A 72,089-nucleotide genomic window follows, 5' to 3' on the forward strand; every position below is an offset into this window, starting at 1 on the left:
TGGAAATCACATATGAGGAGAGAGAAGCAGGAAGACTGAAGGGCCCTGGGTCCCATATGTCATTGGCCTCACACCACCAGCCCAAGACCTTCCATCCTTGACCTTCTACAACATGAGAAAAGCAAACCGTTACTTGATTAAGGCATGAGAATAGAGTTTTCCATTACTGAGAATTGAATGCAATTCTAAATACAAGCTTCTGATTTGGCCTCCTGAACAGAAGATATGGCAACGAGCAGTCGGTCATCTTTATCCTGTAAACCAGCACCAGCCACCAACTCTTCCAGGAATCTTCCATGCTCGGGGCAGTTGGAGCATCACGCACATGACAGAGGCCAGGACAGATTTGGCTTTGAGGAGAAAATGTTCCATTTTACCTGAGCCTTGAGCTTTGGGAAAACAACAGCAGTAAAAGAAACTCCCAGCTTCTGTGTTCCAGGAAACAGCTCACGACTTAGTCAAGGCTCCTGGGTGCCCCCCGTATGCCTATGATGGATCAGACACGGACCTTCCAAAGTCCCATTCTTGGTCCTATAAAAGATTAGCCAGACTGGTCTAAGCAGGCCTCCTCCCCACATTACAGTGATCTTTTCAAATAAAAGCTCCTGAGTCCGAGATTTGTTTTTCTTTAGCAGAAGAAACAAACACACAGCGAGGAAGCCTGGCTCTTGACACCTCTGAGCTGGAAGCGTGATCAGAAGTTATCAGAAGTTAGAGGTCCAACCTCTTTCATCGGTTGCAAGTAAATGCAGTCCAGAGGAGACGAAGTGATTTTTCCCAAAGCTACATAGTCATAGAGGTGGGTTCCAGGCCAGATCTGACCCCCACTTCTCTGACCTTTGCAGAGCATCCCCACCTCTGAGGGCGGTCTCAGGTGAGTCCTGTGCTCACCTGCTGATGCAGACACACCCCACATACACACAGCACCGCACGTGTGCATACACATGAATGAGAAAGTGCACATACCCGTATCCCCCTCTCCCGGTCAATCTGAGAAAGAGTAAGTTTTGCTTTCTTGACACCCTCTTATAGCTAGGTTGACAGATCAAAATGAAAATTAATCAGGAGCCTGCAGCCACGAACGTGCCCAGCCATGCACAAAATCACCAGGCCCTGCAGAGCGTTCCTGGTCTTGTGCCCCTCGTTCCTGGAGAGTCCTGCTCCTTCCGCATGGCCACGGCCGCCCCTGGCCGCCCTGGTCCTGCTCTGTTCCGCCAGCAAGGACGGTAATGGCAGTGGCCACCGAGAGGGCGGTGGAAGCACCAGCTGTCCCTGTAGGAAGGGACAAAGGGACTTGTTCCAAGGACATTTTAGTGTTCCTAATGCAACTCTTCTCCTCCTGCAACTCAAGTTAACAAACAGTGACTGAAGACTCACTTTGGGCCAGACCCTGTGCCAGACATCGGAGACGTAGCTCCACCTCCCAGAACCTCGCAGAAATCACAACAGCAATGGCATAAATGAAAATGCGTAATTTGCATACGTGCACACACAATAGACACACGGGTATGCACACATAAACACACAGATATAGGTAACAGTTGTGCAAGTGGTTGTATATGTCCATACACGTCACACACGTATATTTTCACATGTGTGATTGACATAGAGAGAAATGCGTGTGATATTTACAGGCCTGATGGCGCAGAAGCCGCGGGCAGCCCCGCCAGCCCCCTTTTACAAGCGAGGAGACTGAGGCATAAAGACGCCAAGCGGAGTGACTCGAGCGGCAAATGGAGCCCACAACCGAACGCCTCAGAATCGAGCTGTAGCTGTCTTATTCCAGACCCAGAAGTACCAATCAGCTCCCTGCACGGAAGACAGGTGCCTAAATTACCAATTCCGGGAGAAGGAAAATGGCTTTGAAGATGCATACAGACCCTAAGTCCATCCCGAAAGGTTTGCTTTGAAACCCAGTGGCTCCCGAATGTGGGCTCGTCTGAGGCATCGCAGTAGGAACAGTGCGAGTTTTGCAATCTCAGCTGTGAACTGGACGGGAGATGTCATGCGTGCTCAGTCCATTTTGCACTTGGGAAATCTGATGGTATCACTTGTAAACAATGAAGCCGGAGGTGACTTTGCACAAAGGATCACGTGCTGCAAAGCCTCCACTGCTGTTCCTGGATTTTATTTTTATTTTTTATTTTTTTTATTTTTTTTATAATAAATTTATTTTTTATTGGTGTTCAATAGCAGCAATGTCCACAATAGCCAAACTGTGGAAGGAGCCTCGGTGTCCATCGAAAGATGAATGGATAAAGAAGATGTTCCTGGATTTTAAAGAGCTCTTCCTAGAAGGAGGCAAGCCGGAGCCACGTCAGCCTGACTCGAAGGCCAGGGCGAGGGGATTAGAGCTTTATGAGGCAGGAAACCCGAGTTCTCCCTTTACGTCTGCATTCAGTGTGTTGTGAGATGTTACTTCCTGGGAAATGTATGAAAAAAATGTAGCTTCACGTAGACATTCGTTTGGAAAAGGGAGCTGTATTTTAATGGTCTTTTCAGAAAATCGCGGGCCTTCTTTTGATACTGAAAACAACAGGTAGTTTCATGCAGCGTAGACGCAGTTCTCAACCGAAGGTCCATCCACGGGCCCCCCATACTCCGGGAAAAGCCACCCGTCTACCTCGACCTTTAGGTGAATCTCTCACCTGTGCGTGATTTGGTTACATCCCACTGGTGTGAATTGGGAAACAATGATTCCAAATGTCATGCATAATTTTCACAATAAAACATTTCGAAAAATCGCATTTGTGAATATCATCGGCTTTCATCAGAAGTTAAGCTTCTGGGAGGCTTCCAGGCTCAGGAGTGTCAAGACGAGTTTTCCAAAATTCTAATTTGAACCTGGAAGCTCAAATCTTGTCACTGGCAACAAATACCATCAGTTATTCTCCTTGAAGTGACAGGCTCACTGGTTCATACACTTAAATAAACTTTTCTATTTTATGAAAGTTTTAGATTTACAGAAAAAATTGTCAAGAGAGTGCCGAGGCCCCCTGTACTCCGCGCCCAGTCTCCCCAGTAACATTTGACGTTCTCCATGGTCCTTTTGGTACAACTGATGGGCGAGTATTGATACATTATTATTAACAGAAGTCCCCATACTTTTTTGAATGTTCTTAATTTTTACCAAATGCCCTTTTTCTGTACCAGGACAGCACACTGCATTTAGTTGTCCTGTCTCCTTAGGGTTATCAGAAACTTGCAAAAAGCTCCCAACTTGTCGTCCAGCGTGGCCGGGCCACCCTCTGTCTCATTGGGAATGAGCGAGAGTCCCCGGGTGCCGCCTTCTTGCCCACATTGCATACTATCTGCGCGTTTCTCAGACTTTCCTCGTTTTGCGTGACCTTGACAGTTTGGATGACCTTGACAGTTTGGATGACCTTGACAGTTTCGACGAGCACGGGTCAGGTGTTCTGTAGAATGTCCTTCAACTGGGACTTGTCTGACACTTTTTTTTTCTCACGATTAGACTGGGATTATGGGTTTTTGGAACGAAGACCAGAGAGGTTAATTAGCGACTCCATCACATCGCACCCACATACTAGACCTGTGGATGCTGACTTGGATCCCCTGATTGAAGGAGCTTCCTCACCGGATAGCTGCCGCCTTCTGTCCCCGGCCACACTGTGCCCTTGGGAAGGAGCGGCCTCCCCACAGCCCGCGCGTCGTGCGGGGTTCGCTCTGCCTCCCCGAGGCTGAGGCATCTGCCTTCAATGTTTCGAGTTCTTCTGCACAGGAGATCCGACTCAGTTCACTCGGGGGAAGATCTCTGCAAAACACCCAGGTCTGAGTAACCCTCGTTTACCCGGCCGACACCCCTCCTTTCACGTAAGCCTGCTGCTTGGAAACCGAGGATAAGTCATCCCAGCCATCCAAACCCCACTGAGCTTCTCCCTGAGACGACCCTCCTACTTTGGTAGGTAGGAGTGCTCCACGCCTCTTTCCCGTGTCATCACACAAGATATTTGCTAAAGAGCACTCAAAGGTCAGGATTTAATAAAAATTAACTCATTTGACCACCGCAGCAAGGAAACTCTTAAGTGCACTCTGCGCACTTCCACTTCGGCGAAGTACGTGGATGTGAAGACTACGGTAGCCGCCAGTGCCACGCAGCCCTTGAAGGAGCCAGGGGGTCCCCGAGAGAGCTGCGGGTGCAAGATGACCGGGTAGCTGCCCCCCGACAGCGGCCTGCTGTTCCCCACATCCCTACTGAGCCTCCCCGCCCGGCTCCGGCCCAGCTGCTCCCCCGGGGGAGCCTTCCCGTCCCGGGCCGCGGGTCCACAGGGGCCGGGCCCAGTCCACTTCCGCGTTCCCAACTCAGGAAGTCCCACTGTCCTCCTCTCGATCCTTTTGTATAAATTGCTCCCATATTTCGAAAATGTGTCTGCCTCATTATTTATTAATCCCTGAAACATGTATTAAGCACCCGGATGAGCCAGGCCCTGGGCTACTTAGCTGCAGTGGGTGCCCTCTTCTTTAGCACGGAGACGATGCATCCAGCCATCCGGGGCAAGCAAAAAAAAACCTTTTTTTTAAATTAACCCTTTGCCGTGAGTCTCAAAATTTTTATTTGAAGCCAGAGTTTATTTATTAGCCAACATAAGCCTAGTCATTAATCATGTTATTTCTAATTAAGGAAATAGTTTTCCAAGGTCAAGTTTCCAACTGAAGCTTCCAGGCAGTTGGCCCAAGTAAGTGCTTCATTAAGAACCAAGGCAAAAATCAAAAGAATGCAGGGAGCTCAATGGGGAGAAGGAGTTGCCTGGGGAGGGTGGAGTAGCCGAGCTCCCCTGAGCTCAGGCTCCCAGCCTTGACTCACTCTTTCGTGCTCCCAGACGCCGAACGCCATCGCTGTGGATGCAGAGGGGCCCGCTCCGAAGGAATCTCCATCGTGCTTCTCTCCAGCTGTGAGCACAGAAGTGATTCTGGGAGAGAGGCTGCCTGGCTAGAGAAGAAAGGTTGGCTTGTGTGATTTTACACGCGATCATCCCCTGCAACGAGGAGTCTGGAAGGCAAGCCCCAGGAGCCATGCAGAGGTCCACCAAGGACCCAGCCTCTTCCTCTGCTGTCTCTGCATCTTTGGCAGGTTGGCAGCTGGTCCTGCCTGGGTTTGCTGCTCTGTGTTTTCACAGCTTCGAGTGACCCATCCCCCCACAACCATGTTTACACAGGGTCGGCATCCTTGTTGAGGGCACTGGGGTCTCGCTCCTCGTTGTACACTGTGGGCTGCAAGTCAGTTTGTAGCCTCCGCCAGGCCCAGCTGTAGCAAAGGGGAATGATGATGCCAGGATGGGAACGCTTGGCTCACCGAGGGCCCATCTTCCTGGATGCATCGTTGCTGGAACAAGAGTGGGGGTGTCTGAACTGGGAAGGGGCGTTACAGTGACCACGGGAAGGCAGGCGACGGCGCACAGCTCCATTGCACCAGGTGGTGGCTTGTGTGGCAGCATCAGGCTCCCCGGGTGCTGCTGTCGGGAGCTGCGCCCTGGGGTCCACAGTCCTCGTGTCTCCTGCCCGTGACGGGCTGCTTGCCGCTCCCCCCAGCAGGTGAAGAGGTTCCAGAGCAGCAAAGAGACTTTCCTCCATCACAAGCCAAGGTTCAAAGCCTGGTCCTCCTGGAACCAACACCCATGCTCGTAGCCCTTCCTCTTCCTCTGACGATGTCATGGAGACGACAGAATGGGGGCCATAGGCTGCCCATCCCTTAAACGGGTTGGTCCCAGCCCTGAAATTTGGTGACTACCCAAGCTCCGTGACACAAAATTACAAAATACAAAAATTCACTGGTCTTGTTGGGTCGCTCAGCTGGGTCTGCGGACGCAGATGGCACCAGCCAGGCACGGGCTCACGGGCCTGAACGGCAAGAGTAGCGTTCAGGGGGAAGGCCCGGTGCCAGCTCCCCGGGAGGGGGTTCCTCAGGTCAGCTCATTAGGAAGGTTCTAGGTCACTTCCAACAGCTGCCAACGCGGTTTGAAAAGCCAAGAATACAGAGACGCATGTGAGTGAAGGTTGTGATGGGCAAAACCCCGCTGGAGGAGCCCCAGCTGCGGGAGCCCCACCAGCCTGGGGCCAGACACCCGCACGTTTGCAGGCGGAGCTGCCCCCAGAGGGGCCGCCGCCAGGACATGGCCCTCTCGTCCAGGCTCTGCTGGCGCGGGAGGAACCGACTCCAAGCTCTTTAGCAAATCGCTGCTCGAGAAGGGCAGGAAAAAAGACAGTGAAATCAGAAGTGTTAGCTCCTGTGGCTTCAGAAGCCACTCAGGAGACAGCAAACGTTCCCGGCTGGTGGCACGATTAATGATTTCTGGGGTGTTGCTTGCGTAGAAATGGAAGGGTAGCGAGAGAGGCGGAGGACCCCACAGGAATCTTATATTCCCACCTCATGTATTTTTATTCTCCAGCATTCACACTTCGCCCCAAGTGAGAAATTCTTGGAAATATTGGCCTTTTGTTTTGCTTCCCTTGAAGCACGGTCCTCGCCCCACTCGGAGCCCAGGCGCCCCGCCTCTGCCCCGACCCCCTGGCGGTGCCCCTGCTCTGCATCCGGGGACACCAGGCTCCTCGAAGGATGTTCGGTTAAACGTTATTCCCTTATTCCCGGGGGTGTCTGGGGGGAGCTTTAGAAAGAGATTAGCATTTGCGTTGGGGCCTCATCCAACCCACCAGAGGCCCCAGAAGAACCAAAGGCTGGAGGAAGGAGGTTTACCTCTGCTGCCTGACGTGAGCAGGGGTGCCGCTCACCTCGTGCCCTCGGGCTGGGACCACCCGCCCCTGCGGTGCTCAGGGCTCCAGGCTCAGACTGAGCTCCCCCTCCCCCCCTGGGTCTCCGGCTTGTAGAACGGAGGGTGTGCAACTTCTTGGCTTCCCTAATTGCGTGAGCCGGGTCCTTATGACAAATCTCTTTATATATAAACCTCATATGTATATATCTTGTCCATAAATCCCATAGGTAGAAATATATTTGCGAATAACAGACACCTGCATGTGGTAGGGTTCTGTGTCTGGGGAACCTCCCTGCTGGGCTCCACCGCCACACCTGCGAGAAGGTGGGGCCGCCCTGCAGGCTTTCTGGGATGGCCCCCCTTCCTGGACAGCAAAGCCTTAGAATGACCATATCACCAACCTCATCACTGCAAGTGGCACCTGTCACCCGCTGGTGTTGTCAGCGGACCCAGAACACAGCAAGGGCATCGGCTCCCTGCAGCAGGATTCAAAGGTGACCGCAGGGCATCAGGCCCTTCCCTCCAGTGTGGTGGATAACCGACACCGCCACCGGGTCCCCCGCAGCCACACGGGATCGGCGGGTGGATGCAGTGGTTCTCAGAGCGTGGTGCTCAGACCAGCAGCAGCCGCACCCGCCCCCGGGCCTGCTGAACCGGGGCCCCTGGGTGCGGGGCCTGCAATCTGTATTTAAGCAACCCCTCCAGGTGACCCTGAGGCAGGCTTACGTGTGAGAACCACTCTTCAAAGTCGCAGGCGGGGATCCCTGTGGGAGTCAGCGGTTTGGCACCTGCCTTTGGCCCAGGGCATGATCCTGGGGTCCTGGGATCGAGTCCTGCGTTGGGCTCCCTGCAGGGAGCCTGCTTCTCCCTCTGCCTGTGTCTCTGCCTCTGTCTCTCTCTGTGCCTCTCATGAATAAATAAATAAAACCTTAAAAAAAAAGAAAGAAAGAAAGAAAGAAAGAAAGAAAGAAAGAAAGAAAGAAAGAAAGAAAGAAAGAAAGAAAGAAAGCCGCAGGCGATGAGAACCTGGGCCAGACCCACTTAGGCACCCAATAGGGAGTTGACCAGTTTGACTAATAGAAAAATGCAGAGAGATGCTGGCTTCAGGCTCAAGGAGATCCAGGTGCTCAGTGCCGTTCACTCACTGACGGACTGGCCAGGGTAAGGACAGATGCTCACCAGGACCTGTGAGCAGGTCATTTGTCATTCCTGCCCCGCAGCAGGTGCATGTAAGCAGGGGCTCGAGCCAGCTCAGTCAGTTCCTCTGGAATTACAGGTGAGTGTGGGGAGGAGGGGCTTCCACAGGCTGTGCTTGCCACCTGCACTGAGGGCCCCAGGTCAAGGCCAGCGGCCAGGCTCCCAATCCTCACCTAATGAGGAGACTTCGGGACAAGCATCCGTCCTCTTCAGCCAACCCTGTGCAGCTTTGGGGGCCCCACGACCTATTTCCTCGCTGGACGTCTATGCCTGCATGTGGCTGTTGGCTTCCCAAGGGGAGCAGAGGAGCTCCTTGCACCAGCACCCGGGACCTGGGTGTAGCCTCCCCACGGTGCTCCCTCGGGGCCAGGACCAGGGCTGGGGGCCTTTTTCGGGAGCAGCCCCGAAATCAGCATTTCCAGGCGAATCCATCATATCCAGGCTTTCATCCATCTCAGGAGAGGAAGGGAGGATCCTTAATGAAGGTGGCGATTTTCATAATAAAGAGGTTCTCAGGAGCAGGTGTAGGGGGGCTCTCCAAAGGCAGGGCGGACATGAGATTTGGGCAAAGTAACTCACTTGGAATGTGAGGACCGAAGCCAATTAATGCCACGGCAGCTCAGGGGCTACCACACGGCCCCAAACCGAAGCATCAGCAAATTCCGTGTAACTTGTTAAGATAAAGGTTCTACATTTAAGGCTGGAGAAGACTTTTTCCTCTCCTGGTCTCAGATTCTCTACAGATACGATCATTTTCTAAAAGCCAGTAATAAGAAGAAAAAAAAGAAAGTTTTTCCTAGGCTCTCCTCCCCGCAATGCACCCAGTGACTCAGTATAAAAAAAAGACATATTCAAAGACAGATACAATAAGGAGCCTCAAATATTTTTAGACACTATGCCATGCCGGGAAGTGGGAGTGTTGAGAGAAGAAACTGTTTCACGATAAACCCCAAGAAACATCCCCCTTCAAACAAGAAGTCAAGCCGGAGTTCTGCTGAGGTCTGGAAATATCTGGAAAACACGCCGAATGAAACCAATCTGTGCGGGGCACGCCCAAAATGTCCATTAGGAAGTGATGAAGCATCTGATTCAAAGCCTCATGTTTCAACTTTTCGGGGGGAAAACTGGGATCTGTTTTATCGGTTTGCTCTTCCCGGTGAATTTGGGGAGCAGGTGAAATGCAGCCCGGGTGGCTCAGTGCTTTAGCGCTGCCTTCGGCCCAGGGCGTGATCCTGGGGTCCCGGGATCGAGTCCCGCGTCGGGCTCCCTGCATGGAGCCTGCTTCTCCCTCTGCCTGTGTCCCTGACTCTCTTTCTCTCTCTCAGTCTCTCATGAATAAATAAATAAAATCTTAAAAAAAAAAAAAAAAAGAAAATTCTCCACCTCGTTCTGCTGTTATGTTTGGATTCTGGCCCTCAGAAGAGAGAGACAATTACTCTTTATTGGGAAATCATCTCTTGCGAAGACGTTTATTACAGAAACAAGACAGACCCACTGTATTTCTATTGCTAAGCAGAGCACACAGATTCTTAAGTAGTGTTTACACGGCGGGAAGCAGGCCGGGTGCTCCCGGGCACGTTGCGGTCTGCCCGTGTCCGTAGGAGGTTTGCGGTTATGATTTTTCCAAATGCTAGAAAACTTCATAAGGAGCGGCCGCCCTTCTCCATCCAGGTGCGAGATGCACGCGTACACACACACTCGAGCCGTGCGGTTGTGTTCTCCTTTCACGATTTGATTTCATGTGCAAAGTGATGTGTAGACACTAACACCTCCGATTTCTTCTTTCTTTCTTTTTTCTTTTCTTTTTTTCTTTCTTTCCGATTTCTTGTGAGTCGTCTTGAACGCTGCACTTCACTTCAAAAACCAAAATTACAGAACACTCGCTCGGTTCCAGCTTTCTGCACTTTCTGCACTTCATTATCAGCAGGGGCCAACCTCCCCCTCTCCGCCCCTGGTTCTTGTGGAAGGATTAGAGAATGGAGTGAATGGAGCGTCCCCCCAAGCCCTGCAGCCTCCAGCAGCTCCCCGGCGCCACCCCCACCGCACCCTGTCTGCAAGGCCTTCTTCAGGGAGGCACGGGGGTGGCTTCTGCACACACATCACGCTGGCAGGTGAAGTCGATAATGCTGGTTTTCCTCCAACATGCACTTACTTTTCCCGATGCAGAGATGCACCTGGATGTTGGGGTGTAGAATGATCTTCCCAAGAAACAAACAGGTGCTGCAGACGGAGGCGGCGACACCAGCGCCCGGCAGACCCGCCTGGAGCGCCCACCGCCGCCTCTTCGGCCTGCGAACAGCTTCCACCCCAAGGCAGAGACCGCAGACCTCGTGCCTTCGCTCTGCACTTAAATATTAATGCACGTTCTCTGAAGGAATGGTCGATGAAGTATAGATGCTGGAATGAAATGGGAATTCCTCGCCGCTTCAAAAATGACGGGCCGATCCCAGATCGGACCGACCGCTTGATTTATTCGTTCAGCTTTTGAGAAAATAACCGTCAAGGCTGATTGATATCTGGGATGAAAATACGGCCCAAGGAGGGCATGACAATGAATCGCTAACTGAGATCAAAATGGGGGTGTTCAGTGTGGCCAGGTAGTTGTATTGGAAGTGTGTGTGTGTGTGTGTGTGTGTGTGTGTGTGAGAGAGAGAGAGAGAGAAGGAAGCTTTTGTGCAAAGGTGGAAATCTGTATATCTTAATATTCTTTATTTTTGGTAGAAGTCTCACGGTAACGATGCTCCTGGTTAACTCTGTGGTTGCAGGGACAGAAACAGAAGGAGTCATTGGCTCATAAACCTTGAAGATGGAGGGATGGACCCACCTTCAGGTATAGCTGGATCCAGGGGCTGCACCACTGGCATGCTCTCCCCTCTGCATATCTCAGCTCAAGTCTTGCTTCCTGCAGGCTCTCAGGCTTCTGACGTAGGGGACACAGTAAAAACAGCAGCCCAAGTCGGCAACCTCCCCGGATCGGCCCCGGCAGGAAATGCAGCCTCCACTCCCAGCTGAGGGAAGGTGCCCCGTCCGTGGTCTTCAGCAGGGTGGCAAGGCCCTCAGAGGCATCTTGCATCACAATAGTTGGAGGGGGCTTCCGGCATTGGCAGGGGCAGGGGGATGTGAGGATGCCCGATGTGTTCAGGGAGCACCCTTAACCACAGAGACCTGTGCCCGTCACCTCATTTAACCTCCCGCCAGACAATCATGTAGAAAGAAGTTTGCTAATAGCCATCTGAGCCTAGAGTCCTAGTGTGTTTTCAGATAACACACAACATGTGTGATACATGCATAACCTTCCAGGGACATCCCCTCCATTTGAACGTCGGGGAAGATGCAACGGGGGCCAAGGCTGCACCAGGAGCCATCGCTAGCTTGCAGGGTCCCATCCTTGATAGCAGCACACGGCCTGTGGCTTTGAGTTGCCAGAAACGAGTCTGCACCTGTTTCTGCCTTTTTTTTAAAGATTTTATTTATTTATTCATGAGATACACAGAGAGAGAGAGAGAGGCAGAGACACAGGCAGAGGGAGAAGCAGGCTCCATGCAGGGAGCCTGATGTGGGACTCGATCCCAGGTCTCCAGGATCAGGCCCGGGGCTAAAGGCAGTGCTAAGCCGCTGAGCCAACAGGGCTGCCCCGTATCTGCCTTTTTTTAGGGGCTGTCTTCCACCCTGGGAAGAACCTTAACTATTCGCTCCTCCCCAACATTTACATTTTAGCATACGTACTTTGTTATAAATAGCTTTCTCTTCCATTGACCTTTATAGTACAGCTAGGGCATCAAATTGATTGTTTATTAAATTATGTGTGTAGGTAGGTTCTATTATTTCATGTTGGGAGTAACATATCCTTGACTAATCGCCATGGCATGATGCTGATGGGACATGATGGAAGCCCCGCCCCCAAACCACAGTGAGTGGAAGGTGGTTCGGTCTCCCACAGAAGGAATTCTGCCTGGCAAAAACAACAATTAAAATAAAAAGGCCACCCTGTCTACTACACACGGTCAGATAAAATATGATAAAAGACGGAAGCATATCCTGATATCAGTGTGGGTCTAAAAAATTAATACATGTGTATTAGCCAGAGTTCTCCAGAGAAACAGAACCTACAGGACGTGACCATATAGCGAAAGAGATTTATTATAAGGAGTTGGCTCTCACGGTTTTGGAGGCTGGAAGTCTCATGATTGCAGTTGATGAGCTCGGGACCCAGGGGGACAAACAGTGTGGTTCCAGCCTGAGAGCCGGCTGGCCAGACCCCCCCAAGAAGAACTGATCCGTCTGCTTGAGACCAAAGGCCAGAAGAATGATGTCCTAGTTTGAAAGCAGTCAGACAAGGGGAGCTCCCTCTGTTTAGATGCAAGTTCAGCTGTTCTGCTCCTCCCAACCTTCAACTGATTGGATGAGGCCCACCCACACGGGGGAGGGCAACCTGCTTCACTCAGCTCTGCATCACTCTGCTTCCACCACTCCAAAGCTTGATCTTATCTGAAATCCCCTCACAGTCACACCGGGGATGTGTTCGACGACTATCTGTGTGCCCTGTGACCTGGGCAAATGGACACGTAAGATCAACCCTCCCAACGTGTAAAAGTCATGGAGTGTGTCGATGGGGGAGAAAAACTTCCCTTTATGAAAGTCTGTGCAATTGAACAGCAAGACCCACTGCGGCGTCATCGGGGAATGTGGTTCTCCAACTCGGCTTTGCACAAGATCTTCCCGGGGGTTAGTGTTGAGGAATAAAATGTGCCAGGAGAACCTCTGCTCAGTAAAGTGGCTGGAGATCGATTTTGTCTAACGGGATGGGGACGTTCCCACAATCACGTCTGTCACGCTGTAAATCCGTGAGCTCCCAGCGGTCAGCACTCCTAGTGACACTTTGCAGCAGATGATGCCTGGCCGTGGGAGCTGTCCTGTGGTCCGGAGGGGCTTTAGCAGCATCCCTGGTCGCCCCTCTATGTGCCGGTCACCCCCGTTGTAACAAACAAAGTCTGCAGACACCGACACGTGTCCTCTGGGAGACAAACAGCTACCTGACGGGCTGAGGCCAAGTGCCAATAAGGGAGCACAAGAACCCACACAGCGCTGCCTTCTGACTTTGCGTTTAATTGAACGGGGACGATGGGCGGTTGTGCTGCTAGAGACGGGAAGGCTTTCCAGCTCCTCCATGCAGAGACCCATGTGCATGCTGTCACCCCATTCATCATCCTGCGGGGAGAGGGGGGCACGCCTCGGCTGGGGGGTAAGAGCAGCACCTGGTCCCACACTGCTTGGCACCAGCTGAAGGGTGAGGGTCGGAGGTGGTTGACGAGGTCGCTTCTCAGGGCAAAGAGACACGCACCCCTTTAAGCCCACCTGACGATGGTGCAGAGCAGGAATGACAGAGTGAGAGATTTAAGACTCATGAGCAAATTGGATCCCATTAAAGATTAATATAAAATTAGATTCAAAAATAGCTTTAAAGGACCTTTACATTCAAAAGAGTTAAGCAGGGATTCAAAAGCGGACTTTGCTCCAAGGCACAGAGAGAGCACTCCTTTTGTTCCTTCTGGGCCAGGAAGTGCCCAGCTCAGCCGCAAGAGCCTCTGATCAAGAATGAGAACTTCCAACTGCTGCAGCCACCCTGGAAAACAGTGCGGAGGGTCCTCAAGAAGTTAAAAATCCGTCCCAGCAACTGCACTGCTGGGAATCTACCCCAAAGATACCGACGTAGTGAAACGACGGGACACCTGCACCCCAATGTTCACAGCGGCAATGTCCACAACAGCCACACTGTGGGAGGAGCCTCGGTGTCCATCGACGGATGATGGACAGAGAAGATGTGGCCCATATATACAGCGGAATATCCCTCAACCATCAGGAAGGACGAACACCCACCATTTACATCAACGTGGATGGAACTGGAGGGTAGGATGCTGAGTGAAGTAAGTCAATCAGAGAAGGACAATCATCACATGATCTCACTCATACGGGGAATATAAGAAATAGTGAAAGGGATTATAGGGGAAAGGAGGGGAACTGAATGGGGAAAATTAGAGAGGGAGACAAACCATGAGAGACTCCTGACTCTGAGAAACGAACAAAGGGTTGCAGAAGGAGAGGTGGGGGGGTTGGGGTGACTGGCTGACGGGCACTGAGGGAGACTCCTGATGGGATGAGCACTGGGTCTTATACTATATGTTGGCAAATGGAAGTTAAATTTAAAAATGTAATAAACAAAACAAAACAAAAATGGTGCTTCCTCTGAGCCGTGCGTGGAGAGTAAAGAGAAGATGCCAAAGGACAAAACAGGACAAAGCATCTTTCCCAAGGTGTGGCTGGGAGCTCCTCATGAAAGGCCTTTCTCTGTGAGGCCCGGGCACCGAGGGCTCGGGGGTCCAGCTCTTCCTCTGCTTCCCCCCACTCGTCATGCTCAAGCGCAGAGCCGTCTTACATGGGAAGCCCTTCGTGTTAGCGACGCTGCTCACGGGGACCCTGTTGGCCAGGGACTTGGCTCACCGCCTTCTTTAGGTGGTTGCATTTAAATCTCAGAAGACCCGCCCAAGGGTTGGGTCCTTTGCCCCTTCTGCAGGGGAGGACACAGCAAGGGGACATGCATTGTGCCCAGGTGACATGACCCAGGGAGGAGCAGAGATGCACGGAGACCAGAGCCACCGGACACCTGGCTCAGGAGAGCACACCTTCACCAGCTTACCTGGGGGGCCCTGTCCGTTGCTCACCCCCGACACTTGCTGTCCAGAGATGTCCCCAAGAAGAGGAGGTTCACTTTTCCTTCCCAAATCTATACTGGACAGGACTGCCCCCCAAAGCCTAGACTGAGGGTCTTACAGCAGGGAACTCTGACATCTTCACAAACACATTCTGAGCACCATGCCTTCTTTCCCTCCTCGTTTTCCAAAATATAAACCAGTTTGCACAGCGCCGCTGCTCAGAACCCACCAGGGACTAAAAGTAAAACACCGACCTGGGATGGAACCCACGATCTTAGCTTCCACCCTGAGAAGCTAGAAAACAGAAAAAAAAAAAAAAAAAAGGAACCCAAAGCAATCAGAGAAAGGAAATAACAGAGATGAGAGCAAAACCCAGGAAGACAAAACAAGTTTTTAAAACTGTTCATGAAATGAATATAGTTCTGGCTATGAGGAAGACAATAAAGAAAATTAAAATTACCTGTAAGATCATCAGTAGGACTCTGCGGTCGTGAAATGAGAAGGAGACATTATGAACGAATGAAGGCCAATTGTAAGCAGAGACAAAACGACAAATTCTTGAAGCAAGTGACTCATCAGGACTTAATCCAAGAACACATGGAAACTGACTTCAGCAGAAATATATAAATCCCAAAGTCTTGTGTCTTTTGAAGAAGCTGAATCTGTTATTCAGAAAGGTTCCCACGAAGGAAAGTCCAGGCTGGGGTGTCACGTCCCGGTCCCCCGCCACCCGCTATGGTCTCCCCTCTGCTCAGCGGTGATGTGTGCCCATTAGCGTAACGCATCCCAGGGCCACCGAGGCTCCACCTGTCATCTGCGACGTCCCTCTCCTGACCACCAGCCAGCCCGTGACCGGGCTTACAATCCTTTAGTCTGTTTGCTGGGAGGGGGGAGGTCATTCCTGGTATCAGTTGTCACAGGTAAGCGTCCCTCGATGGGAGACAGGCATCTCCCTAGATGGGAGGGAGAAATCGCTGCTGTGGGAGAGCCAGGAGGTGGGAGTGACGAGGGCAGAGGCGAGCTGGGGTGCAGCCACCCCCCGGGGCCACAGCCAGGCTCTGCAAAGCCCTCCCACACTCAGGCCGAGATCCCAGCGCTGGGCCCCCGAGTGCCCGAGGGCGGAGGGGAAGGCCAGCTGCCCGGCTGAGAGCCGCCGCCACCAGGGCTCCCAGCACCCCGGGAGCCAGTGCTGCCTTCCCTCAGGGGAAGATCGGGAGGTGCGTCTCGCTGTCCGCGGCTGCCCATACGCACAAATCCACAGCGCGTTCATGCCTGAGTGGCAAACCGTGCGTGACAAAATACTTTTAAAATACCGTTTATATCATAGCTTCAGAAAACATAAAAAGCGAAGGCACAGATTTGATTAAGGTGCAAGAACTCTACCCCCCAACTGGAAAACATCGCAGAGAGGCAACAGCAGACTTACATAAACGGGACGTTGAGCCAAGGGCACGGGGAGGACTCAGTACGTGCATCCCTCCGGGTTGACTGCAGCCCATGCGATCCTTGCGGAAACCCTCGCCTGCCGTTTTGGAGAAACTGAGGCTGATTGGGAAATGCATACGGAGGTGCAGGAACCCGGAAGAGCCAAGACGGCTAAGAAGGAACAACGCTGGAAGTCTCAGTGTGTCCCCTTCACGTTTAGTATCCTGGAGTAACCATGACGGTGTGGAATGTGCGAAAAGGGGAAAACCATATCTGGGGGCATCACAATGCCAGATTTCAGGTCGTGCTACGAATCTGTGATCATCAAGACAGTGTGGTCCTGGCACAAAAACAGACACATAGATCAATGGAACAGAATAGAGAATCCAGAAGTGGACCCTCAACTTTATGGTCAACTAATATTCGACAAGGGAGGAAAGACTATCCACTGGAAGAAAGACAGTCTCTTCAATAAACGGTGCTGGGAAAATTGGACATCCACATGCAGAAGAATGAAACTGGACCACTCTCTTGCACCAGACACAAAGATAAACTCAAAGTGGATAAAAGATCTAAATGTGAGACAAGATTCCATCAAAATCCTAGAGGAGAACACAGGCAACACCCTTTTTGAACTCGGCCACAGTAACTTCTTGCAAGATACATCCTCGAAGGCAAAAGAAACAAAAGCAAAAATGAACTATTGGGACTTCATCAAGATAAGAAGCTTTTGCACAGCAAAGGATACAGTCAACAAAACTCAAAGACAACCTACAGAATGGGAGAAGGTATTTGCAAATGACATATCAGATAAAGGGCTAGTTTCCAAGATCTATAAAGAACTTATTAAACTCAACACCAAAGAAACAAACAATCCAATCATGAAATGGGCAAAAGACATGAAGAGAAACCTCACAGAGGAAGACATAGACATGGCCAAGATGCATATGAGAAGATGCTCCGCATCACTTGCCATCAGGGAAACACAAATCAAAACCACCATGAGATACCACCTCACACCAGTGAGAATGGGGAAAATTAACAAGGCAGGAAACCACAAATGTTCGCGAGGATGCGGAGAAAGGGGAACCCTCTTACACTGTTGGTGGGACTGTGAACTGGTGCAGCCACTCTGGAAAACTGTGTGGAGGTTCCTCAAAGAGTTAAAAATAGACCTGCCCTATGACCCAGCAATTGCACTGCAGGGGATTTACCCCAAAGATGCAGATGCAATGAAACGCCGGGATACCTGCACCCCGATGTTTCTAGCAGCAATGGCCACAATAGCCAAACTGTGGAAGGAGCCTCGGTGTCCATCGAAAGAGGAATGGATAAAGAAGATGTGGTTTATGGATACAATGGGATGTTCCTCAGCCATTAGAAATAACAAATACCCACCATTTGCTTCGACGTGGACGGAACTGGAGGGTATTATGCTGAGTGAAGTGAGTCAATCGGAGAAGGACAAACATTATATGGTCTCATTCATTTGGGGAATATAAAAAATAGTGAAAGGGAATAAAGGGGAAAGGAGAGAAAAATGAGTGGGAAATATCAGAAAAGGAGACAGAACATGGAAGACTCCTAACTCTGGGAAACAAACTAGGGGTGGTGGAAGGGGAGGAGGGCGGGGAGTGGGGGTGACTGGGTGACAGGCACTGAGGAGGGCACTTGACGGGATGAGCACTGGGTGTTATGCTATATGTTGGCAAATTGAACTTCAATAAAAAAATAGAATAACAATTTTTTTACAAAGGGGGGTGGGGAGAATAGATTAATGGGAGAGAATAGAGACCGGAAATAGGCCCACCCGTGTGGACAGAATAGAATGGATTCTTTTTTTTTTTTTTTTTTTTTAACAAAAGTGTCAAGATAATTCCTTTGGGAAAAACTCCTTTCTGCTGCCGGTACCAGAATAACTGGATATAAAGGCTCATCCTCATCCTCATCATCACGCTACCCTCATCTCAACCCCCGCCTCACACCATACACAAAAATCCTCAGGAGACAGACCACACACTAATCACAGATGCTAAATCTATGAAATTTCTAGAGGAACACAGCAGAGATGAACTGTGTGAACCCGGGAAAAAGGGCCGATTTCCTCAACAACCAGGGAGCATCACGATAATGAATAAAGAAGCACTTCTGCTCTTTAAAAGAAATCACAGCAAAAGCGAAAAAGATGAGCTAAAGACCGGTTCAGAAATATTCATAGCACGCAGCTCTGAGAAAAAGCCTGTACAGATAAAAACAAAACAAAACGAAAAAAACCCTCTAAATCAATAATAAATAGACAAACAGCGAAGTCTTATAAACAGGTAAAGACTTGAATAAGCATTTCTTTTTTTTAATCTTTTTTTTTAAGATGTTATTTATTCATGAGAGACACAGAGAGAGGGGGGCAGAGACACAGGCAGAGGGAGACGCAGGCTCCATGCAGGGAGCCCGACGCAGGATTCGATCCCGGGACTCCAGGGTCACGCCCTGCACCGAAGGCAGATGCTCAACCCCTGAGCCACCCCGGCGTCCCTTGAATAAGTGTTTCACGAAAAGAGACACACAACTGTCCTGCTGCACAGGAAAGGGGGCTCCGAGTAGTGAGTGGTCAGGGAGAAACACATTAGGTCCACACCGAAGGCCGGTTCCCACACCCAGGACTCTTCGGTGTTGGGCACTTGTGGTGCGGCCCCAAGTGCCCCGCTGTGGGTGGAAACACACAACGGCAACAGCAGCCCTTGAAACACACTCTGGCAGCTTTTGCAAGTTCAGAAAGAGGATCCCGTCACCCAACTCTTCGATGTCACCGCAGAGAACTGCAGACATATGTCCACAGGACTTGCTCTCTCCATCGCTAGGCTCTGGAGGCGACCCAGGTGTCGGCAGGTGAAGGGACCACACAGGGAAGCCGCTGCGCCCACAGAACGGGCCGCCGTCTGGCACCCGCGGCGAACGGAAGCAACCAGGAACCAGCGTGTGCAAGCTGCCCGGCCCGGTGACACCTGCTGTCCCACGTGCGTGAGATCCCGAACCACGGAGCCCTCCGCCGTGACAATAGGAAGCAGGCCTGGGTCCTCACGCGGTGGGGGCCGCGGACGGTTGTGGAGGCGCGCGAGGCAAATTCTGCAGAGATGGAGACCTTCTGGGTCTCGCCGAGAGTGTCCGTGTTTTGCCGAAGCGCGTGCGACTGCTCCCTTGAAATCTGTGCCTTTTGCGGTGTGTAAACCATACCTCAACCACGGTGATGAAACTATGAGCATTCGAGGGGGAGCATTAGTGGCAACCAAGACGCGGGATTGCCTAGTGGGTAAAGATGCTCCCTTGGGGCCCGGCTTCTTGCCCTGGCTTCCCATTCCTCAGCCTGGCCCTCCGCGGCTGCACGGTCTCTCTGCCGGTGGCTCCTCTGGGACGTGGGTGAGACGGCGGTGCTACCTGGTGGCGGGAGGCTTGTAGGAGTCGGGCGCTACACGTAAAGCACGTCCAGCAGCAACCACGCGCGTCCTGTGTCCAGGGGCCACTCGATGTTGGCCTTGCCGAGGCTGTGGTCCTAACAGCACATCAGCAGGATTCGAGGTGATGACGGTGAAGTCGGGGCGAGGTGACTACGGCCCTTCGGGCAGCCTCAGGAACGTTGCGTCCGTGCCCTGGCCCTTCTCCGCACCTGTCGAGTGAGGTCGAGCTGCAACCTTCACGCACCACTTTCTCCGCCCTTTGCCTTTGCCCGTGGAACACATTATTTTATTATTCGCGGAATATTTTCCTTTAAGCCAACTTGCTCTCTTAAACTTGAGTATATCTAGCCTCGTCCTAAGTTATAATATGAATCAAATTAAGGGTCTGATTTATTAATTGACTTTTTTTTCTAAGATGTTTTAAGAAGTCATTTTTTTTAAGAAGCCATTATTTGACCCCTGGGGGATGGGAACACACAAATATCTGTGTGTGGGCTCCTTAAAATCCTTCTGGGTGCCTCCAGCTGTATGCACATTGATACAGACAGGCTGAGTGGTGCATGGACCCTCCCCTGCTTGAGCTCCCGGACCCACAGCCTGGCTGTGCTGGGAAGGAACAGCCACCCACGCAGCCCCACGAGGCAGCTGTGGGTCAGGACGCCCAACCTCTGGGTGGTGATGAGGATGGGGTCTCCACGGGAGATGCTAGGGAGACGTAGAGGGAGCAAGAAAGATAGTCTGCATGGATTTCCTGTTCAGGACACCGTGTACTCTCCATCAAGGTGTTGCCTGCGATTGCTCAGTATTTCCACTGGGGAAAAACTATGGGAATCGCAACTCGGGGCCCGACTTTTCCCATGAGTGGTCATCACAATGCACGGCTATTAAGCTAAATCCAAATTGGCAGACAGGCCACAAACGGAGGCTCCCTGAAATAGGTATGGCACAGCCGTGGCCTTGCCTCCTGAGCCAAAAGCGCGGCCCGATCACCTTTACCCCAGTAGGCAAAGTGCTCCTCCCAGGTGGAACACCCTCGCCCCAAAACTGCACACCTCGTTCCAAGACGTTGGCGTCTCTGTGCGGGTTACTGAGCTCTCAGCTAAGCTTGAGGGTAACGTGGTGTGAGGTCGGAGGGAGGGGTGAGCGCGGGCTCATCTAGAATGGAAGTCGGCAACCTTTTTTCTGTAAAGAGCCAGGAAGGGGTATTTCCATCTTTGGGTGCCACGGGGCCTCTGTCACGACCGCTCACTCCGAAAGCAGCCACAGACAACGTGGGAAGGGGGGCATATCTGGCTCCCAGTTAGCCTGGAGCGGGGCCGTGGGAGCCCATCCTGTGATCCCGCAGCACAGCATGCGAGGCCACTGCCTGCGGACAGACCCAGGCCTCGGGGGCTGGGGGACCTGGTCCTCGATGAATGGAATGGGCCCCAAAATGAGGGAGTAAAATGCTGCCTAAGCTGCCGTCGACTTTGCTTTTCTGGCCCTTGCACCCGGACCTGTTCCACACTCAAAACCTAGAGCTCTGGGGCACACGGGCCCCGTCCCGCTTCGTCCCTGTATCTCCCACCCGCCCCTGCCCCCCCATTTGTAGCCCGGTGCTCCGTGAAATTTTGCGACTTCTTGGTGAGACGTGACATCGTTTTCAATCCTTGCGGATACACAGTCAAGGAACAATGTCTTCTTGCTCCTCTGTGACCCCGGATGTAACGCTGGTCGCGGCCTCCGTGAACACTGCGGCTCGCACACGGCAGTGCCGCCCGGCAAGGGACACCCTCCCCTCCAGCTTTAAGTCGAATTTGCTCAGCTAGCAACAGGGCCGTGCCGCAGACGCAGCCCCAGACCCTGCTCGCTCTTAAAACACGACGGCGATGATGATGCGTAACGAGGGCGCAGATGCCAAGCGGGTGTAGGGCCCCAGGGCCCGTGGTGGCTCGTCTGAGCGAAAGCCCTTCAGCGCGTCATTGTGTGCATCTCCGATTTGCAGCTTTTCAAAAGGTAACTGAAGTCTAGACCAGCTGTTTGGGCTGCAAGTACAGGCGGAAACAGAAAGGCGTTGGGGTTTCCAAACGTTTCCGAAAGTCCGCGGCCCCCTCTGGAATCACATCGCGGCGTCACCAGACCTTTTAAAGTAAAAACCAAAACCAAAGTCGAAACACCCCCCTACACACACGTAAGGAGCTGGCTGTCGAAGACGCTTCTCCGCATCCGTTTCTTGTGCAAAGAGACGCCCCGAAATCCGTCCGTCCTCCAGGTCAGACTCGGGGCTCAGCCTCTGCCGTTCTTTGTGTCACCTCAGCCTGAGTTTCCATTTGCCTTCTGCGTTGTGATTGAAATGTGGGTCCGTCTGTTCGGGGCGGGGGGCGTCCTTCGTCTGGAGAGAGCATCAGCGGGACACCAGCCGAGAGCTGAGGCCGGGCACCGGGTCCCAGGACCGTGGGGCGTCCCCCCTCCGTGTGCCCGCGCCCAGGACTGGTTGGACTCCGGGTCACACTGAACACCTGCTGGGACTCAGAACAGCCTTGAATTGGGCATAAGTGTTGTGGCTCAGGTGGCGGGGCCCAGGGGGAAGGGTAGCGGCGGGGGTGGGGGGGGGGTCCGGCCCCTACGAGGGATGTAGAGCCAGGACTGGGCGCGACGGTGCGGGGCCAGGGCCAGGGATACAGCCGCGGCCTCTGTCGTGCAGTCGCATGCCTTCGGGGTCACGGGAGCCCACTGCTGGCTTGATGCCCGCGTCACGGGCAGGTCCACACGTGCCCGGCTCACCCCAGGTGCTTTGCTTTCAGAGGACAAACGCTTTCCCCCCCGGAAGCTCCTTTCCCCGACCAACAGGTCCTGGCCCTCAGGCCACAGCGAATGCCCAGGACGGCCGGGGACCCGCGCTGGGCCGAAGGGAGCCCTGCCAAGACCTGTGCGCGGTGCCGGGGAGCCAAGGCCACCTTTCTCCATAGGGCGCTCCGTGCACACGCCCCACGTGAAGCTCCTGCCCGTCCCGTCTGGGGACATTGGCCGCATGTGGCCTTAGTGGCATTTCACCGCCACCCGGTGTCCCTCCTACTTTCTCTCCAGAAGGTCCCAGCCGGAGCCGCGCTTCTCGCTCCCGTGGCCTCCGGTGATTCAGGCGGGGGCTGAGCAGTCCCCTCTGCTGGGCCTGGCCCTCGGGAGCACTGCAGCCCCCGGGTTCAGAGAGGGGACCACCCGACGTCACGGCTACGGAGGCCTGTGGCCCCGGGGAGAGTGTGACTGAGGATGGAGCCCACCCGTGGGACACAGCTGCGTGCGGTGGGGCATCCTGTGGCCCGAGCTGCTTTCCCCGTGTGGACGTGCCAATCGTAGGCGCCTACACATGCCTGCGGTTCCGACCCAAGCAGCACTGGAAGGGCCCTGTCTGGTCTCCGGCTCGGCTGTCCCGCAGCTTTGAGTCACATGGTGTCCCCGTAGGGACCTGCCAGCCTTCTGCCTCAGAGAAGAGGGGACGTGGCTGCCCACGGTCTGGACACTTGCGACGAGGGACAGGGCAAAGCCCACAGAGCATCAGCCTCCGCCCCCACCCCGCAGGCGAGGCCGAGGGGCCCCATCTCCCCCAGGCCAGGGGGCAGGGGCAGGGGGCAGGGGCAGCTGCTGACTCACGCCGGCCAAGCGTGACTGGACGGTGCCCCCGGCCTTTCCAGGTGGCCGCCTGCCCAGCCGGCGACAATTGGGTGGGCTTTAACCACCTCTGCTAGAAAACCAGGGACCGCCTCCGTCGCTTCTGAAACAGGCTGAGGTTCAACCTAGAAAACACGACCTCAGACGCCTGCGCGTCCCCTGTGGGGCCGACTCCCTGCAGCTGGAGACGCGGAGCCGGTCGGGGTGAGGACGGGCGGGCGCGGGGCGGGCGGGGGCGGCCTGTCAGCCTGCCTTGTCGCGTGGGGCCTGGCGCACTGCCTCCCAGGAAATGTCAAGAGACAACACCACACAAGAAGAACGCTATGTTTTATTCATTTTCTGGAACCTTCTCGGGAACGTCAGTGAACTGCCAGTAGCCGCCACACCTCAGCTTGGAATGAGGAGTGAGATCCTGCAGGGCCGCTAATAGGGCCTCACCCAGTGGGATGGAGCCCCATGTCACCTGTCATCACCCCCGGTTCAGGCCTATGTCTCCATGATCCCCAGTGACCCCACCGGGGGGGGGGCATCACCATACATCAGTGTCAGGCGTCCCCAGCCCCCAGAAGATCCCCGGGCCCCCTCCAGGCCGCCGCCACTGTGCTTCGTGTCTCTGTAGACGGGCCGTCGCTGCACATCCTAAACGACGGACTCGTGCCACACGTGGTCCTGGCGTGGCCTCCCTCACCTTCCATAACTGGTTCGAGCTCATCCGGGCATCGGAACTTCATTCCTGTTTACGAAAGAATCATCTTCCCTTGCAGGGATGCGAGACATTTTGTCCGCACATTCAGCCCTGGGAGCTGTTTGGGTTGTTTCCCGTGGGGCTTGTTGTAAGTCTGTAAGCACGGCTACGTGTAGACAGGTTCCTGTTGCTCTGGAACAGAAACCAAAGACTGGGGTCGCCAAATGGGTCACAAAAACAAGGGGCCAGGTCTTCCTACTAAGAGTCCCTGTGGTGTGCACGAGGCCGGGGTCTCCCTGCTAGCAGTCCCCGCAGTGTGCACGGGGCCGGGTCTCCCTGCTAGCAGTCCCCGTGGTGTGCACGGGGCTGGGTCTTCCTACTAGATGTCCCCGTGGTGTGCACAGGGCTGGGGTCTCCCTGCTAGATGTCCCCTTAGCGTGCATGGGGCCAGGGTCTCCCTGCTAGATGTCCCTGTGGTGTGCACAGGGCCAGGGTCTCCCTGCTAGGAGTCCCCACGGTGTGCACAGTTCTGAGCCGACATTCTTGGTCTGAGGCCTGGCTCAGCCACTTTCAAGCAGGTCTCAGCTCAAGCAAGTCCTCTACACCCTCTGCACCCCAGCGGCCTTATCTGTCAGGTGGGGTGATAGCAGGGCCCTTAGTTGAGGTTCCTCGTGCACAGAACAGGGGATGAGCACACCTCAGCGCCCAGCACCTGTCCCCACGGCAAGCACCCAGAGCCAGAGCCCATCACGATGACCAGCCACTCCAGGGAGGGGAGGTATGGACGGCAGGGGACTGTGCCCACACCTCCATCTTCAGCCTTTGGAACCTTCCATGGAGTTCCACTAAACCCACAGCCGTAACGGAAGCGAGCTGCCCAGCGGGTCAGGGGAGGTGGGCGTCCACCCTGGGCTCGGCTTTACCCTCTGAGTGAGAGCTCACGGTCCTGGTGTGCTCATCATGGACGGGTTCCTGCCTCTCTCTGGGACGTGTGTCTCGGGGAACCCCGGCCGCACTCATCCCTCGCCACCCTCTCACCTGGCTCTGCCTGTGGTTCCTTGGGCTCCAGGTTCATCCTCGGTTTCTCCAGCAGGAGCCCCTTTGTCTGCTGTCACTTGTCTCTTTGCATGATTTCCTCCCTCTGCTAACACCCAGCTTGTGTTCCGAGCGACTCCTGGAAAAGAACCCTGTTTCTGTTTGCAGCCGTTTCCCCTGCTGTTTTGTCTTCTGCCGAAGAACGCCTGGCTTTCTTTTTTGTTTGTTTGTTTGTTTGTTTTAATTCTAAGTAACTGAATCTCAACCTCTATCTGGTGTCAAAATTAACACTTCTTAAAAAGCCAATATACTTAGATCTTAAAATTTAACATTCCAAATCCACTTGATGGAGCTGACCCCCGGACAGTAGAAGGGAAGAGCCGATAAATGGGAACATTGAGTCGAGAAGCTTTCCTTGAGTCTAAACTCTGAATTCTTAGACTCACAACAATGTGTTTTCAGTCCCAGGTAAACCAGAAGCCTCTTCTTATTTTTCAGCAACAACAGGAAAAAAAGCTGGCGTGCCACGCGCGGTTCTAAGCCCTGACTTCATCTGCACAGTCATCCTCCAGCACATTATCACGTCCGTGGTACAGATGGAGACCCCAAGGCCATGGAGGATGAAGAGTCTGCCCAAAGTCACACAGCTCACGGCCCAGCGTCCTGACCCGCGGCCCACAGGCCTCACCCCTCGGGCTCCTACCCCCGAGGTCTGCAAACACAGAAGCCTATGGACCTTTCTATCAACTGGAATCCTGCAAACACTCCAAACACCCACAGGCTGGTAGTCTCACTCCTGCCAAACAGGAAATGTTAGCTTTACCAGAGAGCCATTTATTCTATAAGTTTTTCACTTAGACTATTTTCTCGTCTTGATTGAAAGCACCCGTATAAAATAAGTACCACATTGGACAGACCAAACGTCACTGCACAATACATGCGTATTCAATCAGAAACTGTCATTTCACGCTGAGATTAATTGCAGAACACTCAAAGCGGAACCAGGAACTCGGCTCCGAGGGAACCACCACTTGTCCCGTCTGTCCTCCTGCTGACGGATGCTTCCGGGAACGTTCTTTGTGCCGGAGCTGTGTTATTCCTGGGTCAGCTCTGAAGTCAATGCCAATATCAGGATCCCTTTCAGAAAGAAGATGTCGAAACCCAGTGGGGAGCTTGGGTTTGCGTCGGACACTTGGGATCAGGGGCTATAGGCTCAAGGTCACCCCGTCACACAGCCGAGCCCCTGCACGGGGGCGGGCACCTCCTCTGCCAACATCTGCTCCCTCGGCACAGCTTTCCCCACTTCCCACAGGAGCTGGCGTGTTGCTGGGGGTGCGTCGTGGACGGCCGACACCACCCGGGCCCCCGTGGGCTCTGCACGGTGCCGGGGGAGCGCGCGTGTCCCACTGGTGCCTGTGTGGGCCGAGGCTGGATGGATGACAGTGTTGGTGGCTGGCAGGCCTGAGGGAGGAAGGGAGGGTGAGCTGGGAAGCAGATGGGGGGAACTGGGGTTTGGGTGAGTAAGGAGGGTGGGGTGGGGTGAAACGGGCTGGAAAGATTTGGAGCCTTGCCAGAAACCACCACCAACGCCTCCACTCCACCTCCAGTTACCCTGATCTTGAATCCTGGATTCAAGGCTGTTCTTCCAAACCCTGCACACGTCGCAACCCCGGCCCAGAGTCCTGGGACGACGCCCCACTGACCCTTAGAGTCCTCACTGCTCACGCAATGCCCAGTCCCCCGCCCCCTTGCTCCCCACCCAGCTGTCCCCCATCCCCTAAATGTATACTCTGTATTTCCCACATTTTGCAAGTGCTGGGCATGGTGACCGGCGCAAGCAGACGGCCCCTTCCCGTCACCACACAAACTGACGCCCGATGTCACAGAGACAGGAGCTGAGAGAGAAGGTGCCAGCGCCCTGGCAGGGGCACAGCAGAGGCAGGACTGACCCGGCCAAACACCATCGCCTCCCACCTCACACCCTGCCCCAGAGAAGCGGGGCTGCATCCCCCACACGCCTTCTGCTTTTCTCCTCCATGTTCCGCCCGCGATCACAGGCCTGCTCAGGGCTGCCCGCAGCTCCCATTAGGTGGTAGTTCTTTACTCTCCTGAAAACCCATCATGATTGATAGTATCCATCTGGGAGCCCTAGGGATGTCACAATCACATGTCTGAGATGGGTGACCTTGGGCTAGGAGCAGCATCCCTCTGAAACTCCATTTCCTTATCTATAAAATGGAAAAAGCAGTAGAAACCATCCCTCTGAATTGCTGTGATAAAAATTAAAAGGGTAACACATATCAGTTGTTTGGCACAGAGCGGGCGCTCAAAGGACGTTCCCTCTTATTGTTTATTATCATCCCGTCCCTTGTGCAGAGCATACTCAGGGCTGACCCCTTCAGAGGTGTGTTTATTTTGTGAGGGGGGAGACTCGGGGGCAGGTGCCCTGATGGAATCCAGCCTGTAAGGGAAGCCGTTGGGCCCAGAGCCGGGGTCCTGGGCTGTGGAAGCTGTGGACGGGCCGCTTTCCCGTGGGAGGTGGGCCATCTGGACCTCAGGTGCCGGCCGACCCGGTGTGACCCAGTTCACCGAGTCTCGCCCTCACACAGGCTCCCACTGACGGAAGTAGAATTAGCTACCCCCGACTTACAGAGGGAAAGCGGCCCCGCATTAGTTAGGTCTTCTTCAGCAGATCGTGACGCTTCCTGCAGGGACAGAGAGCTTGGGGAAAAGCGCATTGCAGTTCCCTTCCGTATCTGTCCGCCAGCCAGAACAGGTGTTGCCTCCCTCCTTGGGGGGAACCCAACGAAGCTGGACTCCCTCATAAGCCCCCGAAGCTTGTAGTCAGAGGGGCGTCTGTGGCCTGATTAGAGGGCAAGGCACATGGGGGGCAAGGACTGAGCAGAAACGACAGAGTCCCATCCACCACCTCCTGGGGTACGTGTGCCCACAGTTAACACATGCTCCATGCTGGCAGTCAGCGCTCAGGTCAGCGTAAACACATCTGATATCATTCACGCTCAGGACCTCACGGACGGGCAGAGCACTTTGCAATCCATCACTTGGACAGTTGATCTCATTCGGTATCTGACTGGCTACGTGGTGCCCAGATTGAACATTGTACTGGGTGTCGGTGAGGATGGCTCCCAGAGAGATTAGAATTGGAACTGGGGGACTCAGGAGAGGAGATGGCCCTATCAGTGTGAGTGGGCCCCATCCCTTCCGCAGAGGGCCCGGGCGGGACAGGAGGTGGAGAGGGGAGCTCCCGCTTGCAGCCTACAGGACTCCCCAGCTTCCACAATCATGTGAACCAATTCCTTGCCATAAATCTCTTAGATGATAGATAGATAGATAGATAGATAGATAGATAGATAGATAGAAGGTCAATTGATCCTATTGGCTCTGTTTCTCTGGAGAACCATGACTAATATAGTCCTCACCTTACATTCAGCTTTTCCTCCATAATTCCATCCATCTATCCACCCATTCGTTCATCCATCCATCCATCCATCCATCCATCCATCCATCCAACCATCCTTCCAACCAGCCAGCCAACTAGCCATCTATCCATCCATCCATCCATCCATCCATCCATCCAACCATCCAACCAACCATCCATCTATCCATCTGATCTTCCATCCAACCATCCATCCAACCATCAATCCACCATCTATCCATCCAACCTTCCCATCCATCCATCCATCCATCCATCCAACCATCCAACCATCCATCCAACCATCCACCCATCCACTCATCCATCCAAAAATAGTCAGAGTTGCCTGTTATGTGTTCAATTCTGCAAAAAGATGGAGATAAAATGTGAAGAAACATCAGACTCAAATTCTTCCCTCACACAGCAGACAACTTAGACGGGGAAGAAAAACATGAGTGCAACAAGCAAAAGACACAATGACTATGACTAGAGATACCAGGGAGAGGGACATGGAGCCTTAAGGACATGATATGGGGACTTGACCTAGTCAAGGAGGTTAGGGAAGGCTTTTTGGAGGAAATGGCATTTGATTTGAGATTTGAAGAATCAGAAGGCTTGAGCAGGTGAAAAGAAGAAGGAACAGTCCCTGAGGGAACACTTATTCAAAGACCCTGCAGCAGGAGTAAAGGAGGGGCTGACCAAATCCGTGGCTAGAGGGGGGGCCTCCTTCTGGAGACATGGTCTAGCCACCTAGGCACTACACATAGTTTTTGCTCCTTTAATTCTCTCCCTTTGGCCTAGATCATCCCTGCAAATTCCCCAAATCATTCTTGTCTGTGGTCTTGCAATGGCACGTGCAGAATAATTCCAAAAGCGAGAATCATTAGGTATCCCCCACCAATGTACATGGGGATGAGTGAGTGTGAAGCGGGGGTCACAGTGAGAGCCTTAAACGTGACTTTGCAGCTTCATGTGGCTTCTGGAGCTTTAAGGGAGAAGTAATACCTTCTCTAAGGTACGGGAGTCAGCTCCAGCTTCAGCCTTCCTGGATCACAGTGGTCAGGCTGCCCAGAGAACCAGGTCCAGGGCTGACCCATCCCGTCACACAGACACTCATGCCTTCAGCAAAACCTTTCCTGTGCCCCTACCATGTGTTAGGCCCTGTTCAAGGCACCAGAATTACAGAAGTCAACAAACCTAATAGGAAGTCCTGTCCTGTTGGGACTCATGGTTTCAGAGGAGGCGCCCACAAGAAACCCAGTGAGTAGGTTGAATACATGATGCACAGGACAGTAGGAAGCCCCAGGCAGGAGCTCGGGCAGGCGGGCTGGGGCAGGCACGGAGGGCCTCACTGCGAGGATGAGCGTGTGTCCAACGGGATTGTTTCCCCACATACCACAATTTCCAGCAAGAATCACATGTGGGCAATGGGAGAGGACAGTGTATGAAAAATGCTAACTTCGGGGGGGAGGAGCAAGATGGCGGAAGAGCAGGGTCTCCAAATCACCTGTCTCCACCAAACTACCTAGAAAACCTTCAAATTATCCTGAAAATCTATGAATTCGGCGTGAGATTTAAAGAGAGACCAGCTGGAATGCAACAGTGAGAAGAGTTCACGCATCTATCAAGGTAGGAAGACGGGGAAAAAGAAATAAAGAAACAAAGGCCTCCAAGGGGAGGGGCCCGCGAGGAGCCGGGCTGAGGCCGGGGCGAGTGTCCCCAGGACAGGAGAGCCCCGTCCCGGAGGAGCAGGAGCTGCACCGACCTTCCCGGGGGGAAAGGGGCTCGCGGGGAGGTGGAGCAGGACCCAGGAGGGCGGGGATGCCCTCGGGCTCCCGGGGACACTAACAGGCACCTGCGCCCCGGGAGATGCGCCGAGCTCCCTAAGGGCTGCAGCGCACGGCGGGACCCGGCGGGACCCGGAGCAGCTGAAGGGGCTCGGGCGGCGGCTCCGCGGAGGGGGCTGCGCGGCCCCGGGAGCAGCTCGGAGGGGCTCGGGCAGGAAGAGGCTCCGTGCAGAGGGGGCTGCGCGGTTCCAGGAGCAGCTCGGAGGGGCTCGGGCGGCGGCTCCGCGGAGGGGGCTGCGCGGCCCCGGGAGCAGCTCGGAGGGGCTCGGGCAGAGGAAGAGGCTCCGTGCGGAGGGGGCTGCGCGGTTCCAGGAGCAGCTCGGAGGGGCTCGGGCGGCGGCTCCGCGGAGGGGGCTGCGCGGCCCGGGAGCGCGAATCCAACAGCGCAGGCCCCGGAGCACAGGGCGCCGGGACACAGCCCAGGATCCCGCCTCCCCCGGGACAGGCAGAGGCCGGGAGGGCCCAGGACAGCAAGGATGCTCCTGCCCCAGCTGAGCAGATCAGCGGCCCCGCCCCGGAGCCTCCAGGCCCTGCAGACGGAGTTCCTGCCGGAGCTGAATCCAGGGCTCCAGAGCTGCCCCGCCACTGGGGCTGTTCCTCCTGCGGCCTCACGGGGTAAACAACCCCCACCGAGCCCTGCACCAGGCAGGGGCACAGCAGCTCCCCCAACTGCTAACACCTGAAAATCAGCACAACAGGCCCCTCCCCCAGAACACCAGCTAGACGGACAACTTCCAGGAGAAGCCAAGGGACTTAAAGTACACAGAATCAGAAGATACTCCCCGGTGGTTCTTTTTTTTTTTTTTTTTGCTTTTGCTTTTTGATTTGTTTCCTTCCCCACCCCCTTTTTTTCTTTCTTTTTCTTTCTCTTTTTCTTCTTCTTTTTTTTTTCTTCCCTTTTTTTTCCTCTTTCTCTTTTCTTTCCTTCTTTCTCTCCTCTCTTTTTCTCTTTTTCCCAATACAACTTGCTTTTGGCCACTCTGCACTGAGCAAAATGACTAGAAGGAAAACCTCACCTCAAAAGAAAGAATCAGAAACAGTCCTCTCTCCCACAGAGTTACAAAATCTGGATTACAATTCAATGTCAGAAAGCCAATTCAGAAGCACTATTATACAGCTACTGGTGGCTCTAGAAAAAAGTATAAAGGACTCAAGAGACTTCATGACTGCAGAATTTAGAGCTAATCAGGCAGAAATTAAAAATCAATTGAATGAGATGCAATCCAAACTAGAAGTCCTAACGACGAGGGTTAACGAGGTGGAAGAACGAGTGAGTGACCTAGAAGACAAGTTGATAGCAAAGAGGGAAACTGAGGAAAAAAGAGACAAACAATTAAAAGACCATGAAGATAGATTAAGGGAAATAAACGACAGCCTGAGGAAGAAAAACCTACGTTTAATTGGGGTTCCCGAGGGCGCCGAAAGGGACAGAGGGCCAGAATATGTATTTGAACAAATTCTAGCTGAAAACTTTCCTAATCTGGAAAGGGAAACAGGCATTCAGATCCAGGAAATAGAGAGATCCCCCCCTAAAATCAATAAAAACCGTTCAACACCTCGACATTTAATTGTGAAGCTTGCAAATTCCAAAGATAAGGAGAAGATCCTTAAAGCAGCAAGAGACAAGAAATCCCTGACTTTTATGGGGAGGAGTATTAGGGTAACAGCAGACCTCTCCACAGAGACCTGGCAGGCCAGAAAGGGCTGGCAGGATATATTCAGGGTCCTAAATGAGAAGAACATGCAACCAAGAATACTTTATCCAGCAAGGCTCTCATTCAAAATGGAAGGAGAGATAAAGAGCTTCCAAGACAGGCAGCAACTAAAAGAATATGTGACCTCCAAACCAGCTCTGCAAGAAATTTTAAGGGGGCCTCTTAAAATTCCACTTTAAGAAGAAGTTCAGTGGAACAGTCCACAAAAACAAAGACTGAATAGATATCATGATGACACTAAACTCATATCTCTCAATAGTAACTCTGAATGTGAACGGGCTTAATGACCCCATCAAAAGGCGCAGGGTTTCAGACTGGATAAAAAAGCAGGACCCATCTATTTGCTGTCTACAAGAGACTCATTTTAGACAGAAGGACACCTACAGCCTGAAAATAAAAGGTTGGAGAACCATTTACCATTCGAATGGTCCTCAAAAGAAAGCAGGGGTAGCCATCCTTATATCAGATAAACTAAAATTTACCCCAAAGACTGTAGTGAGAGATGAAGAGGGACACTATATCATACTTAAAGGATCTATTCAACAAGAGGACTTAACAATCCTCAATATATATGCTCCGAATGTGGGAGCTGCCAAATATATAAATCAATTATTAACCAAAGTGAAGAAATACTTAGATAATAATACACTTATACTTGGTGACTTCAATCTAGCTCTTTCTATACTCGATAGGTCTTCTAAGCACAACATCTCCAAAGAAACGAGAGCTTTAAATGATACACTGGACCAGATGGATTTCACAGATATCTACAGAACTTTACATCCAAACTCAACTGAATACACATTCTTCTCAAGCGCACATGGAACTTTCTCCAGAATAGACCACATATTGGGTCACAAATCGGGTCTGAACCGATACCAAAAGATTGGGATTGTCCCCTGCATATTCTCGGACCATAATGCCTTGAAATTAGAACTAAATCACAACAAGAAGTTTGGAAGGACCTCAAACACGTGGAGGTTAAGGACCATCCTGCTAAAAGATAAAAGGGTCAACCAGGAAATTAAGGAAGAATTAAAAAGATTCATGGAAACTAATGAGAATGAAGATACAACCGTTCAAAATCTTTGGGATGCAGCAAAAGCAGTCCTAAGGGGGAAATACATCGCAATACAAGCATCCATTCAAAAACTGGAAAGAACTCAAATACAAAAGCTAACCTTACACATAAAGGAGCTAGAGAAAAAACAGCAAATAGATCCTACACCCAAGAGAAGAAGGGAGTTAATAAAGATTCGAGCAGAACTCAACGAAATCGAGACCAGAAGAACTGTGGAACAGATCAACAGAACCAGGAGTTGGTTCTTTGAAAGAATTAATAAGATAGATAAACCATTAGCCAGCCTTATTAAAAAGAAGAGAGAGAAGACTCAAATTAATAAAATCATGAATGAGAAAGGAGAGATCGGGATCCCTGGGTGGCGCAGCGGTTTAGCGCCTGCCTTTGGCCCAGGGCGCGATCCTGGAGACCCCGGATCGAATCCCACATCGGGCTCCCGGTGCATGGAGCCTGCTTCTCCCTCTGCCTATGTCTCTGCCTCTCTCTCTTTCTCTCTCTGTGTGACTATCATAAATAAATAAAAATTTAAAAAAAAAAAAAAGAGAAAGGAGAGATCACTACCAACACCAAGGAAATACAAACGATTTTAAAAACATATTATGAACAGCTATACACCAATAAATTAGGCAATCTAGAAGAAATGGACGCATTCCTGGAAAGCCACAAACTACCAAAATTGGAACAGGAAGAAATAGAAAACCTGAACAGGCCAATAACCAGGGAAGAAATTGAAGCAGTCATCAAAAACCTCCCAAGACACAAGAGTCCAGGGCCAGATGGCTTCCCAGGAGAATTTTATCAAACGTTTAAAGAAGAAATCATACCTATTCTCCTAAAGCTGTTTGGAAAGATAGAAAGAGATGGAGTACTTCCAAATTCGTTCTATGAAGCCAGCATCACCTTAATTCCAAAGCCAGACAAAGACCCCGCCAAAAAGGAGAATTACAGACCAATATCCCTGATGAACATGGATGCAAAAATTCTCAACAAGATACTGGCCAATAGGATCCAACAGTACATTAAGAAAATTATTCACCATGACCAAGTAGGATTTATCCCTGGGACACAAGGCTGGTTCAACACCCGTAAAACAATCAATGTGATTCATCATATCAGCAAGAGAAAAACCAAGAACCATATGATCCTCTCATTGGATGCAGAGAAAGCATTTGACAAAATACAGCATCCATTCCTGATCAAAACTCTTCAGAGTGTAGGGATAGAGGGAACATTCCTCGACATCTTAAAAGCCATCTATGAAAAGCCCACAGCAAATATCATTCTCAATGGGGAAGCACTGGGAGCCTTTCCCCTAAGATCAGGAACAAGACAGGGATGTCCACTCTCACCACTGCTGTTCAACATAGTACTGGAAGTCCTAGCCTCAGCAATCAGACAACAAAAAGACATTAAAGGCATTCAAATTGGCAAAGAAGAAGTCAAACTCTCCCTCTTCGCCGATGACATGATACTCTACATAGAAAACCCAAAAGTCTCCACCCCAAGATTGCTAGAACTCATACAGCAATTCGGTAGCGTGGCAGGATACAAAATCAATGCCCAGAAGTCAGTGGCATTTCTATACACTAACAATGAGACTGAAGAAAGAGAAATTAAGGAGTCAATCCCATTTACAATTGCACCCAAAAGCATAAGATACCTAGGAATAAGCCTCACCAAAGATGTAAAGGATCTATACCCTCAAAACTATAGAACACTTCTGAAAGAAATTGAGGAAGACACAAAGAGATGGAAAAATATTCCATGCTCATGGATTGGCAGAATTAATATTGTGAAAATATCAATGTTACCCAGGGCAATATACACGTTTAATGCAATCCCTATCAAAATACCATGGACTTTCTTCAGAGAGTTAGAACAAATTATTTTAAGATTTGTGTGGAATCAGAAAAGACCCCGAATAGCCAGGGGAATTTTAAAAAAGAAAACCATATCTGGGGGCATCACAATGCCAGATTTCAGGTTGTACTACAAAGCTGTGGTCATCAAGACAGTGTGGTACTGGCACAAAAACAGACACATAGATCAGTGGAACAGAATAGAGAATCCAGAAGTGGACCCTGAACTTTATGGGCAACTAATATTCGATAAAGGAGGAAAGACTATCCATTGGAAGAAAGACAGTCTCTTCAATAAATGGTGCTGGGAAAATTGGACATCCACATGCAGAAGAATGAAACTAGACCACTCTCTTTCACCATACACAAAGATAAACTCAAAATGGATGAAAGATCTAAATGTGAGACAAGATTCCATCAAAATCCTAGAGAAGAACACAGGCAACACCCTTTTTGAACTCGGCCATAGTAACTTCTTGCAAGATACATCCACAAAGGCAAAAGAAACAAAAGCAAAAATGAACTATTGGGACTTCATCAAGATAAGAAGCTTTTGCACAGCAAAGGATACAGTCAACAAAACTCAAAGACAACCTACAGAATGGGAGAAGATATTTGCAAATGACATATCAGATAAAGGGCTAGTTTCCAAGATCTATAAAGAACTTATTAAACTCAACACCAAAGAAACAAACAATCCAATCATGAAATGGGCAAAAGACATGAACAGAAATCTCACAGAGGAAGACATAGACATGGCCAACATGCATATGAGAAAATGCTCTGCATCACTTGCCATCAGGGAAATACAAATCAAAACTACAATGAGATACCACCTCACACCAGTGAGAATGGGGAAAATTAACAAGGCAGGAAACAACAAATGTTGGAGAGGATGCGGAGAAAAGGGAACCCTCCTACACTGTTGGTGGGAATGTGAACTGGTGCAGCCACTCTGGAAAACTGTGTGGAGGTTCCTCAAACAGTTAAAAATAGACCTGCCCTACGACCCAGCAATTGCACTGTTGGGGATTTACCCCAAAGATACAAATGCAATGAAACGCCGGGACACCTGCACCCCGATGTTTCTAGCAGCAATGGCCACTATAGCCAAACTGTGGAAGGAGCCTCGGTGTCCAACGAAAGATGAATGGATAAAGAAGATGTGGTTTATGTATACGATGGAATATTACTCAGCTATTAGAAATGACAAATACCCACCATTTGCTTTAACGTGGATGGAACTGGAGGGTATTATGCTGAGTGAAGTAAGTCAGTCGGAGAAGGACAAACATTATATGTTCTCATTCATTTGGGGAATATAAATAATAGTGAAAGGGAAAATAAGGGAAGGGAGAAGAAATGTGTGGGAAATATCAGAAAGGGAGACAGAACGTAAAGACTGCTAACTCTGGGAAACGAACTAGGGGTGGTAGAAGGGGAGGAGGGCGGGGGGTGGGAGTGAATGGGTGACGGGCACTGGGTGTTATTCTGTATGTTAGTAAATTGAACACCAATAAAAAAAAAATGCTAACTTCATCCGTTCTAACACTTCTGAAGCACCTCTTTGTTCTAGGTACTTAAGATCCATCAGTGGTCAAAGCAAAGACCTCTGAGTCTCACATCTTCTGTTCAGACGGACAGACAGGAAGCCATAGGCATAGTCAGCAACGTCCCCAGGAAGCAAGGTGATGCATGGCATAGATGAAGAGCAGGGACAGGTACACGGAGGGTCCAGGGTGGGCAGGGGCTGGGCGAGGAGCCCTCTTTCCAAGATGGTAGTTGAGCAAAATTCTGGAGGAGAGGGAGATAGGCACGTGGGCATCTGGGGAGGGAGGTTCTGGGCAGAGGACAGAGCTGGTGGATGGGCTGCTGGTGTCCCGCGTGCTGTGGATTAACCACAGAGCCGGAGAGATGGGGCAAAGCGGGAAGGTCCTGGCGGCAGACAGGAGGTGTGGCCACCTGCAGTCCTCAGACGCCAAGCTCAGGGCGCTGAAACGGTGACCTCTGAGCTTCAGTGACCCCTTCCCATCAGGATCCCAGGCTGGAGTGGACTGTCTTTCAACCCTCTTAAAAGTAGATTAATGCACCGGACAGTGACTGAAGTTTACAGGGCAGGCTTGTGTATTTGAAAGTTGCTTAGAGATTAGGTCCTAAAACTTCTCATCTCAAGAGGAAAAGATGTTACCTGTGGGGCGCCCGGGTAGTGCAGTCAGTTAAGCATCTTGGTTTCGGCTCAGGCTCAGGTCATGATCTCAGGGTCGTGAGATCGAGCCCGTCTGGCTCGGCACTCAGCAGGGAGTCTGCTTACAATTCTCTCTCTCTCTCTGTCTCTGTCTGTATGTCTCTCTCTAAAATAAATAAATCTTTAAAAATAAAAGATATAACTATGTATGAGGTGATAGATTTTTTTCTATTATTCTTTTATTAATATAGGATTTTTTTAAAAGATTTTATTTATTCACGAGAGACACAGAGAGAGGCAGAGACCCAGGCAGAGGGAGAAGGAGGCTCCATGCAGGGAGCCTGATGTGGGACTCGATCCCAGGACCCCGGGGGCCTGACCTGAGCCGAAGGCAGATGCTCGACCACTGAGCCACCCAGATGTTCCTAGTGTCCTAAGATTAAGGTGTACATTCTTGAGCTATTATAGTCTAACCTTTTCTTTAGTTCAGTATTTTACAAAATGAAGGAGTCTCACATGTGTATACATCCTCCTGTAGCTACTCCCTTTCCACACCTTGTGGGGTCCCTGCCATATGGATACACGCCCTCACGAAACGCATTACGGCACCATCCTGAAATCCATGCACGTCCCCACCACCACGCGTACACCTGAAACACTCACCCTGTTATATGTCAGTCACAGCACAAAAGTAGGGGGAAGGAAGATGAATCTTTGGACTCACTTTACGGATGAGGAAACTGAGACTCGGGTTACGTGTCCCAGTTGGGTTTTCACAGACGGCGGGAGCGTAGCCGACTCTGGGCACGTGGGGAAGTCCCCGTCACAGCCTGGGTGCCAGTCCCCAGGCGGGCCTGGCCTCCGTGGTTGCACGGCCTGTTCCTTGGGCCCCAGAGAGCTGGAGCGACACCAGTCTAAGCACATAACGCAGCCTGGCAGGGTGGCTTGGCTCCCGTCGGGAAGGTGATCCCATTGACCCCGGGCCCCCCTGGCAGGAGGCAGGCAGGGAGGGCAGGCGACGCCCGGGCCTCCGACGGGAGAGGCCTGTCTATCAGCCCACTGCCTGCTGGAGGATTTTATCTCTAAAATATAGTGTTCCTGTGAGAAGGTACACATTTTCACATCTATTAAATTGCTTTGCATGAAAGTGTACTTTCCCGGTACCATAGCAACCGTGCTTCCTAATCTGATTTAAATTTTTTACCTTGTGCTGCAGAAGCTAACGCCACGCTTTCTGAAGTCGGCGGCTCTGACACGCACATGATGTACAATTTTTAGAAAAGAAAAATAATCTTAGGCTCAACCCCCCCCCACCCCCCACGCCCCGCTGGCGGGCGTCCCACACTAATGGTTACAGATGGGACACCGGCGCCCCCTCCCCGCCCCGGGCCGGGTGCCCTGAGCCGGTCACCGGAGCTTCCTCACCGCCGGCTTCTTCCTCTGGAAATCGGGACTGTAACGTGCTACCCCACAGGGTGTTGGGGGGATTAAATGACACAAAGCGTGTAGGACCCGAGCTCCGCGTCTGGCACTGACTAGCGCTCGCCTCACTCCAGGCTCTTCCCTCGTTGGTGGTGACAAGTGAGCCCCAGGGTGCTCCCCGTGGCTGCTGCCAGGTGCTCTTGCACCCACAGCCTGTCCCCTTCACTGTGAGCGTCCACGTGGGGGCTCGGCTGCTCCTGGGAGAGACGCCAGGGCAAGACCACCTCCCCCGGCCCCCCGGGACCCCCGGCCCCCCGGGGACCCCCAGCCCCCCGCGGCTCCTCCTGGAGTCAGCCCCGCGGCTTCAACGGCACCGCCCAGCTGCGGTCCTCCCTCCCGGGAGAGCAGCCCCAGGTCAGGGAAATGCTCGGGACACGGTCCCCCGGGACCTCATAACTCCATCCCTCAGGCTCACAAGCAGCTTAGAGCCACAGGCCTCTGCGGCTGTAGGGACGGGGCCTGGAGCTGTGGGCCCCTCCCACGGGGACCCAGAGCAAGGGCTCCCGGGTTCTTGACCCACAGGGTGCACCAGATTCCCGGGGAGGCGTGTTAAATGCAATCCCAGGACTCAGGCCGCAAATTCCCACGTGGTGGGGTCAGCGTGGGGCCTCGGGGGCAGCGCTTCTGTCCATCGCCCCGCCGTCCCCCACCGTCCCCCGCCGTCCCCCGGAGAGCCGCGCTGCCCTAGGGAATTACGCTTACTTTAGAAAGTGTCCTGGAGGGATCCCTGGGGGGTTCGGCGGTTCAGCGCCTGCCTTTGGCCCAGGGTGTGACCCCGGGGTCCTGGGATCCAGTCCCACGTCGGCTCCCTGCAGGGAGCCTGCCTCTCCCACTGCTTGTGTCTCTGCCTCTCTCTGTGTGTCTCTCATGAATAAATAAATAAAATCTTAAAAAAAAAAAAAAAGTGTCCTGGATTTGGAAGCCCTTAAGGAGGACGTGTGGTGGTGTCCGTGGCACACCTCCTCTACCGCAGGGGGAGGCGAAGCGAGCGTGGGACGGCAGAGGATCGTTTGGGGACCTCTGGGTGGTAGTTCGTGATATTATTTACTCTTCTGTGTGTTTGAAATTTTTCATCATAAAAATGCTATTATAAGCTCGAGATCTGAGAGACTTGGAAATCCCTCCGGCTCTTCCCGTCTTCAGCTCCAGCCAGAGACTCCAAGTGTTAAAATATCAGTGTTCACCTTCTTTTATACATAAAGAAAATTCTGTTTCTAGGAAGTCTCACTTCCTCAATCCTGAGCAGTCATGGGGGTCTTGCTCTTCCTTCTCCTTCCCGCGGACCCACTGGGGCGACGCCCCCCCCCCAGGGTGAGGCCTGGTCAAGAGACGTGGCAGGTGCGGCCCAAGGTCACCTGCGATTTAGCAGCTGGGGATTCTGAGGGTCTCTCCCCGCTTCTCTCTCTAAGCTGTGGTTTCCGGCCCCTCAGGGAGGATCTGAAGGAGGAAACTGGCCTTTCCCAAGGGATATGTGCAATGAAACTGCAACTTCACACAGCACAGTCGGGGCCTTCGTCCCACCTACACCGGCGGCCGGGTGACCCCCTTGACCTGAGGCCTCCCCGTCGCATGGGGCGCAGACGGCACCTCCCCCCAGAGTCGAGCAGCAGGTACAGGCGACAGATCTCCTCGTGTCCCCGCTGACCCGAGAGCTGCCCTCCACGTGACGACAAAGCCCCTCCGAAAAGTCCTCCAGGAGGGAAAAGAAGCACAGATCCGAGTCCAGCGGACTTAAATATTTTAATGCCTGAAGATTTAAGGCCCGAATCGGGAGTCACGGTAAGGAGATGGGGGGACTGCCATCAGCCTGGCCCCCCGCTCCACCACTCACTGTGCACAGCCTGGAAGGGGCTTCCTTCTGTGTGTGAATCTCAGTTTCCCCTTTTGTAAACTGGGGTGTGTGTGTGATAATTTTAGGGATACTTTTGGGGGTTCAAATGAGAAAAGCCACGTGAAGCATTGACCTGGCACGTAACTAGCATTCGGTAAACGTAATAATTATTTCTGCATATTCATGCACATGCAGATGCATCAACCATGAGGCGCCCCCCCGGGACCCCGAGCCCAGGGACCAGACAAATGCACTCACAGAAACAGAAACCATAGAATTTTAAGCTGAGAGGGGCCCCAGGGGCACTAGGTGTCGGCACACACACACTGGCACATGGGCACACTCTCGCACAAGCACACACATGTGTTCTCACGCATGCACACACGTATGCACATGCACACAAATGCAATACTCACACACGCACACGAATGCACATACTCACAAACATGCACACACACGCACACACTCACACACGCACACGAATGCACATACTCACACACATGCACACACTCTCGCACATGCACACACACATTCACACATGCACACATATGCACATGTACACAAATACATATATTCACACACATGCACACTCGCACATGAACACATATGCACACTCTCACACATGTGCACACCCACATTTCCTTCCTTACCAGTTTCCAGAGGCTTCCCGTGGCACCTTGCTGGGTCTGGCCCCACCCACCTCCTGCCCTCAGGTAGACTTCAATCCCACCTGCTCATGGCCTTCCAGCCACCCTGGGTCCCGGATCCCCCCGCACCCAGTGAGGGCCTGAGCCTCTGCCACAATGCCGCTGCCCCAGCCCGGCCCTGCCCTGCCCCCCAGCCGGGAGGACCACACACCGGAGGACCCCCCACACCTCATGTGACCTCCTCTGTAGGCTCTTCCAGCCCCACATTCTAGCCCCACCCCACTGCACCTGCCCCTCTACTGTCATGCCCGCACTGATTTCCTGCTCCCTTGCCCCAAGGCTCTGAGCTTCTCGGGAGCCACGAGAAAGGTGGCTCACCTGTCTGGGCCTGGGACTTGTCATCCTTTGGCAAATAAGGAGGGTTCCCAGAGGCCCTGCTTACCTGTAATAGTCTCATCTTTCTGATTCTGAGTTTCTTTATCTTTAGAACCTTAATCCATGTGTGTTATGAAGATGTTTGGGTTACTCATAGGAAGAAGCAGAGCTCACAGCCTCCGGGACCCACTACCTGGCGTTAATGCCCTGCCTAGAAACACAGACGTGAATCGGAGCTCGGTATCTGCTGGCAGTGGCTTGTTTCGGCCTGGACCACACGTCTCCATCTCCGCAGCCTGCCCAGCAGGTCCCTCACAGGGGTCTCAGCAAACTCACCCCACCCTCCAGGTGCTTCCCGGCTTCAGTGGCTTTGGGCTCACCCTCTGGCCGGCAAGTCCCAGGATCTGAGACTGGGCTGGGACCTGCAAAGTGACCCGTCCAAGATGGGCAGTCAGGCCACAGCAGGGATTTGGGGGTCACTCTGTCCTCCATCCTGGCATGCACTGAGCACTCAGTAAAACCTGGATTGACTTCGAATCTAAATCTTGGGTGATAAGACCCACGTACACTTTGCTTTTTGGAAAACCGCAGGGAATTTAGTCCTGGGACATCGTTCCTCATTCCTTGTTGTGAACTACGACTCAAACACCTGCCTTCCACTCAAGAGCATCCTGGAGGATGCAAACAGTGCCTACCCTGTTCATGCTCCTTCCTGAGGAAAGGAGAAGAGAGAGAGAAAACAACTACCGACTGGCGGGAGAGTGGGTGGCCACCGTGCCCAGAGCACCTGCAGTGTTCCAGGCCCACACTAGGGGCTTTGGGACAGAACCCTGGTAAACATTCACGGTGAAAATTTTAGCAAACACCACAGAAGAGAGGATAGCATGATAAATCTCCGCAGACCACTTCGATTTAACGATTATTACTATTTAGCCATATTTGCTCAACTGCTTTCTGTTCAAGCATCTTAAAAATGAATTACAGGCAGCATGACATTTTGTCTGTACTTCAATCCTTCTGTGCACATCCCTTAAAGACACAGGCGTTTGCTTATCACAACGCCATTATTAGCCTTAACAAAATAAGCATCCTTCCTTCATCTCATCTAAATCACAACTGATCTTGTTCATATGTCCCCAAACCTCCCCCCGTCCACCAAAAAAAAATCTTCCTACCGTTGGCCTGTTCAAATCGAACTCAGACAACATGCACCACAGATATACTTGGCTGCTATGTCGCTTGGGCATCTTCTACTCCAGAAAAGCTCGTCCCTTTCTATCTGTGTCACTGGCTGGGAGGACAGGTCTCATTGTCATCTGTAACCTACCGTAATTACAACCCTACCGTAATTACAGCCCTCTCCAATGAGAGAACCAACCAAGGAGAAAATCAAGTCTCCAGTTGCTCACAGGGCTCTCGAAGCACCTGCTGATGATACAGAGTCATTGGCTTTAAACACGAGATATGTTTTCATCCCAAAACCATGCTCTTTCTGCCACTGTGTCCGTGTGAAAGGAGGAGCAGATACTAAAAGTTTTCCTTTAAATGTTAAAAGCACCTTTAATATTGACTTTCAACACATTTTTGACAGAGCTTGGCTATTTCTGTGAAAGAAAGAAGACTGGCAAAGGGAACTGTGAGGATCCTACCCCAAGGGATAGGGAGTGATATTTTCTGCGGCTGGCAGAAACTATCTAGTAGATAAGTAAATAAAACTCCAAGGTTTTATCTCAAAAGTGTGGGGGTTTTCAGCCTCCTCGAACAACCAAAGACTGGACCAGCTTCACTATTTACAAACGGAACATCTAATAAGTGATTTGCAAAAATGACCTCGCTCCCTCGGGTTCCTTTAATATGCAAAGGCATGTTTCTGCTTCTCTACCTCTTTGCTCCTTCCAAAGGGCATGTGCTGGAGAACTCTTTAATAACACAGGGAAATCAGGGAAATTGCCACCAGGTGAATTAGGGTTTACAAGGGCTCTTCCTTCCTGCAATTTCTTTCAGGCAAGGCTGCTTTGCAGAGAGAGATTTGTAGAGCAGTTGCTCTAGAAGCCCGTACTGGCTGATAAAAGCTCAGTAGCTCTGAGGTTTACAGGCCCCCTTTGTAAGCATGTGCCAAGGGGGCAACTGAGCTTCCAAATTGTATTTCTTCCACATTGCCAGAACTCAGGAGTTCATGTCGGAAACCCTGATGCCTGATGAATGCATTTTTAAAATATATGTTTCCAGAATATCTCCTGGGTATTAAATAGCAGATAGGCAAACTCCAGATGTCTGAATGCTTCCTTTTAAGACCTAGCGGGCTCTGACAGTGCACTGGGGGAGATCACCCATAAAGGGGGTCTTCCAGGAGGACGTCTGGACAGAAGAAGCAGGACCCCAGACGTGGGTACCAACGAGGAGCACATACGTGCTCAGGAACCTCAGAAATCTGAAGCACATTGTGTGGATCCTGTGAACACGGAGTCGAAGGCTACCTCAGAAACGAGGCACAAAATTCCAAAATCTCCCTGCTCAAAGGATTGTGTAAAAAGCAATCCTTCAATCTTTAGTTCACATTTTCAAAGTTCTCCCAACGAACATTTGCTTTTAGAAGTAGACACTAGGAAATGGCATGAGAATCTGTTTAATAAAAATATAGGAGACAGAAAAAAAAATGTGTTGGAAGCCGGTGCAAGTCTAATAACCACCAATGACTGGGCGTGGAAGGGCTTGCAGACCAAAGCCCGCGAGAATCTGCAGGTTGGTTTTCCCCTGTAAAGGGAGAGATGCACTTTGCCTGGTGATGCTGCACCCATGCACCTGCTAGCGGGAGGGCGAGTCTCTGTTACAGCGGGCAGACCTGTTTCGTTCTCCTCCAATTTTACAACACAACCCATTTCCAAACAGGACCCAAAGACTAATATTCCCTGACAACAGTCTAAGAAGTCCAACCAGAGCAGTTCTCAGGGTCAGAATCCCAGAAAAGCTGAATCGACCCTTTCAACACCCTGAGGCTCTTCCAGTTTTTCCCAGCACTCAGTCCACGTGGTACGGAATGCTCACATGTTAGAATTTTTCACTCACGGGTCTTTGGTATGCAATGGGATAATTTTGAGCGAAATCAATGAACAATCATAATACAGAAAATGCTTTATGGATGCCGTCTTTCCAGAGAGCCCTAACGTCATGGTCAAGCATGACCTCGCCCTTGCCCACCCCGTCCCCGCTGTCCTTCTCTCCGCGGCAGTCAGTCGCACCAACAACGATCGGTCAGCCCTGATAGTGAGCCGCTGTCACAGAGAGTGACCCCGCGGGTCTCCAATATTGGCAAAGTGGTTCCTTTGCACCGCATCCCCAGCCTGAAGACCTATCGCTGAAAATGCAGCCTCAGATTCGTCCGTGGGGAAATCAATAACAAATCAAGCAGCCATTCACTCAGATTTATTGGCATAACCAGGTGAGGCAGCCCAAAATCTCCAAGAGTGGGTTGTTGATTACAAGTCAGGCGGTGGGAAACAAGCTAGTGCTGGGTTTCATGCTGGTGTGATAAATTCACCCACTGCCATGGATCGGACAAGTGGTAAGTCAAACGGATGGTTCCTGAAGATGCAAAAGCATATTTCATTTCACTTACAGCTTGATGCAGCTAATCAGTCTTAACCTCGGCATAACTCACGAGTCCAGGAGAGCCTTCTGGAAGGCACAGGTATGATGCTCCTTTTGAATGGGCTCATAATTTCTGTGCACTAACATCCTGTGGGGAGTTTGAAAAGTGGTTCATTTCCAGGATATTTTTATGGACTCTCGTAACGATACTCCAGCAATTAGCATCCAGGTTGCTGCCACTGGCACTTTGGGTGCTTATCGGAGCTGAATGAAGGCACAGAACGGCTCTGAGGTTTAGATGCTCAGAAATCCGGGAATTGGAGAAAGTGGTCTGATGAGAGCTAACAATATGCTGCCTTTACAGATGCTAACATTTATTTTCATCTCAAACATTCCGATTTCGAAAAAGAATACACAGAAATAATGACAATTAAATTCTTTTCTTTTCTTTCCTCAAGATTCTATATTCTCCTTCTACAGAATCACCAGGGCACTTTGGGTCACATCATCACTTTAGGACAAATGCCATCTGCTCGATGGACATTACTTTTGTTTTTGTTTTTTGTTTGTTACTTTTTTTTTAAAAGATTTTTTATTTATTTATTCATAGAAATGCAGAGAGAGAGAGAGGCAGAGACACAGGCAGAGGGAGAAGCAGGCTCCATGCAGAGAGCCTGACGTGGGACTCGATCCAGGGTCTCCAGGATCACGCCCCGGGCTGCAGGCAGCGCTAAACCGCTGCGCCACCGGGGCTGCCCTGGACATCCTTTTGAACGGAGAAAAGAACCATCTCCTTCTCCCAGGTTTTACGTTTCCTAACCACTTTTACAGGTGCACTCGTGTATTGACAATTATCTGAAAGTGGCGAAAGCCAGTCAAACTTGACGCCGCTGTGGCTCTGCGGGCCCTGCCGCCAACTGTGTGAATGGGGAACGTCCGAGAGCGCATCGCTGGGGAACGCTCAAATTCTCTCAACACAAAGCGCGTTTCAGAGAGCAATCCAAGGAACCTGAATTGTCCTTGATTCCGAGAAAAATAGGAAATAATTCCAAACAGCTGCTTCTTAACATGTTTGAAATAATTTCAAACATGCTGCACCACTTTAACGAGAAGTACAGAGTTCACACTCTGAGGATGAAATCTGATGTTTGCCTCAAGCAAGTGCCCCGCACAGAAAACGCCCACGGTGAGGGGGATCGCCCGACGGCGCCTCTTGGGAGGTCGGGGTTGAGGTCGGCGTGAACAGCAGAGGGGCCCGTGTGACAGTGGCTCGCAGTGAAGCCTAGTGGCGGACAGTTCGCAAAGATGGCCCCACTCGGTGCGGCAAGGATGCTCTTTGCCTGGTGACTTTGCAGCCCCGCCGTGCCAGGTGGGACCTACATCCTTGGCCAGCGACAGTGGACGGGACTGGTGGCTGGCGGGGGCCAACTGAAGGTCTGCTCCGAAGGCTTACAAGCCCTACGGCCTCTGCTCTCCTGGAACCCTGCCCTGGCCCCGGGAGCAAGCTTGCTGGCCTGCTGGAGGAGGGAGCCCAGGTGTGTCCCCCTGGACCCCTGCGGGAGGACAGCCCAGCTGACACCACCCAAGCCGCCCAGCTGAGCAGCCCAACCACTAAGCCTCAGAATCCAGAACCGGCTAAATGGTTTTAAGCCTCTGAGCCAATCGGGGATTTTTCTTTAAGAAAAAAAAAAAATTTTCACCCAACCCTTTCCCTCCTCCCCCTCTGGCAACCACCAATTTGTTCTCTGTATAGAAGAGTCTGGGATTTTTGTTTTGTGTTGTTTGTCTTTTTTATTTGTTCATTTGTTTTGTTTCTTATAACTACACGTGTGTGAAATCATATGGTATTTGTCTTTGATTTATTTCACTTAGCATTATACCCTCTAGATCCATCCATGTTGTAAATGGCAAGACTTCGTTCTTTTTATTGCTGAGTAATATTCCAATATAATATAATATTCAAATATATATGTGTATATATTTAATATTCATATATTAAATTCTCATATATTTACCACATATATATACCAAATATATATGTGTATATGTATAATATTCATATATTAAATTCAAATAAATATATAATATTCATATATTAAATTCTCATATATATGAGAGCTAGAGATACAGGGATATATATATATATACCACATCCTCTTTATCCATAAATCACTCGATGGATACCTGAGGTCTTTCTGTAATTTGGTTATTGTTGATAATTATGCCATAAATATCAAGGTGCATTTATCTTTTTGAATTAGTGTTTTCATTTTCTTTGAGTAAATACCTAGTAGTGGAACTACTGGATCACATGGTAATTCTATTTATTTTTATAGTCAGAGTATTTTTTATTTATTTTATTCATTTTACATTTTTTAACTTAAATTCAATTTGCCAACATATAGTATAACACCCAGGGTTCCTCCCATCAAGTGCCCTCCTCATTGCCCATCACCCAGTAATTCTATTTTTAATTTTTTGAGGCCCCTCCACACTGTTTTCCTGAGCAGCTGCTCCAGGGTGTATTCCCACGAGCAGTGCATGAGGGTTCCTTCTTCTCTGCCAGCACTTGTTTCTTATTTTGTTGATGTTAGCCATTCTTACAGGTGTGCAGTGGTATTGCTGTGGTTTTGATTTGTATCTCCCTGATGATGAGCAATGTTAACCATGTGTTCATGTGTCTCTTGGCATTTCTTTGGGGAAATGGCTATTCGGGATTTCAGCCCCACTTTTCAATCATCTGAGGCAGTTGTTTTAAACCATTAAGTAAGTGTCAGAATGGTTTATTGCATGGGAAGGGTTAACTATGGCAGACCCCGTAACAGCCCCCAGATCTCTCTGCCTCATCTCTGTCTCTCTCTCACTGCCTCTGTCTCCACGGTTCTCATCCTCATCTATATCTCTCTCTATCCCTGTATCTCTAGCTCTCCACACAGCATCCTAGAGCCAGCGAGCCCCTGGTCTGCTCCTGCACCTCTAGGGAGAGAGCACATGATATCTGGACACTTTAGGTCACATTTGCAAACCTTATAGTCCGAGTCTTTTTCACTCTTAAAATTGGCAAGAACTCCAAAGAGCTTCTGCTTGTGTCGATCAGTATTTACCATATTAGATGTTAAAACTGAGAAAAGTAAAACATGAGAAAATGCAAGCACACATGCCCTTAACCGTCAGGGTGACGATGTCATCTGAGCTGACGAGCCCCCCAGAAAACTTCACCATACACTCAAAAAAAAAAAAAAATGCGAGACAGGCAGATGACCTTTGGTGTCGTCATGAAGGTAAGTTTGTCCTCACCGATCCTGAGCATCTGTGATCTAGACCGTTGACACAGATGTCCCCAAGATCCCACATTGCTCTACAACTCAGTCCGCATGATTTTGCTTATGAGCATAATAATCGGAATACAAACATTAGAAGCCTAGCTCACTGGAAGGCTTAGGGCTCTATCACACAATGGTGAGTGCATATGGTTACAAAGCGTTCATATAGAGTAAACAGTCTAAAATTATTATAATCATTGCATCTCCATGGTAATATTTATTTATAATGAATTATAGGCTTATAGGAGAGTTTATTGAGCTACATGGAGAACTAATTATGGGAAGCATATTCAGATCTCAAATAAAGTAGCTTCTGCTCTTTCTAAGTGATTCTTGTCTGAAGAGCTTCCATTCGTTCTTCCTTCTGGCCAAGCTACATGGCCAGTTATCTTTCCCAGGAGGTCCCACGGGGTGGGGAGGGTGTCTCTTTCATGTTCATCTAGCACTTTGAACCTCTTCCTCCACTGCCCCCCATCCCATCTCCTGCAGTTCAGACCACACCCAATGAATCCATGCTCTGTTCCACCTGCCTTTCCATAGGTCGTGGCACTGATGCTTCACCAAACCTGTGATTTGGACATTGTCATCGCCCTTGACAAATCAAAGCTGTTGAACAACCTGCTCGAAATCGGGCAATTAGAACAAAAGACCAAGAAGATGTCATTTTTTTTCATGTAGTCACTCCCTGATGAGGACTGTGTTGCTTACCTGTCTGTCCTGCCAGGCAGCAGCTTGCAGGTGGGGGCAGGAGCCGGCCAGGGGGGAGAAGCTGACCTATGAGGAGGATCTCGTCGGTGTGTGGTGGGTGTCCTACAGAGACGAGCGCCGGGTCTCCCGGGAGCCCCAAGAAGGCTCAGTCATCTGGCTGTGGAGGAGGGTGAGGCTTCGTGGAGGAGTGCGGCAGATGGTACTTTCCAAAACTGGCTGCGATGATATCTCCACATGCTCCTCTCATAAGGTGACTTGGAGGCTCTTACCAGCGAGTAGGAGGGTCTGTGTTTCCTCCCTCTGAATCTGGGTGGATTGGTGACAACCGGGGAAGGGATGCTTTGTGACTCTCGAGGCCAGGCCACAGAAAGCGAGGCCAGTTTCCACCCTCTCTTGGAAGCTGGCCGCCATGCTGGGAGGGGGCCCAAGTCACCCTGCGGAGACCCAGGGGCAGGAGGCAGCACCCAGTGCAGCTCGCCCGTGACGAGATCAGCCGTTTTAGAAGTGAGTCCCCTTGCCTGGGTCACGCCACCTCCACCGATGCCGTGTGCAGCAGGGATGAGCTGTCCTCTCTGGGTGCTTCCCAAATCGAAAGTTCATGAACGAAATAAACAAGTGGCATCATCCAGAGCCCTCAGATCCAGGCTGGGGGTGGGGGGGTGCTGTACAGAAGTGGGTAACTGGCAGGAACTCAACCAGGCCTTGGAGGATGAGGAGTTAGCCGGGCGTGGGACGGGTCAGGAGGCCCCTGGGGCAGGGGGAGCCACGCGCACAAAGGCAGGCCGGCAGCCGGGGCAGCGCTGGCGGGACGTGTTGGGGCGCAGCCACAGGCCCGGGGTACCATGAGCGCCGCTGGGTAGCTTAGACGGTACCGTTCTGGGTCAGCAGTCCCCAAATATTGTTCTCAGGGTGTGAAATCTGGACCCCAAAGTCAGGGCTATTTGCAGTTACAACATTATTTATTTGCCTTTGCAGATAGCAGCGGTGTTTGCACTGGCGACGCGGAAGCTGCCGGTTTGCTCGCGCGTCTTTGTAAGCACACACCTGTGCCGCTTAGGAAGAAATGTCAATTGTACTTTTAAAAGTCCTGGATGAAGCAGGAAAAAATATTAGTTTTATTAAACCTGAGCCCCTGAGTACATGTCTTCATTTTTTTTTTTTTTTGTCTTAGAAATTAGGCTTGTTTCTTCATGGAAACAACAACAAACATTATATTAAACTGTACTGAGCTTTTTACTTTATTTTTAAATAAATATTCTTAGGGTGTCTGAGTGGCTCAATCGGTGAAGCATCTGCCTCGGCTTAGATCATGATCTCAGGGTCCTGGGATCGAGTCCCGCATCTCGCTCCCTGCTCAGCGGGGAGTCTGCTTCTCCCTGTGCCTGAGGCTCCCCTCACTCATGTGCTCTCTCTTTCTCTCTCTCTCTCATAAATAAAATCTTTAAAAAAATATTTTTAAATGCCACTACTTTAACTTATAATATGATAAACATCAAAAAATATAATCCATATAAACTGAGAAAAACATAGAACCCACATAAACAAAGTCTCTCTGGGTCTTAAATAATTCCTGCGAGTGTATGTGGGTCCTGAGACGGAAGTGTCGAAACCAGTGCTCTGTGCTACCTGGAGCATCAGAAGGTTGTAAACACAGAACCCAGATGTTCTGGGATTTGGAGGAAATCATGTCAGTGTCCAGTGTCCATCCTGGGTGGTTTCCCGGGGGGATGGTTTTGTGCAGGATGTAACTGGAGACAGAACTGAGCTTTTTAAGAGACTCGAGCAATCCAGCAGGTGGGTTAAGATTTAGGGACGTCGGGCAGCCCCAGTGGCTCAACGGTTTGGTGCCGCCTTTGGCTCAGGGCCTGCTCCTGGAGTCCCGGGATCGAGTCCCACATCGGGCTCCCTGCATGGAGCCTGCTTCTCCCTGTGCCTGTGTCTCTGCCTCTGTCTCTCTCTGTGTCTCTCATGAATAAATAATAAAATCTTAAAAAAAAAGAATTAGGGATATTGAGGGGCACCTGGGTGGCTCATTAGTTGGGCTCCTGACTCTTGATTTCAGCTCAGGTCATGGTCTCAGGGTCATGGGATCGAGCCCCACATCAGACTCCGTGCTGGGCATGAAGCCTACTTGGGACTCTCTCTCTCTCTCTCTCTCTCTCTCTCTCTCTCTCTGACCCTCCCCATACCCTGCTCTCTCTCTCTCTCCCCCTCTCTCTCTAAAAATAAGGAAAAAAGAATTAGGGATGTTGAACCAGCTTTAATGCCTAGCCACACACATGCACACACAAACACCTGAACATGCATGTACACACAGGAACATATGAACACTCACACCCAAGGGTGTACACACACATGCACACGCACACCCAAGCATGCACACACACACGTGAGCATGCACACACACATGCACACACACACACACCTGAGCATGCACACACACACCCGAGTATGCACACACACACACCCCTGAGCATGCACACACACAGGCACATACACACCTGACCATGCACACTCACACACATGAACATATGCACACACATACCTGGGCATGCACACACAGGAACATAGCTTCTGGCTGAGAGAGAGGGAGGGTGACCCTGGTCCTGGAGGGGGAGCTGACCCTGCCCAGGAAGACCCATGTGAATCCTGTGGAGCAGAGCAAGAGGACAGGAGGGCGGGAGCAGATGACCATAGATTTGGGAGCTCGAGAGGTTGAATCAGGTTTCCTCGGAGGGCCTACAAGTTTTTCTGAATTTCACTGAAAAGTAACAGTGGGAGGAGCCCTCTGCCACGACCTTCCCACCTGAGTGCCCCATAAGCATCTGCTCCTGGACACTGGCAGGTAAAGTGGTGCTAACCTCCACCACCCTCTCTGGTTGGATTTTCTCCTCCTGAGTGACGAGGGCCTGACGATACTGATGACCTTGGTCAAACAACACCATCCACCTCCTCACCTGCTTTTCTGAGCTGCTGTCTGGGGTCTGTTTGAACCCCTTACACCCAGCAGGTGTGGGCATCCTCTCCACCATGGACAACTGAGCTTGCCTCTGGGAAACCAACTCTCGAAAGCCACCGGGCAGTGCCATCAGGTGGAAAGAAAGAGTGTCTGGACTCCTCTCCAGAATAAGCAGGAGCCAAGCTACACGCCTGGGTGGGAAGGTGGTGGCGCCCGTGGGGCATCCTCCAGGGTCCTGGAGGTGACGTGGAGTAGAACCCAGAGCAGATGAGAGGGGGAGCCCCGAGGGAGGGCTGGGAAGGAGGAGTCCCAGAGAGGGAAGGGGAGAGTCCAGTGCCCTGGCGGGAGCATCGTGCTTGCATGAGGAACAGCCCGGAGGCCAGGGGTGCTGGTGGAGGAGGGAGGGGGAGCCGGGGACGTGCAGAGGGAGCAGGATCAGCCCCTCAGGGCCTTGTACTCTATATCCTGGACTTGGAACAGGGTAGGCCCACCGGGGCCTGTGCAGAGCAGAGACGTGGCCAAAGCAGCCAGCTCTGTAGTCATCACAGTATATTTATGAGCTAAAAATCAGTGTGAGAGAAAGAACACCTCTAGGTCTCTATTTTTCCTGGGGAAGTTTTATTCAGGCAAATGAACTTACCCACCTTCAGATTTAGGATCTTATCTTAACACCAGTTAGCCATGTGGTCAATGATCAAACAGTCTCAGAATTAATTTGTATACTAATTACATTCACAGAATAGAGCCAAATGCCGTATTAATTAAAAACTAGGACCCAAGTGTTCAGGGGACTTGGGTTTAAAACATGACACGGCCTCTTCCCAACCTCATCGACCCGGGTTTCCTTCTTCGTAAGGTTGTTCTGATCTTATAGGAGGTTCCTTACGTGAGCACTCAAGGCACAGTGGGTGCCCCAAAGAGGGAAAGACAGACAATCATCCTCATCAACATCTCTGCTGAAATTTTACTCCTGAGAAAATATCGTCGATTTAGGATTATGTCCCCAGAGAAAAAATACTGTTCTTGAAATAATAGGAACTGAATGGCCCCTTTGCTCCCTCACCGCCGACCCCCGAGACATTGATGACATTAATGGCTTTGCTAAAACACCGAATCTGGGGCACTGATCCTCACTGGAGGGGGGTCCAATTTCCTGCTGGTTCTGTAAACAGGACAGAAAGTTCATAGTTCCAGAGTTCATTTAATTACAGCTGTAAATAATTTGGACGTTAGAAATCCATTTATACCATTGGCTTTTATGGTGGATTTTTATACTCCCCCCCCCGTCCCCTTTTCAATTAAGAAATTTCAAGTTTTACAATAGATCGATGGGTGGGTAGCACACCATTAATTTAATGGGAGAGTTTATATGAGCTGGAAATCTCTTTGTCAAGCCCTCTCCTTTAATTTGTAAAACTATTAGGAAAAAGGTAAAATTCAAATAGAGATAGAACACTTAAAAATATGAAGAATAAAACCGTATAGATTGAATACACACACATACAAACAAGTGAGCGAGACAGGCAAGCGCGGGAAAGATGTGGAAAGATGGGTGGATCGTATCCACGAGGGTATCTTGGCTGTGATCTCGTACTGTGGTCGTGCAAAGTGGTACCATGGGGGAGATGAGCGAGGGGAGTGTGGGATCTCTTGGTGTTACTTCTTAGCCTGCACATGAATGCATTTAAAAAAAATACAAAGCAGGGCACATTCTTTTTTGCAAAATATCAAATCTTTGATAAGATAGAACTAATAATAATTTTTAAAATTGGGGGGAAATGCAGACTTTCTTTTTTCTTTTTTTTTTTTTTTTTTTGCCCAAATTAAGTCAATTAGATGGCCACACGTTCTAAACACTCCCCTTTACCCTCCCGCTATCCTGGACTGGATGGATTCAGTTCTCGTATGCCTCCCGAATCAGGACCCTGGGTTGGCTTCCTCTTTCAGGAAGCTCAGCATCCTCCTCTCTAGGAGCCAGAAGCCCAAGGCTGTCCGCCTGTCTCCCTCCCCCAGGCCCCGTGACAAATCCCGAGTCAGTCTTCCGCACCTTCGCCCGTGCGGGTGCCCTGCAGGTGCCCACTTCTGGCTCACACCCACCCACCCACCAGGCTGAGACCACCTCCTCCCCAGAGGCGTCTCCTGCTTCCACTCGGTGCTCCCTTAGCTCTCAGGAGCCAGGACCATCGTTTTTTAAAAGTAAAAATCTGGCCACATCCCCTCCGCGCCAGAAGCATGCATTCCCGTGCTGTTTATTTATTATGATTTTTAATGTACATTCGGTTAGTTAACATACACAGTAGCTTTAGTTTCAGGGGCAGAGTTCCAGCGATGCGTCGGGTGCAAGTACAGGCTCTTCACCAGAGCCCTGGAGGGTCAAAGTCGGCCCCGCTGGCTCAGTTCCCTCCAGCAGACATGCCAACCTTCCCTGTGCGGGCCGCTAGACGCTTCCCCTCCCCGGGCGCCTGGCCCTGTTGCTGCCCAGCCCTTCCTCCCGCGCTCGGGGACGGCAGGCCGGATGCCCTGCTGCACACTCCAGGGGCACACTCCTTTCCCCCCCAAAATGCCACCACTGTACGTTCGTCTATGTGCCTCTCCTTTTAATCGAGGTACATCGCACACATTAAAATGTGTCCCACTCGCTAAGTTTTTATCATTGTGTGCACCCATAAAGCCACCACCCCGAACAAGCCCTGGGAGGACTTTGTCACCCGGAAAGCTTCCTATTTCCAGACTAGGCCCTGCCCCCGACAGCAGCTGGCACCCTGACTCTTCTCCCCACCGATCCCTTTACCGATTCCCAAATTCCGTGTAAATGGGGCCACGCGGGGCGCAGCGTGATTTGCCCGCCTGCCCCGGTGCTGCTGCAGGTGCTGGTGGCTTCTGCTCGTGAGTGGCAGGGCCGCTCCGTGGGCGCACAGCGGGATCCATTCTCCAGCTGCCGCGTCAGGTTGTCCCTCGCTCCTGGCTGCCAGGAACGCTGCTCTGGAAATTGCTGCACAAGTTATTCTGGGGACACATGTTTTCATTCCTCCTGGGTAAATATCTAAAAGTGAAATTGCTGGGTCACAGGGTTGACATACATTTTAACTCTACAAGAAACTGCCAAACTGTCCTCCGAGGGGCCATAGGAGTCTGCACTCCTACCAGCAGCGCGTGAGACTTCCCATTTGCTCCACGCCGTCACCGGATCAGGGTCTTCTGTTTCTTTCACTCGAAGCTTCGGACACATGTGCCATTGCAGCTCATTGTGGTTTTAATCTGCATTTTCCTGATGACTAACGATATTGAACACCTATTCTGTGCTTATTAGCTATTTATACAGCTCTTTCCATGAAGTTACTATTAAAATGTTTTGCCCGTTTTTATTAGGTTGTTTTCCTTGTGATTGTTGATTTACAAAAGTTCTATATATAGTGTGGATATTAGTCCTTTGTCAAGTGCAGATACTGCAAATGTTTTTCTCTGTTAGTGACCTACCTAATTTTTACCTTAACAGTATCTTTTGATAGGCATCTTTTTTCACTTTGATGAAATCCTTAAAAATCAAGTCTTTCTTTCATGGTCGATGCTTTTTCAGTGTCCTGCTTAAAGAATCTTTGCCTACCCACTTTCTGAGGATTTTCTCCCGTGTTTTCTCTAAAACCGTGCTATCCAATGTGCTGGCCACTAGCCACATGTCACTGTTCAGCACTAGTGTCCCAAAGTTAGTTGCTTAACACAACCATTACATTTTTTTAAAAGATTTAATTTTATTTATTTATGATAGACTCACACAGAGAGAGAGAGAGAGAGAGAGAGAGAGAGAGAGAGAGAGAGAGGCAGAGACACGGGCAGAGGGAGGAGCAGGCTCCATGCAGGGAGCCCGATGCAGGACTTGATCCCGGGACTCCAGGATCGCACCCTGGGCCAAAGGCAAGCGCAAAACCACTGAGCCACCCAGGGATCCCCCAACCATTACATTTTACTCGTGGTTTTGTATGCCACAAATTGAAGAAGGGTTTAACTGGGTGATTTTATCTCTGATCTATATGGTAGCAGCTTGAGAGTCTCACACATTTGGCATTTGGGGACTCCTTCACATCCCTTCTCTCTTTCTCTGGCTCCATAGCATGACATCCTCTGGTGCCTTCTGTATATGGTATGGTCTTCTCACAACATGGGTCTCAGAGTGCCCAGCCTTTTGATGGTGGTTGGACACCCCAGTCCCCCCAGAGAGAGCACTCTTCTTGTGATCTAGCCCCAGGATATCATTTCCACTTTATTTTATTGGCCAAGCAAACCACTAAGGCCAAGCTAGATTCAAGGATGGGGAGCAATAGACTTTACCTCTTAGCAGGGTCAGTTAGGAGGAAAGACATTGGTAGTGGCCACATCTCAGAACAAGAACAAGGCCCCACATTGACCTTGTATCCTGGGCTGCATTAACCCACATACCAGCATTAGTAGTAACTCTTTTTTTTTTTATTTTTTATTTTTTTAGTTGTAACTCTTGCAGTCATATTGTTTTGGATGTACACAATCGTGTCAACTGCAAATAGCAACACCTTCTTCATTTTCATTCTGTGTACCTTGCATTTCTTTTTCTTGCCTTATTACACTGGCTAGGACTTCCAGTAGAATATTCAATAGAAGTGGCAAGGAGGACACACCTTGTTCCTGATCATAAAGGGAAAGTATTTGATGTTCATTTGTATGACTGTCTGATTAATAATTGACTCCACTAGGCTGAAAAGCCTTAGAACTATAAGAACTGTGCTAATTTTGGCTCCTCTTTGTATCTCCAGAGCCTAGATCAAAGTCTATCCACAGTAAACACTCAAAATACGTGTGCTGAATAAAAGAACTGAATGTTATCTTGGTCTAATACTAAAATGCTAGTCAAGTTATTTAACTCTCAGTTAATACCCTCAGAGGTTTTAGTGTTTTTTATCTATAGATTAGGACTTTGGATAGCTTGTGTTTCTATAGCACAAAAATGAAAAAGAAATATTGCATATACTCCAAATGGTTTATGTTTTTCCACTTGAGAGGAGACATCTACGACTTTTTCCCATGCTCTGACCTCCTGCTGAGGAGTATAAATGGTACGTCCCACTTCTACTATGTCTAAATACCAGCCACGGTGGAGTCCCTTCTACTGTGAAGATAGATGTCTTTCTGCCTGCCACCATGTGGAGACAGGCACTCATCTTCCTAGGTAGGCATTACAGGCAATGAGACTTCCCAATTCATCAGCTGGAAGTATAGCTCACACCAGGTTCACTCCAGCCCAGAAGCCAAACCAAATGAGCTTTGAAGGATGATTGAGGACTCTGCTTTTTCCTGATCGTTTTTTTTTTGTGTGTGTGTGATGAATTTATAGTTGACAATATGAGAATAAGTCAGACCATAGACTATGAGACTCCTGCAAAGTGGGCACAAGACACTCTTACCCTGGCAGCCTCGGGTCTCTGGGCCTGGGCGATCTCCTCATGAAGCACATCTGGAGAGTGGCAGTGAAGTATGTGGGTAGGAGTATGAGCTAGGACTTCCTGAAGTTCGGAGTTTGAAGCCCACGTTCAGCACTTGGTAACGTGAATTACCTGATTTACGTAACTAATTCACTTGCGTGAATTTAGGGACCTCTCTGAGCCTCCATTTCTTTAAATTAAAATGAGGACAATTACTGCGAATTGAGTGGATTTTTGAGGGATGAAATGCTGTTGCCTTTTTTTTTTTTAAGATTTTATTTATTTATTCACATAGAGAAAGGCAGAGACATAGCCTGATGCGAGACTCAATCCCAGGACCCCAGGATCATGCCCTGAGCCAAAGGCAGATGCTCAACTACTAAGCCATCCAAGCATCCCTTCTGTTGCCTTCTTTAAAAAAAAAATTATCATGTTCCACACATAGCAGGTACTTGAAAAAGGGCAGTTTGTGCTCTTACTGTCATTACTGTTGTGAATTACTACGAGGCAGATACTGATGTCCCTTACTAGGATTGTGTTTTGTTCCTTCTCCTTCCAAAATCTCTCTGATTAGGAGAGATGGGTGGTCTGCTCTGGACCCTGAATGCACTATTACCGCCCCCTCGTGTTTATGTACCTCCTTGAATTGTTCATGATGGTTCACGTCCCTTCTCTGATTTGCCCTGATCCGCAGCACAGGTGGCCCACGGGTTCACTGGGGGAGGAGTCGTTCAAGCCTGCTGAGCTAAGAGCCAGGGAGCTGCCCCCAAGTCCTGACCTTGGATTCGGCTTCTCCCCCATCAGCCCAACAGGAAAGCCAACTTCCCAAAGGGTGTTAGCAAACACTCTTCCCCTTTTCACCTGGGTTTCCTTTTTATTACTATTTGCAGGAAATTTCCTGTCCTCTCCAGAGAGCCTGCCTCTCAATTGTGAAAATATGGGCTCAACAAATGGAAAATAGACATCATAAACACAAACACATTCTAACTAACTGGCTGCCTGTGGTCAGGGCTACAGCTTTTGCTTAGAGGCTTTGCTGGGGCCAGTGGCAGGTCAGCAAAACCACAGAGTGTGTGGTCTCTGCCCTCTGAGCTCTGCAGGGGAGGCCTTGTGGGCATTTGGGGGGGTAATCCTCCCTTAGGCACAGAGCAGAATGCTGAGCACCCGTGCTGTCAAAGGTAGCACCTGCCCAAGCCACCACGAGGACATTTGCAAACACCCTCGAGTGAGTGAGGGCCACCCCCTGGGGGGTCCCTGCTGAGGGCAAATGTGTTTTCCTTTTTGACATATTCCTCACCTTTACTATGTCCTTTTTTCCCCTCAATCTTGTCTTTTGTCTTTTAAGGAGATAACTGACTAATTATTCTATGTATGCTCTGGAAGTATGATAAGCCAGCTTTCAAGTCACGCAGTGAATCCACTCGCTCGCCCCTGAAGTGCGCTTGAGCGCCAGCTGCGTTCTCCGGGAAGGACACTCAGCCTCACAGGCCTCCTGGCCAGCCTTGGAAAACAATGCAAACGCCAGTCCCGGTCACCCAGCAGCCAAGGTTAATCACCTTCTGTGCAAAATCAGGTAACAACGTAGGGCAGGCAACAAGGAGGAAGGTCCCGCAAATACTGCCGAGGAACGTGCTTCCCTTTCCAAGTGATGCACACCAACGCCTCCCGCGTGGGAACGTTTGCCAACCAGCTGGCACAGCCTCTGAAGCTGATCCCCAGAGTCCCCAGGAGCTCCCTGTCATGAGCACCTTCCTGAGTCTTCCAAAAAGGGATGCCCAGGAGAGCACTGTGCATGGCCCCAGGGGGACCCCGCCCTGCCCTGGGTTTCTCCCCACTTGGTAAGCAGCCCAGAGCTCCCTGTAGCCCCAGTGAGGACTTCCCAGCTCTCCACAGTTCCGGCCCTGCTCGCCGGCGGTGCCTTCAGGATGCCAGGTGCCCCGTGCTCCCCGCCGGGTCAGCGAGGCAGGGATGCCAAGATGCCCCACCGGCTGAGGCATTTTTATGAGGGTTTAGCGATGTGTGTCTTCTGAGAGCTCTGCTCCTTATCAGAGAGATAACCTTGAATCGCATCTGCCTTTTAAATATTTTACAGTCCTGCCAGCCGCCCCGTCAGATCCCCAGAGACCTCTCTGCCGGCCCCCTGTGCCCACACTTCGCTGGCAGACGCTGCCCCTAAAAGATTTGTTGTACGATATAACTCAGTCAGAGGACATTGCTTATCGGCCACCGGACAGCTACAAAGTTGGCCCAAATCGTCACACGTCAGCCCGATTTTCTCTGAGGTTATAACCTGTTTATATCTAGATCTTTCACCTTGACGGCTGGCTGCTGCACTCGGTGGGACTGCAGGGTAGGGGGCACTCTGTGGGCTGGGGTACAGGGCACGTCCTTCTTTCGGAGAAGGCAGTGAAGGTGCCTCCGCACCCTGACAGCTGCTGGTTGGGAGCACCTCTAAACCACCCTGGAGCTAAGCCTGCCAGATGAGCACATTACATACAAGACACCTGGTTAAATCTCAAGTTCAAGTGGATGACACAGACTTTTTCAGGGATAATATGTTCCAGACGCAACCCTTCCAGAGCCAAGGCCCAAGGATCCCCGTGCAAATTTAGAGCATCCGTTAGAGCCATACCTGCCTTACCCCCTCCCCATGCTGCCGCCAGAGACAGGGAAAGCTTTCTTTCTTCGGAATGTTCCAGGCTGGTGCAATAACTAATAGTAATAACACCCATAAAACACCCATGGGCACCCGCCCATCTTAGCTCTGCTCACAGCGTCTCCTCTGAGAAGAAGCTAGCAGTCGAATCTTCGTGTTTTTCATTCTCTTCTTCCGCTTCTTAACTTTACTACCTCTACGTGGACCTGTCAGTGTTAACTTAGTCTGTGTGTCATTGAACTTGCTATTGAGAAGACATGTTGTCATTTCTTGGGCCACTTGCTGTCCCCAACAGCGTCTTTCCGGTGGTCAGCCGTGTGGCTGGGACAGCCGTGGGTCACCCGTCTGCACTGGAAGCCTCCCCATGGTGCTGGCGGACGTTGGGGCCATCCTCAGGTTTCTGCTATTACCAGGAACGTGGCTCTCCAGGGGATGGTACCTCTCCTGCTCCATGTAAGCAAGTGTTTCTCCAGGTGTTCGCATAGGAATGGAGATTCAGAGTCACAGGTGGGTGTTTGACTTTACCAGGTGGCACTAAACTGTTTCCAAAGGGGTCATTCCCGCTTACATTCCAGCCAGCTGTATGTGAGGACACCGGTTGTGACACAGCCTGGCCAAAATGATCTGTCACTGCCATGGGTAGTCGGGAAAGGGGATGTGAAATTAGATTTCATGGTCGTCTTACTCTGCATTTCTTTTTGATCTATTTTTTTTTTAGGACTAGATCCTTTTCCAGGCGTTCTTCCAATTTTTAAAATTTCAAAAAGATTAAAAAATCTGCTCTATGAAAGACAGTAAGATCGATGAAGAAAAAAGGAGCACAATGAGATTGTTAACAATATTAACATTAAATTAATTAAACAGGAGACAGAGCTAGAAGTACAATATAAGTTGGAAAGATAATAAGAAAGTAGTGCAGTGGCCCCATCCTGATGCATCTGAGCCCCAAAATCACCTGGGATGGAGTATGGCCAGGATTCTCCGTGGTCCTCTCCTTGCATTCCCTCTATGCAGAGCCGAGCCCAGGACACGCATCTCCCTGGATGAAGCGAGTTCTTGTTTGGTCTCCTGTGTGAGGACGTTATTTTCCAGTGTCTGACGTTAGGCTGAGTCCCCCAGCTGACATGGCTATTCTGGGGGTGTGAAATGGGTGCATGTCCCCTTTGCCGGGGTCCTCCCCTCAGGACTCTGGGCTGCAGGGGCAGGTGTAGTCCGAGGGGAAAGCGGGCTCAGGATTCACTTACCTCTCAGGATTGCTCTGTTGTTGTGCTTTCTGGCATCCACAGGTTTCCCTAATTTCCCCACTAATACCAGGACACTGAAGAGGTTTTTTGGATATAAACTATTTCCTTTGATTTACTCTGTAACACCTTTTTCATGCTAGCAAAAGCTTTTCATCATTTAAAAAACATGAAATGCAGAATCCAGAAGAGCTAAAAACAATCTTGCAAAACCAGCATAAAGTGGGAGGATTCACTACTCACTATTAAGACTCACTACAAAGCTGTAGTAATCCAGACTCTATGGTTTTGGCAGCAGAACAGACACACCCAGATCAATGGAATGGAAAAGGGAGCCCCGTAGAAGACCCATTTAAATGTTCCCAAATGGGGTTTCGAAAAAGGTACAAATACAATTCAATGGAGGAAGGATGATCTTTCCAGCAAGTGATGCCACAGCAACTGGACACCTCAGGCAAACACAGAGGCTTGACCTGAGCCCACACCATGTGCACAGATCAACTCCGGTGAATCGCAGACGTCAGTGCAGAACATCAAAGTAGGAAGATTAGAAAAAACAACGTGTAGGGAGCCTTCAGGACCTAAGGTTAGGTGAAGTGTTTTTAGACTTGACACCAAAGCACATTCCACAAAAGCATAAATGGATAACTTGGATCTCAACAAAATTAAAATTTGCTCTAGGAAAGTCCTCATGAAGGTGACGGAGTGACAGGCTATGGAGTAGAAGAGGACTTCTATCCAGAAAGTACAAATAAGTCAAAATTCAAGAGTAAAACACACACACGCATGCGCGCACGCACACACATACACACAAACCAACTGTGTTCGGCATCACTGACCATCAAGGAGATGCTGATTACAGCCACAGTGAGATATGACTACCTATCTATCAGAAGGGCTACTATAAAAAAATAATGATGCTAATATCAAAAGCTGGTGAGGACGTGGAGAAGCTGGATCTCCCATCCATTGCTGGTGGAAGTGTAAAATGGGTTAGCCTCTCTGGAAAACACTTTGGGTTTTGTTTTTTTACAGAACTAACCATGTTCTCTATCGTAGGACCCCACAATTGCATCCTTAGACATTTATCCCAGAAAAATGAAAATTTAAGCTCACACAAAAATGCATACATCAATTTTCAAAGGAGCTTTAGACACGATACCCCCGAATTGAAACAACCTCCAGGTCGTTCACGAGTGAATGGTTGAGCAGACTGAGAATACATAGATCCATGGAATACTACTCAGCAATTAAAAGGAGTGGAAGGTTGACGCAGTCAACAACTTGGATGAATCTCAAGGGAATTTGGTAAGTGAAAAAATGTCAGTCCCAAAAGTTTACCTATTGCCTGATTCTATCTATAAAGCTTTCTTGAAATGACAAAATTATAGGGATGGACAACAGAGTAGTGGTTGCTAGAGATTCTAGAAGAGGAGGGAGGGATTTTCGACTATAAAAAACTAGCACTGGGAATCCCCATGATGGACTGCTCTGTTCTTGACTGTGATAAAACTGCAAAAATATAAACATGCGCATGCACACTTATATCTGTGCATCAAAACTAGTGAAATCTGAATAAGGATCTATCAACACCAATATTCTGACATGACCTAGTTTTGCAAGATGGTCTCATTGGGAAAACTGGGTGAAGGGCACGTGGGATCCCTTACGACGACATCTGAATCTATAATTACTTCAAAATTAAGTTAAATGAAAACATGAGCTATCACCCAGAAGATTATCGTTGTTAGCATCTTGACTGTTTCCTTCCCCTCTTCCAGACAGAAGGATGAATTTTTTTTTTAATGAAATGAAACATTTCACACACTATTTTGAAATCATGGAGTCAGAGCATCCTTCCTCTACCCTACCCACATCATTTCCTGTTTGTCTCCATTACAAAAGGTGCCTGTGATTCCAGCGCATCCATGATGCCTCCCTTCAGATGAAGCCACTGGTTTATTCCTGACACGTGCTTGTTGTCAATGGGTACCATGTCCTCAAGAAGTTTAAAATATTAAAAAAAAAAGGAAGTTTAAAATAAAAAGCTTGACAAATAGGTGGAAGTTTGAGGATGGACTGCTCTGTGGGATGTCTGGGCTGCTTCCTTTTAGATGGGAGACAAGCGTTCTGTGTGTGTCGCAAATACTCACAGAGACAGTCTTATTGATACGCTCTTTGGCAGGTGACTGCGCTGATGGATAGGCCTCAAGTGGGCGCCATCTTTGTTCAATTTCCAGTATCTTCTTGGAGGCTCTGGAGAGGTGGATATGGGAAAAAACACAACATAGAATTAGCACAGAATTTATAGTTCATAAAGAATGAAATTTGGAGCACTTGGCTGCACATCCAGGCCAAGGGAACAGGGAAATGGTTAGGTGCCTTTTCTCACTCTGGCGCAAGAGCACAGACAGACTAGCTAAAGAGAGACGGTCGCCAGAGGCCAACGCGTCCTTCCCTGTTCTCCTTGAGGGACCAAGTGACCAAGGGAGAGGATAGAAGGGAAAGACAGGCAAGAGAGTTGGAAGGACAAAAGGATACGACCCTTGTGTGGAATCCTGAAGTTGTCTAGCAATGGTTCCCGTACAAAATATGAAATGTTTAATAATTTAAAACATGCTTTGCTCATTCACACAATCTTTATTTCAGGCTTTATTATAGTGAACTGATTTTTTTAATGAAATTAAAATTAAAATAAGATGTTTTTGCAAGCAACTGACTGCCTAATTCTAGGATCTGTCTGGAGCATAATAAACAAGGAGGAATCTAGGTCCAGATGGTTGGGAATACATGCACGCTCGAATGCAGACTGTCTCCTCTACCATCAAACTTGCTAGACCCGTACCTTACCCTTAACTTTGACTTCATTCCATTTAATTCTCAAACAGGGCTCTCAGGTTCCATCACCATCCCCCATTTACAGACAGAAACAGAAAAATGATTCAGAGGAAAGATTAGTGACAGTTCACTTGGAGGAGAGTGGAGAGCCTGGGTCATTGACCTTCTTGGGAGCAACTTTCCTGGATCTGACGTGCACCTGCAGGTGCTGGAGAATCAGCCCAACCAGGGGGAAATAAAGGAGAGGATGTGAGGCAACAAAATCAGGAGCTCTCCCAGCAGAGAGAGGAGGAGCCTGGGTTTTAACCGAGTAAGGGGTTGAATGAGAATTTCCTCCGTTCTCATGGCAGGCCCAATTTGCAGGAGCCAGTGTCCTAAGCCGACATGACACTCCCACTTGGTGTGATTCTCTGAGACCAGCCAAGATGCCATCTGGGACTCAGACACAGGCTCCGGGGTATGCAGCAAGCATACAACAGAACCAGCAAGCAAGGCCCATGGGAGCACAGGCTCAAACGCAGAGCTTGGAAACTCATCTTAGGGCTCTCTTGGTGGATGTTGAGCCACGTGGCTGGTAGGGGACAGATATTGAGGTGAAGTTGATCATCTACTAACAAGGAGCAAGATTCCATTTCCACTCGGCATCTCTCGCTGGGTACTCACGCACCAGTGCCGACATCCTCACCGGCAGGCACTCACTCCTGGGTATCACTCTGACGGTGCACACTCTCGAGGGGGGAGCTTTGGGAGGAATCCCATGGAATTTCATACCCTCGGCTGATGGAGAAATTGAATCCCCTATGCTGACCCTGAATGTTGTTCCTGGCTTTGTTTTAAAAACCAGGAAAATAGCACATCCCATGACAATGCCTATTCTCAGAGGCTGCAGTTTTATTTATTGGTGAATGCCACACCATCTATTTCTTTTTCTCTCTTTTTCCTTTTTTAAAAGGAATTTAACCTTGTGCTCTTAGTCTCTCTGTAAAATCCCGTAACAAAGAATTGCAGCTGTATTTCGTTCTTTTATCTGCACTTAAGTGCTTTTGATCTGTTACCTTGGAGGGGTTATTTATCCGCCACCGTAGGCTCCTCGAAGGGAGAACAGTCCAAGGAGGGTGACCTGGAACTTCCTGTACCTTCTGGAGGAGCCCGGCTCCCATCCCACCCCCCTGAACAATTTGCATTTTCTTTATCTTTCACGCTGTGGCTAAATGGTATTTCATAAAACTGTTAGCTTTTCACATTTTATCTCCAGAGAGATTACTCATCTTCTGGGCTTCTGGTACCTTCTGTCCTCCAGCTTTGGAATGAACAGGATGTAATTTCTTTCCTAGCGGCAAGCAGGGCCAGCCCCTACCTCCAGAAGATGAAGAAGATGAGGCAGCGGTCTTAGTGTCCTGGGACCTTGGTAAATGGCAGTTCCTGGGTTCCGTCCCCAGTTGGGGCACGTTGCTCCAGCGAGTGCTTCTGGGGTGGGGCCAGAAGCAGCCTTATTAGCAGCTCCCGGGGCGTCTGGTGGAGCTGATGCAGGTGGTGAGTGCATCAGTGAATCCCTTCTAGTGGCTCTGGTCTACACCCCTCTGATGGGAACATGCCCGCTCTGTGTGTATCACCAAGAATTCTTTCTTCACCTGCTATTACTGAACTATCACCGGTAAATAACCCCTGAACGCCTGTCTGGAATCAAGCTTTGTAGCGAGTCACGTGGGTCTGACGTATATAAATCTCACACGCATTGACACTAACTTTGGGAGGCCTCAGCCTGTGGAGTTAGACCGTGGGCTCAGGGGTTGGCCAGTGTAAGTTTGTATCCTGAGGCCTGCACTTACCAGCTGCAAAATTCTTCAAGAGGTGACTTCATCTCCCTGGGCCTCAGTTTTGGCATCCGTGAAGTGGGTGATAGGACAGCACCTGTCTCGTGGGGCTGCTGTAGTGCGACGAACAGGAGACAGGAATCACTGGGCACTTGACACGGCACAGCTGTTGGCATTGGCCCGGTGCTGCTTCCACGGCTTTGCAGCACAGGGAAGTTCAAAGTCGTGGAGTCGGGCAACCCCCCTGAGTGCTTTGCAGTGTGCGGCCGTGTCCACCCACGGAAGGAGGCCCCTCGCCGGGCATAGAGAAGATTGGGGCGCCTCTGCAGGCTCCAGGCTGGAAGCCCGTGATGGCCCCAGGGCACAGGCAGGCTTTGAGAAGGGACATGCTCTGAGCTTCCTCCGCCCCCTCCCGGGGCGCAGCAGCCTCGGCTGGGCCTGCCAGATAAGGCGTGGAGTTGGCAAGACGTCTCTTTTGTACTTTTCCCCATTTCCACCTATCTGATCTCCCAGATGATTCAAACCCAAGGGGCGTCACCTTTTAGCACGAAGACAGCAAGACCGCAGCAATCCTGCCAGGAGGGCAGAGACAACCGCCCCTCGCCGCTCCCCGCCCAGACACAGGTTCACCAGACACCCGGGGCCCGGGGTGACCAGGTGGGCCCCACCTACACGGGAAGGAGAGCGGGACCCAGGACATCATTTGCTAACCTGGCACCTCTGGGGGTATGTTCGTCTCCAAGAGCTTCCAAACCAAAAATGCCACAAACCGGGTGGCTTAAAGGAATAGAAATGAGTTCTGGGGAGCAGCAGTCTGGGGAGCAGAAGTCTGAAGTCAGGGTGGCACAGAGCTGTTTCCCTCCAGTGGCTCCAGGGGAGGGTCCTTCCCATCTCTTCCAGCTTCCAGTGGCTGGCAGTGTTCATTGGCCTGGAGTTCATCCCTCCCACCGCTGCCTCTACCCCCACATGGCTTCCCTCCATGTGTCTCTCCTCTTCTGTCTTCCATAAGGACACTAGTTATTGGATTTAGGGTTCACCTGGTTAATCCAGAATGACCTTATCCTGAGATCTTCCATGTAATCACACCTGCTCACATCTTTTTGGGCGAGGGGCACCGTCCCCCCAACAGAGGGCTGCCTCACCTCTAGGAGCCTCAGTTTCTGTATTCCATGAGCGGAAGCAATCACGATGCTCTCCTCACCGAGTCTGCCAAAGTCTCTAAGAGATCTTGTTTGTAAAGCCCTAGAACATCATTCTCCAAAGTATGGAAGACAAGGAGGTTCTGCATCACCTGAGAGCTCGTTAGGAGGACAAACCTTCAACCAGCCCCAGACGTGCCCAATCACAACCTCCATCCTAATGAGGTGCCGGGAGGCTCTCGTGAACCCCGAGCAGTGTGCGGGCACCTGGTGAGCCCTCACATCGGTGGCTTCTGTGCTACGACAGTTCCATAAGGGATTCTAGTCATCGTGGAGATTCTCCACTTAATAGAAGCCAACTGACGTGTCCACCCTCCCAACACGAAGCTACCAGAATGGATTCTTCTACAGCTGTCCTGTATTTTTGTGGAAACAAACTCAACTACTTGTAAAAGTTCTCCAAAAGAAGAACTTATTCTGAGTTACCTCATTTGTAAGGGCTAAAAAGATGTATTTATTTTCTTTTATTTCTTATCAAATACTTTCTGCATTGAAAGTATCCCTTCAGCAGTGGATGAGTTGTCTGGCACGAGCATCCCTCCCCATAGGGGAGACCTTCTCCGTGAAGAAAATCACGTTCTCCCCAGTGGGTGTGTTCTGGGCTTGGGCGACCTGTAGGCAGGTGAGACCCACCCTGTACCTGGGAGAGATGCATCTGAGGGCTTCTCCTAAAGGCCTGGAGCGAAATAGGCCAACGCATCTTTAGACTCCGAGCCAGCCATCTGGTCAACCTGATTAAGTAAGAAAGTTTTAAAAGAATTGGCATATTATCCCTAACCCCCCAATTACTTCCATCATTAAATGTGTTATACTCAGACCTGAAGTTATTTAAGTATTTTGGTTGCTGTTGGAACGCTTTATACTGTCAACAATAAAAAGCTGAGATTTTTTCACTACCTACATCATTTGTCTCTTGATAAAAATTTCCAGCCTTTATCTCCTTCTCAAAGGAACATAATTTAAATATGAATAATGAAAAATACTTCCAGACACATAAACCCAATAATGCTTTCTGAGGTGCAAAGTTGGATACAACACAAAAGAACTGAATGTTAGCAAATTGTGCTTTCTAACTTGGCAAGTGATAAAATCCTCAATGGGCCTGGCGTGCAGCCGCGGGAGGGACGGTGCAGATGAAGGGAAGCGTGCTTTTTAGGCTACCGGTGAGGGCGAGCGCGGGCAAGATGTTCTGGCAAGGCTTTGGAATCAAAATGGCAATGCTAAATACCTTTTAATGGCATGTTTAATATTATACACATGCTTACTCTTTTTATGGAGATGAATTTTCAGAGAGAACCAAGAAGCCGAAGTGTAAATTTATTCCTTTGCTATAAAAAAAAAAAAATTTAACTTGCATATAAGTTATTTATGGGGAAATAAGGAAATTCTAATCTAACTTAGGCATTTGGGTCTCAGATGACACTTTGTATGTCTCTCTCTCTCCCTCTCCCTCCCTTCTAAAATAATAAACATGCGTGTGCTTTCCAGGCATGGGATTTAATTCTGCATAAAACTGAATAGTGCAGTGATTTATAAAGTCTTTTGTTGGTTTGTTTTGCTGGGGTTACAAAGCAGCTGTGATAGAAACCTTCTGGGTCGGGGCGCCTGGGGGGCTCAGTGGTTGAGCGTCTGCCTTTGGCTTAGATCGTGATCCCGGGGTCCTGGGATCGGGTCCCGCATCGGGCTCCCTGCATGAAGCCTGCTTCTCCCTCTGCCTGTGTCTCTGCCTCTCTCTCTCTCTGTGTCTCTCATGAATAAATAAATAAGATCTTTAAAAACAAAAAAAAAGGAAGAAGGGTTCTGGGTCATTTGCCCCCGGGGTCTTGGACGGCTCGCCCTCGCCATGCTGGGGTTCTGCTGTCCTTCCTCCCACTCACACTGAAGGCAAATAAGCCTGGACTGGAGCCTTCGAAATCCACTCATCAAAATATGTTTGCCATCTCTGCTTTCTGAATTCAAGCAAAGAGGAGAAAATGCACACTCGACCTAAGAAGGTGATTGTCGTGGACACAAGTGGCGGAGCAGAAGCCCTAAGAGCTTTGCTGTTAACAAACCCGCGTTCCCCCCTGCACGGTCTCCGGGGGCCCGCGTTCCTCCCCACGCGGTTTCCCAGGGCTTCGTGTATCCCGCCTTAGAGTTAATCCCATTGTTTATGCAACAGTTATGGGAGCGAGGATTCGCTTAGTGCTAAGTGTTTCACACCTTGGGTAAGGCGGTTCATGTTCAAATTCTATTTGGGGCTTTATTTATGAATTTGCAGCTTTCAAAGGGTTTGGGGGTATGAGAGACAGCTGTGTGCCTCTTTTTAACAAGGCAAGTCTCCGTCGCCGGGGATGCTCGTTGAGCAGCCCGTGATGGACTGTGTGCCTTCTGACGAGGAGCGGTGCAGCTAACCGCGCTGCAGACGCCCGGTTCTTGCTCCCAGCAACACACAGACATTTGCAGCTGGTACAGAACGTTGGCTCAGAAGATGGATTCAACGTGAGATGTAATGACGGAGTCGAAACTGCATCGACAAGTTAGGAAGAGTCCAACCCTCCTCGCGCCGCGGAAGGAAGCCAGGGTCTCTGCTCCGCAGGATGGCAGCCGCCTGGGTGATGGGGTGCATCCCCCTGCAGGAGCTGCTCTGCGAGCCCCCAGCTCCTGCAGACTCGGAGGTGCACGGGATCTAATCAAACGAAAGCTCAGCCATTTCCAGGCCTGTCTCCAATCCCCAGGATCCTGCAAAGAACACAGGGGTTTTAGGAGGAGCAAAGGGGTTGGAGAGACCCCTCCCTGGGCTTCAGACTCTGCTGGCCATGGCTGTCGAAGCGAGTGAATGAAAGCCTGGGCACCCCTGCCTCTGAGCCACATGGATGACAGGTACGATGACCCAAGATGGGAGCCACCAAACCAGGGACCTCCCTCCACCACCAAGCCTCAGCCGCCACTACCGTCCTCGAGCTATGGCCCAGGACGCCCAGGCCTGCGGCCCTTCCTCCCTCCCTCTGTGTCTCTCTACCATCTCCCTGCCCTTCCCTCTCCGACCTCCTCCCCCCACCCTCTGGTGACAGCTCTGTCCCCTCCTCTCTGGGCCACTCCTTGCAGAACCTTAGAAGCTGCTCAGGCTTTCATGCTGATTCCGAAACAAAATGGTCTTCAGACTCTTTGTGCTTGTAGGCCTGCAGGTGCGGCTGGAGAAGGAGACACACGGGCCTGACCCCGTCCTCGGGCCTGTCAATGCGATGTCCACGTGAAGTCAATGTCCGACGAGCCGAGGACCACCAGGCACACCTGTCGGGAGCATCTTCCAAGGGACACCGGACCCTGGGGAGCCAGGACACTGCCGTGAGAAGGTGACCAGAAGACCCTGCCACGGGGCTGGGAGCCCGTGGGGGTCTAAGGAAGGGGTCTTGCTCGGGACTGGGTGCAGTCAGAAAGGGGGCGAGTCTCCGGCTGGCAACCCGGAGCAACAGCGTCCGCGGGTAGGAAGATCAGGATGAGGATGAAGCTCGGCCTGCAGGGTGGCTGCCGGGTGCGTGCGGGCACAGGGCACGTGGGCAGGGACCGCCGGGGCTGTTTGCGCTCCGTGGGGCAGGAGAGCACGGCGGTTCCATGTTCCCAGCGCGTCAACCTGCCGTGACACTGAGGTCAGGTCGGTCCCAGCACCTCGGCAGCTGCCGCTTCTGCAGATGCAAGAAGGGAAATTTTAAAGACCGGAAGCACCGCTTAACGTCCCCCTACAGTCTCCTGCGGCATCTACTCTGTTAGCCACTTTGTAGGTTGAGGAGAGTGACTGTCCCCCCAAGTCCCATCCTTGTTTTTACGCCACAGAACGTTCAAGAGCAGGAAGACCAAGTGGCTCCTTGGCTGTCAGGGGCAGAGCTCCAGGGAGCCTGGCAGCAGGCACACACAGGTCTGCCTGGGCCCCACGGCCTCGGACCGTCCCCCCATCCCATGGGTGATTGGGAGCCCGAGCTGACCCCCACACCCTCATCAGCACCTTCGGTCTGGGATGTTAGGGACCCGTGCCGCAACCTCTGCCTGACTCTTTCCGGACTTTTCTGTTGAGAACACCAACAAGGGCTGAAAAGGACAGAGACAAGGACATATACTGACCTACAGGCGCATCATGGGGAGGAGGTGACATGGGAAAGGATCCAGAGGGGCAGGGGAAGGAAAGAAGGCAGACAGACACAGAGATCCCGTTGGCCAACAAGGGCATCTCCATTGCGTGGGGGGTTGGAAGCTCCCTGTGACTTGGGATCGGAGGCCAAGGAGATCTACCACCAGAATCAACGAGGCGCCCGCCGCCCCCCTGGCAGGTCCGACTGCAGAGACAGGTGCAACCAGGCGAGCGTGGACTTCTACGGGGATCTTCCACGGCACCCTTTCTAACCTGGGGGGAAACAGAGTCAAGGCTGTTCGGGGCACTTCCAAACCAGGCTGTGCGTGTCTATCTAATCAGGTCCGTGTCCCGTCTGCTTCCACCGCGGGGACGGCCGGTCATAACTGCAGCAATCCATGGGGTCGTACAGAGTTACTACGGCAACACCGTAGCCCACCCAGGCCGGCACCCTCATCCTCGTCCCTGCTTACAGTGGACCCCGTGGGCGCCTCCGGCCTTCGAGGGACGTTCACGGAGGGGAAGGATCAGGACCACACTTGGTGGAAACGATTTCGGGTTTTAGGACAGTATATTCACCTCTGGGGTTACTCTGTTGCTTTGTCCACGTGACAGTTAAAATGCAAATGTGTCCCAGGGGGGCGGGGGGGGCGGTGAGAAGCTGCTTTTAATTTTGATTTTCTGTCTCACATCGACAGACCTTTATTTCCCTGCCTCCTTGCGTCTTCATTCCCAACCAGAAGTGTTTCTGTTCCGGACTGAATTCCCTCCGTGTCCTTGTGCTTCCCAAGTGGACTGATCATGAGACGTGCCCGTGCCCGGAGCTAAATGCACTCACTCCCAGGGGCGCCCTAGACCCCCTTGTCGGGGCCCATGGGG

At 50.8% G+C, this 72,089-nt stretch overlaps 1 long non-coding RNA gene across 2 annotated transcripts; it reads right to left on the bottom strand.

Annotated features, from left to right (window-relative positions):
- Positions 1-23,466: 23,466 nt before the first annotated feature.
- Positions 23,467-49,156, bottom strand: LOC112673423 (uncharacterized). 2 transcript variants are annotated; one of them, XR_003144794.3, is made up of 3 exons: positions 48,949-49,156; positions 24,878-25,013; positions 23,467-24,031 (listed from the first exon to the last, which is right to left on the bottom strand). It is a non-coding gene; the product is annotated as an uncharacterized LOC112673423 (long non-coding RNA). The 2 variants fall into 2 exon arrangements; XR_007405635.1 differs by lacking the exon at positions 48,949-49,156 and adding an exon at positions 39,179-39,317.
- Positions 49,157-72,089: the final 22,933 nt, after the last annotated feature.

This window comes from Canis lupus, chromosome 24 (genome assembly GCF_003254725.2).
Source record: "Canis lupus dingo isolate Sandy chromosome 24, ASM325472v2, whole genome shotgun sequence".
Lineage (NCBI taxonomy): Eukaryota > Metazoa > Chordata > Mammalia > Carnivora > Canidae > Canis > Canis lupus.